At 42.9% G+C, this 59,993-nt stretch overlaps 1 protein-coding gene across 1 annotated transcript; it reads left to right on the top strand.

Annotated features, from left to right (window-relative positions):
- Window positions 1-12,460: 12,460 nt before the first annotated feature.
- Window positions 12,461-51,481, top strand: SLC25A36 (solute carrier family 25 member 36). The gene is made up of 7 exons (XM_062214016.1): window positions 12,461-12,673; window positions 26,874-27,038; window positions 29,959-30,036; window positions 34,395-34,495; window positions 42,107-42,173; window positions 45,251-45,540; window positions 47,853-51,481. The coding sequence occupies exons 1-7, from the start codon at window positions 12,633-12,635 to the stop codon at window positions 48,044-48,046; spliced, it is 936 nt and encodes a 311-aa protein (XP_062070000.1). The 5' UTR covers window positions 12,461-12,632; the 3' UTR covers window positions 48,047-51,481.
- Window positions 51,482-59,993: the final 8,512 nt, after the last annotated feature.

Genomic DNA, 59,993 nt, shown 5'->3' with positions numbered 1-59,993 from the left:
TTGGTGAATCAGACACCAGATTCCTATATGGAGAGGTGGAAGGCAATGGAGAGGACTGGTGCAGAAAGGGAGTTTTCCAGTTGTTTCCTAAGACTTGATCTGGGAAAACCCAGGTAGACTCAGAGGAAAGGGATTTTTTTTCCTATGTCTTGATCAAGATGCAGGAAGCAGGAAAGAGGGAATAGAAATCCTCTTGGATTTAACCTTGGTCTACATACCCACTCTAAACCCAGGTGTGTGAGGTCGATTTCACCAGTGGGAACAGCACAGAAGCAGCAGCCACTGCACCGCAGGAGGCTGAGATCCAAGGATGACAGGGTGAGTTCAGTCCCATTGCATCTCTGTCTTGATGCTCCAGGGGGACATCTCCCATTATCGGCAATCCCGCCCTCCACACAGTCCAGCGCCACGTGCCATCTGCGGTCTCCAAAACTTCTGCATCCTTACCTTCCTCACCTGGCCTGTGGGGGCTGCCTAGATCTGTAGCTATATCCTGTCTCAGTCTCTCAGAGCACTTTAAGAAGAGAAACCAAAGTGTGAATAATTTTCTTGGGTTGTTCCTTGTTTTGTTTTCTTTCTTTCTCTCTCTCCCTTTCCTTCTTTTCCTTCCTCTTCCTCCTCCTCCTCCTCCCCCTCCTTCTTCTTCCTCTTTCTTCTTCTTCTTCCTCAAGAGGCACAGAGCGAGAAAGAGACAGACAGAGCTCCCATCCATTGGTCCCCTCCACCCCCGCCAATGCCTACAATGGCCAGGGCTGGGCCAGGCCAAAGCTGAAAGCCAGAAATCCAGTTCGGGTTTCCCACACAGGTGACATGGATCCAAGTACTTGAGCTGTCATCTGTTACCTCCCAGAATGTCTATTAACAGGAAGCCAGAACTGGGAGCAGAAGGGACTTAAAGCCAGGCACTCTTAGCTGCAGGTGTCTCAACCAGCATCCCTAAGTGCTAGGCCCACAAGGGTAAGGACCCTTTTTTTCTGCCCAGGGCCATTTCGGTATTTATAACATCATCCACAGACCATACAAAATTATCAACTTAAGGCCGGCGCCGTGGCTTAACAGGCCAATCCTCCGCCTTGTGGCGCCGGCACACCAGGTTCTAGTCCCGGTTGGGGCGCCGGATTCTATCCCGGTTGCCCCTCTTCCAGGCCAGCTCTCTGCTATGGCCCGGGAGTGCAGTGGAGGATGGCCCAAGTGCTTGGGCCCTGCACCTGCATGGGAGACCAGGAGAAGCACCTGGTTCCTGGCTTCAGATCAGCGAGATGCGCCAGCCGCAGCGGCCATTGGAGGGTGAACCAACGGCAAAAAGGAAGACCTTTCTCTCTGTCTCTCTCTCTCACTATCCACTCTGCCTATCAAAATAAATAAATAAATTAATTAATTATCAACTTAAAAAATCAGCCTGCTATAGATGTACTCAATTTCCAGTCCCCCTGTGGTTGCCTTGGCAGGACCAGACCAAATGATGTCGCAGCTTTATACGGCCCACGGGCCAGAAGTTCTCCACTCTCTCACTGTTTCCTTGCTTGACAATTTTCATTTTTATAATCAAACTTATTGATCTTTCGTGCCATTTTGGTTTTGTGCCATGTTTGGGCAAAACATCCTCATCAGCGAATTATATCCAGTTTAAAATCTCCCGTGTTTTCTTCTTTATGTACAGTAAAATGCATTCATTTCAAGTGTGTGCTTCAATGTGTCTTGGCAAATGCCCCCAGCCAAGCAATCAACACTGTAACCAAGAGCATTTCAATCCCTCTATGGTCAGCCCTCACCCCTGGGCAACCACGAGTCTCTTCCCTCTCCCCTTAGGATGGTTCTGCCTACCCCAGAGCATCATGGGGGCTTGTACCACGTATGTCTTTTGTGCATCTTTCACTAAGTTGAATGTCTGTGAGATCTAGCCTTGTCATTCTGAATATCTTTTTCCTTTTTATTGTCTGGATAAACCACTCCCCAAATGGCCACAACAGCCTGGGCTTAGCCAATCTGAAGCCAGGGGCCACGAGCTTCTTCCAGGTGGAGCCCAAGGACTTGGGCCATCCTCTGCTGCTTTCCCAGGTGCATAAGCAGGGAGCTGGATCAAAAGTACAGTAGCCGGGACTCGAACTGGCAACCATATGGGATGCCGGTGCTGCAGGCCAGGGCTTTAACCCAGTGCGCCACAGTGTCAGGACCTCTTCATTTTCTTATTGTGGTGTTACACGAGTTCTTTGTGTATTTTAGATAACAGTTTTTTCTCAGAGATATATTTTGAAAATATTTCCTGCCGGTTGTGATTTTGCCTTCTCAGTCTCTTGATTTAGCTTCACTTTTTGTATTCAAATCTTTGGTCCATCTGGAATTTATTTTGATCTAAGAATCAAAGTTGAGAACCCAAGTATTATTTGTTTTTGACAGATGGGATAATCCAGTTAACCCAACAGGATTTATTGAATAATTCATTGTTTCCTACCGATTTGAAATGCCACTTTTACACTAAATCCCATATGTATTTGGATCTCAAAAAAAAAAAAAAAACCAGAATACTTTTTAAAATCTGCATTGCGGTTACTTAAAACAAGCGGTGTTTTATGCGAACTCTTCCTCAAACACAACAGTGTGCTCAAGACATTTCTGTGTGTGTGCTCACCATAACCAGAAGTTGATGTAGCTACACTAACCTGGAATGTTCCCAAACATCCCAAGAACAGAGAGCATTGACCTGGGAACTCCTTGAGACTGTCCACTCTCTCAAACTCCCCGTTCCGTGCGGTCAGAATCCAATGCCATCTCTCAGAAGGCCCCTCCACACAAAGCAGTTTCTCCCGCCATCAGGCGAAAGGGCCCTCTCGCCCCTGGGAAGGTGGAAGGCTGTGGGGCAGAGACTGCGCCATCTCTACAAGTCGCTGGATGCGTTCCTGGAATATGAGTCACTCCCTTCCCCTTCCTGACTGTCTCTCTGTTCCGTCCAACTGAGTTCCTGGCCCTGGGCTCCCTGAAGACAGAGTGGCAGCTGTTGTGCTGTGGTCCAAGGACAAAGAATGACCACCTCTGTTTGGTGTCCAGAGCTGACGCTCCTCCTGAGCAGCAGGAAACCGCATGCGGTGGAGGGTGGCCTTGCCTCGCCTCCCGGCCGGGCAACTCAAACCAGGCTCACGTCCCTCTTGGCTGTCTCTGGGGCTCGGGGTGAGAGGGGATCTCCAGCTTGAGCTCTGCTTGTCCCACATCCCCCTCCTCCAGGGCTGCTTGCCTTCCCATGGACAACTGCCGCCTTTCCCCACCCTACCCCCACTCCCAGACATCTCCCTCCCCTCCTTTCCCTGGGAATGTTGTTTTCATTCTCACAAAAAGTTTGTGGGGCCAGCATTGTGGTACAGTGGGTTATGCCACTACCAGCACCACTGGCATCCCATATAAGCACAGGTTCAAATCCTGGCTGCTCCATTTCCGATCCAGCTCCATGCTAATGCACCTGGGAAAGGAGAGAAAGATGGCCCAAGTGTGTGGGGTCCTGCCACTCATGTGAGAGACCCGGATGGAGCTCCTGGCTCCTGGCCAGCCCAGGAGTCCAGCCTAGCTATGGCTGTTGGAGTTATTTGGGGAGTGAGCCAGCAGAGGAAGACCCCCCCCCATCTGTAACTCTGACTTTCCAATAAATATATAAATGCATCTTTATAAAGGGGGGGGGGAGCAGTTTGCTGCTTCCCCAGAGCAGTGGAAGGATGGGAGTGAGCAAAGCATTCTCTGAGTGGAGAGGTTCAGAAGAGGTGTTGGAACCCAGCTCTGAATCCAGAATAGAGAGGGTTTCGGTTCTTTCAGGGATGCCGTAAGCCAGTTACCCAGACATCCCAATAGCCAGAATTCAAGACTAGGGGCCAGCACTGTGGTATAGTGGGTAAAGCCACTGCCAGCATCCCATATGGGAGCCAGTTCGAGTCCCAGCTGCTCCACTTCCGCTCCAGCTCTCTGCTATGGCCTGGGAAAGCAGTGGAAGATGGCCCAAGTCCCTGGGCCCCTGCACCCACGTGGGAGACCTGGAAGAAGCTCCTGGCTTCTGGCTTCAGATCGACCCAGCTCAGGCCACTTTGGCCAATTGGAGAGTGAACCAACTGGAAAGTGAACCAGCAAATAGAAGACCTCTCTCTCTCTCTCTCTCTCTCTCTGCCTCTCCTTCTCTCTGTGTGTAATTCTGACTTTCAAATAAATAAATATATCTTTAAAAAGAATTCAAGACCAGTATTTCAGAGGGAGCAAATGAGGGAGGTAATTGATTAAATAACAGACAATTAAATGTTCCTTTTCAGCAAATCCATCTCACAAAAGCCGGTAGCCTCAGGTCTCCACAGTTGAGCTTGCTCTGAAGACAGATCTCAGACCCCGACGCAGCGGCTTGGGGGGACATGGGGACAGCCCTCCCCTGAGCACCACAGGGAGCAGCAGTGGCAGCATCCAGGACATGGGACGGAGCTGGGTGCTGAGGGGGTCAGACAGGGTTGAAGGATTGGAGGGTACATTTCTGGCTGTGAACGCCGATGGTTCCTTCTTACAGTTCTCTCAAGACCAATGTCCAACCTCCAGGGCTGTGTCCCTAACCTCTCAATCTAAGCAACACCCTCTTTCATCATTTCCTCCTCGGGGAAACAGCTTCACAGCACACTTCACACTGGAATAGAGCTGCAGTAGGAGCTGGCACCTGTCTTTCTTACGGCTCTGCTAGGACAGAACTTGGCACCCGGAAGGCATACGGAAAATATTTATTGGGTGTCCTCGTTGCCAAATGCCAAAGAGACTATGAAGACAAATAGGAGATGGTTCTCTGCCCAAGGTGACAGGAGGCCTTCTGTGTGCCAGGAACCCTGGTGCTCAGTGACTCAGGGGGCTGGGGTGTAGACAGAGTCTGGTCTAGAGAGGTCAGCATGCAGGAACTGGCTTGTCTGTGAGCCCAAGGAGCACACAAGTGTGTGAACATGGCTGGACCAACAGCGCCCTTGGCCTAGGGTGACCTGTGCTTGCAGAAATTGACGGCGGGGGGGGGGGGGGGGGGGCTTCTCCGTGAAAGGCTTGAGTGCCACGTTTAGAAACTTGAACTTTCTTCTCCTGCTCTCCCTACCCTCTTACAAGTAAGAAACTAAGTTTTCTTCCTCTCTGCCTTGCAAATAAAAAATGAAAATAAAAATGTTTAAGAGAGGAGAGGGTGGGCATTGTGGCACAGCACTGAAGATGTTGGGATGACCATACCCTGTACTGGAGCGCCTGGTTCCAGTGCCTGCTTCACTTCATACCTTGCTTCCTGCTCATGTGCGCCTTGGGAGGCAGCAGGTGATGGATGACTGAAGGACGTGGGTGCCCGTCACCAACTGGACAGACCACACCAGGTTCCAACCTCCTGGCTTTGGCCCAGCTCTGAATGTTGCAGCCATTTGAGAAGTGAACCAGTGAATGGAAGATTCTCTCTCTCTCTCTCTCTCTCTCTCTCTCTCTCTCTCTCTGCCTTTTAAAAAATATATAAATAATAAATAAATAATCGTTTGGAAAAAGAAGCCAAATTCAGCCTATGGGGTTTTGTGAGAAGAGAAGGAGGTAACATATGGGAAAGCATCCACAAGTACATCAATTCCCTACAGGGTGAAAACTGAGCAAGGTGCCCAAGTGTCAGTCAATGTCTTGGTTCTTGGCCCTGAATGGGTAGCCTGCTCTTTCTCACCCACACTCACAGGTTTACAACACATCGCTTCTTTAGCGAGCCACACACACCTGTTTTCTTTAGTTGCCTACTTCTTATTTGCACACACCTCAGCTTTCTGTTGACTAGCACTAGTATGGCATGCGTTTTTCTATCATTTGCCTTTAATGTATTTGCCTCTTAATATTTAAACTTGATTTCCCATAGGCAGCACACAATTGGATTTTGCTTTTTTGTCCAATTTGATTATCTCCTCTTGATTGGGGCATTTAGGCCATTTACACTTTATACGATTATCGGTATGGTCAGGCTTGGGTTTATACGTGTTTTCTATTTGTCTCTTCTGTTCTTTGTGGCCTTCAGCCTCTTACTGTCTTTTTTTTTTTTTTTTTTTTTTTAATTTTTGACAGGCAGAGTGGACAGTGAGAGAGAGACAGAGAGAAAGGTCTTCCTCTTGCCGTTGGTTCACCCTCCAATGGCCGCCGCGGTAGCGCGCTGCGGCCAGCGCACCGCGCTGATCCGATGGCAGGAGCCAGGTGTTTATCCTGGTCTCCCATGGGGTGCAGGGCCCAAGGGCTTGGGCCGTCCTCCACTGCACTCCCTGGCCACAGCAGAGAGCTGGCCTGGAAGAGGGGCAACCGGGACAGGATCGGTGCCCCGACCGGGACTAGAACCCGGTGTGCCGGCGCCGCTAGGCGGAGGATTAGCCTAGTGAGCCGCGGCGCCAGCCTCTTACTGTCTTTTATTTGATTGCATTTTTATGATTTAGCTGCACCTCCTTTGTTGACTTATCTGCTGTAACTCTGTCATCCTAGTGAGTGCTTTAGGCTTTAGACATCCAGAATGAATCACAGTTTATGTTCAAGTGGTCCCTGCTTCATTTACAACAGTACATTTTGGGTCATGATTTCCTGCTCCTTTGCATGCCTGGTAATCTTTGGTCAGGTGTCAGGTGCTGTGCATTTTATTTCATTAGGCATTAGATATTTTTGTAGTCCTATAAATATTTTTGAGTTTCAGTCTGGGATGCAGTAAATCATATAGTTTTATCCTTCCATATCTTCCTTTTAAGGTGAATTAGGCAGCAAAATAAGTAAATAAATTTGTTGGGAATATGATTAAAAAAAAAAAGATTTATTAGACAGGACTAGAGCAGTGTTTGGGGCTAATTTCCCTCAAAACCTGCATCCAAGGATAAAGGCAAGGCCATAAAGGTTGTTGGAAAGATGGAGGAGGGGAAATGAATGGAATAGGAGAATGAAATAAAAAAGAGTTAAATCTGCTGTAACCGGAAGTGTAACAGATAATGTCTAAACTGACAAATCAGGCAAAATAGCATAAAATGCTATTATTAAGAAACATGGAACTAAACAAAATGCAAAAAGTTGAAAGTGTTACCTCTAGGAGGAAACAGGGAGACCGTATGAAATGGTGCGGGGAGTCTGAGGTCTGTTCTTGTAACTTTCCTAATGCTACATGCTTACATTTTCAGAACCATGTGTATTCCTTTATTTTTTATTGACATAAGTGGAATCACATAAGATTTTTTTCCTTTTGTGTCTGCTAATTTCACTAAACATAAGTCTTAAGTGTCATCCATGTTGTAACATGGGTCAGAATTTCCTTTTTCAGGCTGAATTATATTTTATTGTATGCATATATCACCTTGTGTTTATGCATCTGCTGCTGGACATGTTGATGGATTGTTTTATCTTTTATTGTTGTGAATAATACTGCCATGAACATTGCTGTGTGAGCATCTGTGAAGAGTGTATGCTTTTAATTTGGGGGGAATATATATATATATACACACACACACAGAGGTGGAGTTGCTGTATTGTGCGGTAATTCTGTGTTTAACTTCCAGGAATTGCACCAGTTTACATTCCTACCAGCAATGCACAAGATTTCCAGTGTCTCCACATCCCGGCCAACATGTGGTGTTCTCTGTTGTCATTCTGTTTGTTTATAGCCATCCTACTGGGTGTGACATTGTGGTTTGGGTTGCATTCTCCTAATGATTAATGATGGTAAGCATTCGACAGGCTTATTCCCATTTGTACCTTCTCTTTGGATAAATGAACATTCAAGTCTTTTACTCATTTTTAATTTGTGTTGTTTGTTTATTTTTCAGTAAAACAAAGAATTAATGTCAAAAGCAAGATCCAGGAGCCAGCCTTGCTGTGTAGTGGATAAGGCACTATCCCATATTGGCAGAAGTTTGAGTCGTGGTTGCTCCACTTCCCATCCAGCTCCCTGCTAATGGCCTGGGAAAAGCAATGGAAGACGGCCGAAGTGCTTGGGTCCCTGCTATCCACATGGAAGGCCAGGATGAAACTCTAGGCTTCCGGCTTCAGCCTGGCTCAGCTTTGTCTGTTGTGGCCACTTGGATAGTGAACCAGCGGATGGAAGACCTCTCTCTCTCTCTCTGTAAATTTGACTTTCAAATAAATCTTCTTTTTTTTTTTTTTTTTTTAAAGGGGTAGGCGGTTCTGTGGCATAGCAGGTAAAGCCACCACTTGAGGCACTGGCATCCCAAATGGGTGCCGGTTCAAGACCCAGCTGCTCCACTTCAATCCAGTTCCATGCTAATGTGCCTGGGAAAGCAGTAGAAGATGGTCCAGATCCTTGGGCCCCTGTACCCGTGTGGGAGACCTGGAAGAAGCTCCTGGCTCCTGGCTTCAGATCAACCCTGCTCTGGCCATTGTGGCCATTTGAAGAGTGAACCAGCAGATGGAAGATCTTCTCTCCCTGTCTCTCCCTCTCTCTTTCTCTCTCTCTTGGTAACTCTGCCTTTCACGTAATAAAAATAAATTCTTTTTTCAAAAAAAGATCCAAATGCCAGCAGGGTCCTTAGATGGTTTCTTAAAAGGGAAGCAGGGTAGCACCTGATATTGCCACAGACAATGCTGAAGTCTCAGGCATATCCAGACAAAACCAGTGTTTCACTCTTAGTTTCACAAAATGTGTGCATTCCCTTGCGGGGTCTCCCTACCCTTCCAATACTCCTTGTTTGTTGTTTTTCCATGATCCCTGGCACTCTCTCCTGACTTGGAGCTGAGAGACAATGCTCCTTACCAGGAAAAAAAATTATTTTAAAAGATGTATTTATTTATTTGAAAAGCATAGTTGCAGAGAACAGAGGCGGAGAGAGAGAGAGAGAGAGAGAGAGGTCTTCCATCTACTGGTTCACCCCCCAAATGGCCACAATGGTTGGAGCTGCGCCAATCCGAAGCCAGGAGCCAGGAGCTTCCTCCAGGTCTCCCACGCAGGTGCAGGGGCCCAAGGACTTGGGCCATCTTCCATTGCTTTCCCAGGCCACAGCAGAAAGCTGGATGGGAAGTGGAGCAGCTGGAGAGAGAGGTATCTTTCATCTATTGGTTCACTTCCCAAATGGCTGCAACAGCAGGTACTGGGCCAGGCCAAAGCTAGGAGCCAGGAGCCTCCTCCAGGTCTCCCAGGTGGGTGCAGGGGCCCAAGTACTTGGGTCATCTTACGCTGCTTTTTTTCCCCCCAGGTGCACTAGCAGGGAGCTGGATGGTAAGTGGACAAGCTGAGACTTGAACCAGCAATGCCGGCACTACAGCCCAAGGTTTAACATTATTATTTTTATTTATTTATTTATTTATTTATTTATTTATTTGAAAATCAGAGTTACACAGAGAGAGGGGAGGCAGAGAGAGAGAGAGGTCTTCCATCCGATGGTTCACTCCCTAATTGGCCGCAATGGCCGGAGTTTGCGCTGATCTGAAGCCAGGAACCAGGAGCTTCTTTCAGGTCTCCCACACGGGTGCAGTGGGCCCAAGGACCTGGGCCATCTTCTACTGCCTTCCCAGGCCATAGCAGAGAGCTGGATCAGAAGTGTGGAGCAGCCGGGACTAGAACCTTGCGCCCATATGGGATGCTGGCACCTCAGGCCAGGGTGTGTTAACCCGCTGTGCCACAGCACTGGCCCAAGGCTTAACATTCTACACCACAGCGTCAGCCTTAGAACTCTCTTTTGACTTTATATCCTAGGGCTCAGATTTAAGTGCACATTTTGTCTTCTCTCTGGGCAACTATATCTGATGTCTTTGCAAAAAAAATTTTTTGTCTTCTCTTAGGTGTTTAGCAGAGACGACTGATAGAGATTCTTGTCTTTTGCACAAGAAAGAATGCAGGCATGAGACAGAGAGTAGCGTGTGAGCAAGGTTGCAAAGGTTTAATGGGGTTAGGGCATCCATTAGAGCCAAAGGGCACCCTCTCCAAATAGAATTGGAGAGAGAGAACTGTGCAGCCATTCAGACTGGAGTAAGCACGGGTACATGGCTTAATGGAGAGAAAACACCTGACAGGCCCAGCACGCATCTTAGCAAAGACGTGAGAGCTGAGGGCTGAGATCACCTGCGAGACCAGGCGGGCATCCCAGAAAGTGCTGAGCACACCTTGCACATGCAGACTGGGCTTACAAGGGAACGTGAGTCCAGGTCTCCCTGCAGTTCCCCTTCCCCCCACCCTCTTCTAGACAAAGGGTTTGCTGGGTGTCAAACAGGTAAAATTCTTCCAAGACTTTATTACCCAGTTATCAGATTGAGTAGCCCACTTGGCACCAGGCCAAGGGAATTCTTCTTGGTGGTGATGTCCTTTTGGGGGGAGGCTGGGACCACCTTTACAGTTATTGGGGTATGGGCACAAACTTTTGCAGTGTAAAATTCTAGCCTACTTCCCAGGCTGCTAGAAGCTGCTACATTCCTTTCTACAGGTGCTTTGTTTTCCTTCGGGCCTTTTTACACACATAGGCTAATTCCTAACTTCCTATCTAACCAAGGGACTATAATTTATATTCTCTACCAATCATAAAAACTACCGACATGTTGTAGGACAGAGGATCAGAGTACATGCTCTGGACTCAGAACTACCTGGGTTTCCATCCCTTTCTAGCTGGGTCCCCTTGACAAGTCCCCTAACCGCTTTCTTCTTCAGCTTCTCCATCTGTAAAATAGTACCTCATTAGTGTGTACAGAGATTTTAAATACTTACCTAGCACCTGCAGCATCACCTGGTAGGTGGTAAATGTTTACAAACCTGAGGCTCTTTGAAATGATCACTATCATGGCACAGAGTTCCCAGAAGCGAGGCCGATGAGAGGATGTTAATCTCTAACTTGTCTATCTTTGAATTTATTGCTTTAAGAGGAAAGATTTATTTGAAAAGGATCACGACAGAGAGAAGGAGAAAGATCTTCCATTCCCTGGTTCACTCCCCAGATGCCTGCAACAGCCAGGGATGGGCGAAGCCAAGCCAAAGCCAGGAGCCTGGGACTTCATCCAGGTCTCCCATTGGGATGGAGCCATCACCTTCTGCGTCGCAGGCACATTAGCAGGAAGCTGGATCAGAAGCACAGATTAGCCCGATGGCAACAGGAGCTCCGATATGGCATGCGGCTGTCCCTAGGTAGCTTAACTGTGCCATAATGCCCGTCCCCGAACGTGTTACTTTTTATCAAAAATAAAATGACGAAAAATAAATAATAAATAATAAATAAAATGTCATGTAGCTAAGAGGATATGAAAAGACCTCTCCCAAACTTCCACTAAGATAGCTAAGACACAGAGAGACACAGAGAGCTCTTTTTTTTTTTTTTATTGCTACCTAAACATTTAAAACTGATGTCAATCTCAGGCTTGAAACCTATAGAACTTTCCGGAACCTAGAGTCCAACAACAGCGGCTCAGGGAGATGACGGATGGCATCGGCAACCCTCTCCTCCGAACAGCCGTAAAGACCTTTTCGTCAAATCACTAGAATTTACAATTCCAGGCCAGTCCCAGCAGGGACGCCAAGACCCTTTCATTCACAGCGAATTTGCCAGTTTCTTCCGAGGCGGGCATTGGTGGACGACTACCCTGGCACGCTAGAGCCCTGTCGGCCCCTCTTCCAGGAGAAACTACAACTCCCAGAAGGCCCCTGTGCAGGCGGGGGGACGCGTCTGATAGGGAGCGCGGTCTCCGTCCCGCCCCCCCCCCGCCCTCACGTGATTCTCCTGTCAGAGCGTGAGGTGTGGGCGCCGGTCCCGGGCCCCGGACATCTCCCCTTAGCGCCGGTGTAGTGCAGAACGGGGACGCCAGGCTGTAGAGGAGCAGGCCGCTGGCAGTGCGGCGGGACCCCCGCACTCACGACCGCCAGGCTGGTCCTCGAGTCCCCACGGGAACACGCCGAGCCGAGCGTGCCGCGGGCAGAGTCCGCTTCCACCGTGGCACCTGGGCGGGAGGCGCCGCCGTCGTGCGCGGGGGTAACTGGCTGCGCGTCCTCCTCACCGGTGTCGGAACCTGGGCCTCGCAGGTGCACGGGAAGAAGCCTCAAAGACGGCATCAGAATTGGTGCACCTGCGCGTTGAGTACACGGGTAGCTGCTCTGTTTTCCAGACGTTTCTGCACTTTAGCAACTAACAAAAAAAATGTCACACTTAATCACCATGTTCTGGAGCCGGACCCCCGGCGGCTTCCCTCGAGTCCGCAGTTGGACTGGAGTCCGGCGGGTCCGCAAATCCAGAGCGAGGCCCAGGCCGCCTACTAGCCTCGGGGCACGCCCTCCCTCGGGCGCGCGCTGCGGCCCCGCCCCGCCGCCCCTTTCATTCAGAAAGCCCTCAGCGATCACGTGAAAGAGGCGTGCGGGCCGCGTGGCGTCACGAGGCTCGGGCCAATCGGAAGCTCTGTTTATGTCGGGGAGGGGGGCGGGCAGCGGACTGTTCTCGCCCCCTCCCCTCCCCTCCCGCCCTCGCCTGCGCCTCCCGCTCTCCGGCTGCCGGGAGATCGCCGAGCCAGGGCGGGCGGCGGCGCGGCGGGAGCGCCGCGGGGAGGGCTGCGCCGGTGGCTCTTCTCACCGCCCCCGGGGCGCCCCGCGTCTCCCCTCCGGGACCCAAGCCGTCGGCCGTAGCGGGCGGCCGGATCCGCGTCCCGCCTCGGCGCCGAGAGGACATGCGGGAGAGAGAATGAGCCAGAGGGACACGCTGGTGCATCTGTTTGCTGGGGGGTACGTCCCCGCGGCGCGCGCGGGCCGGGGCTGAGGGCCGCGGCCAGAGGCTGAGGGGGCCCGGGCCGCGGAGGCGTGAGGAGGCTGCAGCCGGGCTGAGGGGGTGAAGCCCGCCCGGGGCGACCCTGGGGGCCGACGGGGCCGGGGGGCTGCGGATCCACAGGCGGGAGCAGGCCCCGCGTCGCGGCCTAGCGGGTGTCCGGGATGCGGGGCCGCGGCGAGGAGCCGAGCTGGCTGCAGGCCTAGGCTAGGTTGCAGGGCCCCCGGCGTGCCGGGCGGGGAGTGCGGAGGCCGAGGACAAAATGGGCGCCGGCGCCTCCTCCTTCTCGCTGCCGCGCAGGCCGGGGCCTCACGTTGCTCACGCCCCACCGCGGAGCTCGGGCTGCCGGTTTCCGGGCCTGGCTCTGCCGGGGCGGGTGCCCAGGGGGCTTCGGTGGGTTGTTTCCAGCTCTTGGAAGATTTCGCTCCTGGGTGCGAGATGCGGTGCCAAGCGGCAGTGCCTTGGGAAAGTCGGATTTTTTCGTGAAAACCAGCGCTCCCTTGCACACCGCCTGCTTTTCTGCAACTCAGAGGAGAAAGTGGGGGTGGGGAGAGGTCAGATGCTTTGAAGATCGTTCCTGTGTGTGTAGGAGATTGGAACTGAAGTCCCCGCTCGCTGAATGCCAGCCCAAGTACTACAGTACTGTTTTGCTGAGCCAGTGTAATCTTCCCTTTAGATTTTTTTTTTCCTCCAAATTTGGAAGATCGTAGCAATTTTATGAGTTATTTATAGGATTTAAAAAGTTGTCTTATAAAAAAAGACGAAGGGGAATCAATGCTGAGACACCTTTTTTAACCATGGAGTAGCGTCTCCTTAAACCCTAGTTTGTTCTTAGATAAACAGTATTAACAATATTGAAGAAATCCATATGCAGTTCTGTTCACGGTGCCTTGCTCTGCATTGTACCGTGGTGCCAATACTTGCCTTATCAGGCAATGATTGAAAAACATTGTGTATCAGTTAGGGGCCAGCCATAGTTTTAGAATAAATTCCATTAATCCGTAAGATCCAGTTTAGGCAAAGTTTGCTTTCAATTTTTCTGGAAGACTTACTGCCAATAATTGTTTTTTAAATACAGAAGCTATGTAGATGTTCTTAAAAAGTAGAGGTGCAAATAACTGGATTCCCGCAATAATTACATCTTAGGTAACTCCTGGTTAGGAGGCCACAGGTCTAGTTCTGGCCACTGTTTTAATCTGTGCGAGGATGGACAAAGCCTTTTCTTCTCGTTGCTTCATCTGTATCATGAAGGGATCGTGCTGTATGATCTCTCAGGCGTTTATTCTAGCTCCTGATAGTTCTGTTACCCAGCATTCAGGATTTATTTATCAACTTTTGCTTAAAATGGAGCAGCACACTTATGTTGGAGGTACATGTTAGCTGGATAACAGTAATTTTCAATTCTGGATTATGACCTTTCTGGTTTTTTTTTTTTTTTTTTTTTTGTAAGAAAAGTAATGATAGATTTTTGTAGCATTAACAGAAATTAGAAGTTCCCTTTAACTCCCTCCCCAAAATAAGTATAGCATGCGGGCTGTGTGGCACTTTAAGTGAGGTACTGGTGTGTAGGATCCGATCTAAGACAGGTGCTCGGCCTTGTACATTTCTTTCCTTTGCATCTGGATTTTGGGTTTATAAATGGTTGCACAGTGATTATAATAAAATAAACCTTTTTTTTTTTTTTTTTTTAGAGAAACTTTAGAACTAGGAAGGATGGTAAAGGTCAGCTGTGTTAGTCTCTTCAAAATATGGAAAAATACTGACATGTAAAAATTTTCTTACTCAAGGTCAGTTTTTTTGTGCATGTAAAATGAAGAATAAGTAATCTTTTTAAAAAATATATTTATTTATTTATTTATTTGAAAGAGTTACAGAGAGAGAATGAGAGCGCGGGCCAGCGAGAGGGATCTTCCATCTGCTGGTTCACTCTGTAGCCGCCATAGCTGGAGTTGTGCCAATCTGAAGCCAGGAGCCTCCTCCTGGTCTCCCACTTAGGTGCAAGGGCCCAAGGACATTGGCCATCTTCTACTGCTTTCCCAGGCCAGAGCAGAGAGCTGGATTGAAGTAGAGCAGCTGGGTCTTGAACCAGTGCCCATTTGGGATGCCAGTGCCTCAAGTGGTGGCTTTACCTGCTATGCCACAGAACCGCCCACCCCTTTAAAAATACAAAAAGATTTATTTGAAAGATTTACAGAGAGAGAAAGGTCTTCCATCCGCTGGTTCACTATCCAAGTGGCCACAACAGACAAGGCTGAGCCAGGCTGAAGCCAGAAACCTAGAGCTTCATCTTGGCCTTCCACGGGGGTAGCAGAGACGTAAGCACTTTGGCTGTCTTCCATTGCTTTTCCCAGGCCCAGGATAAGTAATTTTGAAAGATCCTGCCAGCCCTCATAAGAATTCAGTTCTTTAGAATATTCCGGAAGTTGGGACTGGCACTTTGGCATAACAGGTAAAGTTGCTGCTAGCAGTGCTAGCATCCCATATTGGCACTGGTTTGAGTCCTGGCTTCTCCACTTCCGATCCAGCTCTCTGCTATGGCCTGGGAAAGCAGTAGAAGATGGCCTAAGTCCTTGGGGCCCTGAACCCCTGTGGGAGACCCGGAAGAAGCCCCTGGCTCCTGACTTCAGATGGGTCCAGCTACAGCCGTTGAGGCCTTTTGGAAGATATCTCTCTCTTTGCAACTCTGACTTTCAAATAGATAAATAATTTTTTTTTTTAAATATTCTGAAAGTCTGTGTGCTAAGCATTGTGGAAGGCACAAAGTCCATTGTGTTGGTAACATTTTTCTTGTTGATTGAAGCTGTCTGATTCTTGTTGCTTCTTTAGGCAGTCATTTTTTTAGAATGTTCTTCATTAAATAGTTATCTTGATAGGATTATGTAAAGTGGAAGATAACGTTTTTTACTTTAATAATAACCTCCTGGGGGAAGCAGTGGACTGTTGGCCCTGGGCTATTTCACTTACAGGCATCCTTTGAATTAAGCTGAGAGTACTCTTTGTTTTTGAAAGAACCTAGAGTTCACAGTGGCATTCGCTTTAGGCAAGAATTTTCTGAACATGGACCTTTTGAGTTTTCTTGATGACTAAAATTGTATGTATTTAAGTATATATTTATCAGGATCTCAGAAAGATTCTTAAGCAGGACCATGTGAAACAGATCAGCAGCAGACCTTGGGTCTGGGTGACAAACTCACACACGTGACTTGTGCCTTCTTTAAGACACCCTTTGGTCCCATTGTGCTTCAGACACCCTTTGGTCCCATTGTGCTTCTGGCAGAGTTAATAATTGTAAGTTCATTGGTTAGGTCACTTGAGTTCCTTTTTTTTTTAAAGATTGATTTATTTATTTGAAAGAGTTACACAGAGAGAGAAGGAGAGGCAGAGAGAGAGAGATTTTCCATCTGCTGGTTCACTCTCCAGATGGCTGCAACGGCCGGAGCTGTGCCCATCCGAAGCCAGGAACCAGGAACTTCTGGGTCTCTCACGCAGGTGCAGGGGCCCAAGGACTTGGGCCATCTTCTGCTGCTTTCCCAGGCCATAGCAGAGAACTGGATCGGAAGCAGAGCAGCTGGGACTAGAACTGGCGTTTTTATGGGACGCGGGCACTGCAGGCGGCGGCTTTATCTGCTATGCCACAATGCCGACACTCACTTGAGTTCTGAAGGCCTATCATGGCAGCCTGCAAAAAGATGTAAATAAGACTTAATTTTAGCTGTGCCTCTGGTAACAGTGATTGCCCATTTTAAAGTGATGTAAGCAGTATGAAATATATTTTAAGTACTTTGTTAGAATTATACATCATCTAGTTATTATATTAGCTGCATATGTCTACCAACCAGCAGTTCACTTTTTTTTGAGACTGAGATTATCTCAAATAGGAGCAATAAACATTCAAATTTTAAGTGAATGCATTTTTTCTGTGTAGCTATGATAGAGAACTTAATGTATGTAGTAAATTATATCACATATTATCTAAGAAACTTGTGGTATCTTGGAATTCATTTGCGTGTGGATTTATTAGATATTTGTTATTAATTCAGTAAGAAATAACAATTTTACTATAATGATATTGGTTAAATTGTTTCACTTCTTTGCAAGTTCATAACAGAAATAGTATACCTAGAAGTATAATTATTGTGTTTTATTTCCACTTTGTGCATTTTTTTTATTAGCCCCATTTTCTTAGTTTTTACTACCTCCTCTTTCTCTCTGTCTTAGTCTGTTTGGGCTGTTGTAACAAAATTCCATAAACTGAGTGACTTATAAATAATAAACACTTATTTCTCACCGGTCTGGAGATACTGGCAGATTTTACGTAATACTCTGTGGACAACATGAAAAATAGGCATAAAGTACTTCTGCACCTCAAAGTATAGGTCTGCAGTTGTTTCCATACCAAACTGAAGCTTAGCCCCTCTTTTTCATAGGAAACCATTTTGCTTTAAAGAACTATTGACACACTGACCTTTTAGACTTGAGTATTTTTAGACATTTTCTCAGAAAAAAAAAAAAAGAAGTGAGCTTATCGCTTTAAGGAGAACCACTGATAGCATTTGTTGCAAAGAATAATACTCACCTCCAGGGTGCCAGCTTCCTGTACCCAAGGATATTTCTGATGAGAAGATTGCTGATAGTAAAAGAGTGTACATTTGTTGATGTTGTATGATGCAGTGTATCGGAGTTCAGAATACCTATGGGACCACTGATGCAGTATTTTTCAGGTGACTAATGCGTGACATTATGGAGGGGTTATGCACCAATAAAGGATTGAGAGTGTAATACTCTCAATTTTAATGTAATACTCTGAAAGCTTTATTGATATTGTTAAGATTCCACATGGCAACTAAGCTTTAAGAACCTACCACTTGTTCAGTTTTAATGCAGTATCCAAGATTATCCAAAAAAGGGAATTGTCAAGTGAACTATGTCATTGATAAGAAAATGCTAAGTGCTATGGGAAAAAAACATGGAACAGCATGAGAGGGAGTACACCCTGCTTCCAAATAGGAACATGGTGACGAGTCTTAACCAAGAAGATGACATTTGAGCAAAGACCTAGAAGGGAGATGCTGAGTTTGGATACTAGTTTGGGTATCCCCCAAAGACTTGTGTATTGGAAGTTTGGTCCCCAGAGTCTTGTGTTAATGGTTTATGCATGATGGATTAAGGGTGGAGACTTAATCAAATTGTGCTGTCTGAGAGGTGAAACTTTTGCGAGGGTGATCAGATTAGATTAAGTTTCTGATAATGGTCAAATTGTAGCTTTTTTTGTAAAGAGGCACCCGGGCATGGAGGACAGGTGTGCATTGTGATCTGCACAAGTCCTGCCACCCACCACACTTAAGACACCAGGTGAGTGGGGGCCACTGAATCGAACCTCCAAAAACCACAAACTGAAATCCTGTAGCTCCTCTCAAGTGTTTGCTAAAGTGACAGAAATAGAAGTAGTACAGGCATGAACTACACCAAGGGAATAGGCAGTGAAAAGACCATAGGATAGGAGCACAGTGATGAGTTAGGTGTACCTGGTTAGAATCCCAGCTGCTCCACTTTCTATCCAGCTCCCTGCTAATTCGCCTGGGAAATTTTTTTTTTTTTTTTTTTAAGATTTCTTTATTTGTAGGCAAAGTTACAGAGAGAGGTCTTCCATCTGCTGGTTCACTCCCCAGATGGCTGCAAGGGCCAGAACTAGGTCAATCTAAAGCCAAGAACGTGGAGCTTCTTTCCGGGTCTCCCATGTGGGTGCAGGGGCCCAAGCACTTGGGCCCTCTGCTGCTTTCCCTGGTACATTAGCAGAGGGCTGCATCTAAAGTGGAGCAGCAGGGACTTGAACCACCACTCATATGGATGCAGGCATCACAGGCAGTGGCTTTACCCACTAAGCCACTGGCTCCAGCACCTGGGAAAACCAGTGGCCAGGAAGTGAACCAGCAGTTGAAAAGATCTTTCTGCCTCCCTTTCTCCCATCTCCAGCCCCCACCTCTCACTCTGTCTGCCAAATACATAAATAAATCTTAGTGGTTGGGGGTAGGGAGGACCCTAGCCATTTCTGTGAAAACAGGGAGAGTCATTGCAGGACTTTTAGGGGGTACCTTTGGCTGCTGTGCTAGAATAGACTACCAGCACAAGGGCAGAAGTTGAGGTCAGTAATGCAGATGCGAGAGAATGAGAGTTCCAACTAGACTGGAGAGAGTAGTGGATGTTGTGAGAAGTGGTTGAATTCTGGTTGGATTTTGAAGGTAGAGGAAAAGGCGAGAATAATTCCAGGGCTTTTAGTTTGGGTACCTGGAAGGATGGAATTGCTGTCAGCTGAAGTGGACTCAGTTGCGTGTGGAACAGTTCTGGAGGGGAGGAGAGCAGAAGTTCCGTTTTAGAACTGCTAAATTTATTTTGCTTTTAGCAACTACTCCGTTTTTAAAACCTTTTATTTATATCTTATTTACTTGAAAGGCAGGAAGAGAGATCTTCCAGCTGCTGGTTCACTCCCCTCAAATGCCTGCAACATCCAGACTGGGCCCAGGCCAAAACCAAGAGCCAGCAACTCAGTCTGGGTCTCACATGTGGGTGGCAGGGACTCCAGTACTAGAGCCATCATCTGCTGCCTCCCGGGATGTGCATTAGCCAGGAAGTGAACCCAGGCACTCCCAATGGATGAAGGCATCCCAAGAAGCATCTTAGCCACAGGGCAAATGTCCGCTCCCATGATGAGTTTGAGAAGAGATCAAGAGGCAGTTGTGTCGGTGGTTGGATATGGTGATCTGAAGTCGAGGAAAGAGAGCTGGGCTGGAGGTAAACATGTAGTAGTCATTGGACCACAGATGGTGCTATCTGCCCCTACATATTACTAAGGAATGAAAATATAGTAGAGAGGACCAAGGACTAATGTCTCGAGACTCCAGTAAAAGAGATTAGAAGAGGAAGAACCAGACTTAGAAAATGTAGCGTCCTGAAATCCACATGAAACAAATGTTTTGTGCTAGGAAAGAGTGAGTGACCAGTTGTCTAATGTTACTGTCGTTTAAGAAGATCAGATTTAACAGTTGGGGGATCTTTGGTGACTGATAAGCAGTTTCCCAGTCAAGAGAGGAAGAGTCTCATAGGTGTGAGAGAGAAAGTGGAGACCAGAAATGGGACAGTTTTGAAATTTACTATACAAGGCAACAAAGAAACAAAGCATTCATTTGTTTCTATAGTAAATTTTTTAGTCTTCAGTCTGATATCTTACTGTTTTTCCTTCAAATGAAGACTGTACAAATACATGTTGTGCTGTATAAGACAATTTCATCCTGTGTTTCCATGTTTAAGCTGCTGACTAACATTTTCTGGTTTTCAGTATTACTAGTTTTGATTTTGCTTTAGCATTCAACATGAGAATAGCTTATTAATATTTTCCGCAATCAGAAATGCTACATGTATCTTTAAAAATGCCCTTTTATTCTCTCTCTCTCTCTCTCTTTCTCTCTCTTTTAAGATTTACTTATTTACTTGAAAGGCAGAGTTGCAGAGAGGGACGGGCAGAGTGTGAAAGAGAAATCTTCCATCCGCTGGTTCACTTCTCAGATAGCTGCAATGGCCAGGGCTGGGCCTGGCTGAAGCCAGGAGCTTCTTCTGGGTCTCCCACGTGGGTGGCAGGAACTCAAGCAGTTGGGCCGTTTTCCGCTGCTTTCCTGGGTACATTAGCAGGGAGCTGAATCAGAATTGCAGCAGCCTAGACTCGAGCCTGCAACCATATGGGATGCCAGCACTGCAAGCGGCAGCTTTACCCACTTCACCCCAGCGCCAGCCCCACCCTTTTTATTCTCTTAAACTTTTTATATCCATCTCATTTCATGTTAGTCTATCAAGTATGTAGAGAATGCCACTTGCCATTTTGAACACTGATAGCATTTCTTGCCCAAACACTGAAGTTTCAGAAAAAATACTTAGAGGATTTTTTGGCAGAACCTCCTTAGTGGTTTTATAGAGTTTCAGAACCAGGCTGCATATTTTAAGCTCAGAAGCCTCCTCGAGTTTGACTAATGGCAGTGAAGCCTCTTCAGTGGTATTTCTTAACTTGTCTAATGTCCAAGTTCGTAAACTGCAGTGGAATCTCCCCCCTAGCAGAAAACTGACCAAATATTTCAACTTACTCTTCTTGTTTTACAAAGTTAACCACTTGTTGGCTGATAGTAGGTCTGCTTAAAGCTAGCAAAAAATGAATTGTTAAAGTACCTTTTTAGATATACATGCTCATGTGATATTTTGGACCTAGTCAGAAAATATTTTGTCCATTTATAAATTACCTATTGAGTTTCTGGACTCCACATGCTCAGTGGGTTAAGATCAAGGCCATGTCTCACAATGTCTTGGGATCCCAGATCCTTTCTGTGCCTTCCCTTTCCTTGGCAGAATTCCAGAGTGCCTTAAGTTTTCTTGCAGCTCTGAGTGGGAAAGATCTTTAAAGCCCAGCAACTAGATCTCATGGTTCTGCAGTTTGGGGCGGTCCAACTGAGCGGCTTTATGTCTGAGCACCTGAGCCTTGTCCTAACCCTTTGCATCATGGCTGAAATTGATCTGCTTGCTATTCATGTTTACTCAGTGAACCATTTTTCTTTCCCCATTCCATCTTCCCATCCCCAGCATCTTGTTCCTTTGCTGCTAAAACTTGTGTGGGAGAACATTTTGAGGCCTGCAATAGTGGCCCTGCTCCTTCTTGTAATCTTGTGCACTAATTTGGCAAGCACTTAACAATACGTTTTTAACCCTAAGTGACATCCAGTATGTAATAGTGACAAATGTAGAAGGACAGATTGCTTTCCCCACCCATCCTGGTCACTGCGTCTAACCTCATACCCTTCCTCATCAGGTTGCACCTAAATTATACAAGTGTTTCAGATTCCATAGCATCCCACTAGAGGATTATGAAACCGATTTGGTTTATTTGTGACCCACTTTTTCAACAAGGATACATTTTTTTAAAAAAAAAGATTTATTTATTTATTTGAAAGCATTACACAGAGCAAAGGAGAGGCACAGAGAGGGAGAGAGAGAGAGAGAGAGAGAGAGGTCTTCCATCGCTGGTTCACTCCTCAAATGGTCGCAACAACTGGAGCTGCACCAATCCGAAGCCAGGAGCTTCTTCTGGGCCTCCCGCACGGGTGCAGGGGCCCAAGGTCTTGGGCCATCTTCTACTGCTATCCCAGGCCATAGCTGAGAGCTGGATGGGAAGTGGAGCAGCTGGGACTCAAACTAGCGCCCGTATGGGATGCTGGCACTGCAGGCGGTAGCTTTACTCGCTACTTCACAGTGCCAGACCCACAAGGGTAAATATTTGTATGCATTGATTTCAAAATTTTCTATACCGAAACAAATTTATCTTTCAATTCCATATTCCATAAAACTTAAAAAATTATTTGAGAGGCAGAGACACCTGGAAAAACAGAGCACTCATCTGCTGGTTCACGCTCTCAGTGCCCGCATTGGCAAGGGTCAGAACCAGGACCTGGAAACTCTGGTCTACCACGTGGATCAGATCCCACTGCTCTTCTCAGGATCTGCTTGAGCAGGAAGCTGGGCAGGAAACCAAGCCAGGCATCAAACCCAGGCGCTCCGATGTGGGAAGCTGGGATCTTAAGCACCAGAATCAGTGCTTGCCCTCCAAACTTGATGAAGCGCCCTCATTTCTGTGAAATGTTTGTGTGTGCCTATAGGTATGCTGAGTCTCAGTGCGAGATATATTTCTCGTCTGTTGAAGCCAGAATCCGAAAGCCACTGATGAAAGGAGAGAAAGAGCTGAACTAGAAGCAAGAAACATAATTTGTTCTTTGCCTGTGACTTTAGAGCAAGTAATTTTCTTTTGCAAGAGCTTGTGTGGCTTTGCCCACCAAGTTGGACCATTTGTACTGTCTCTTGCCATTTAAAGTCTAGGGTGTTCATTTCCTTACTCCTGCTCTCTGTGCCAAGCGTTGTCATAGGTGGGCCAAGGTTGCTGCCTTCCTGATGCTTACATTCTAGGGTAAGGGGACACAGCAGATAAGGTAAAGGAAATGTAGGGTGTGTTAAGTGGCAGTATTTGCGCAACAGAATAATGTAAGGAAGGTAGATTGAAAGTTGGGTGTGACAACTGAGCAAAGATAAGGCGGTAAGGGACTGGCAAGAGCAAAGGTCCTGAGGCAGGAGCATGTTTGGTGCATTCAGCTCTAATAATTAGATGCCAGTGTGGCTGGAATAGAGTGAGAGATGAAGTGGATAGTAAGAAGAAGTCAGAGGGATCCGGAGAGTGGACTGTGTAAAGTTTCTTAGGTTATTGTAAGGAGTAGGATGACGTCACTGGGGAATATTGAGCAGAGGAGTGCGGACACTGTGACCAGTGTATCGAGGTTAGATGAGGGTGGTGTGGGAGGGTAGAAGCTGAGAGGTACTGCTTGGGAGGAAACTGTGATAACCTCAGTAAGATCCCATAGTGGCTTCAGGCATGGTGGATGATGAACCAATTTGGCTGGTTTGTGACCCACTTTTTCAAAATGCTAGTGGCAAAAAGAGATCACCATTCTGGATTGTATTTTGAAGTCCAGATCAAGTATACTTGTATGCTGTACACGTCATTTTTTCTCAACACCTTCATAAGGGTCGTTGGGTCCCAGAAACATCAACCATGTGTTGTACAGTTTAAAACCTGTGTTGTTTTAAAAAATACACATTGTTATAATGGTGATTAAAAATTAATTTAAAAATAAATGTATGCAAATGATAAAAAGAAAAAACAAAGCTATTAAAAGATAAAAACAGGCCCTCATCGCGGCTCAATAGGCTAATCCTCTGCCTGCGGCGCCGGCACACTGGGTTCTAGTCCCAGTCGGGGCGCCGGATTCTGTCCCGGTTGCCCCTCTTCCAGGCCAGCTCTCTGCCGTGGCCCGGGAGTGCAGTGGAGGATGGCCCAAGTATTTGGGCCTTGCACCCTATGGGAGACCAGGAGAAGCACCTGGCTCCTGCCTTTGGGTCAATGCAGTGCGCCGGCCACAGCGGCCATTGGAGGGTGAACCAACAGCAAAAGAAGACCTTTCTCTTTGTCTCTCTCTCTCTCACTGTCCACTCTGCCTTTCCAAAAAAAAGATAAAAACAGCATTCCACAGCTTCCTACTGAAGATATCCTGTAATTCTTAGCTATTTATGAAAAACATTTTTTCCTGTTCTAAATAGGTTCTACTCTCTGCCCCCCCCCCCATTCATTTATTAAACATACATCCACTTTCTGTTATGGTGAATGAGCTTTTAGTTACACCACTTCCCAATACCTCCCTTCTATCCTCCTAATATATAATTGATAATGCATTTTTAAATCAATAATCAATGCTTACCTTGTTGTGACAATATAAATATTGTTCACTGCAGAGCAAGTGGTGCATTGTGTTGACTTTTTCTTTCTTGAATAACTTAACTGTTTCCCCATAGAGTTAATAATTGCTCCTTATTTAAAATTTTAGCTGTTGCTTCTCGGCCTTTTGGCTAAGGTCAGGTGCAAAATTTTAGCTTATATATGAGCATGATACTTCAGTATGTTCAGATATATTTGCTTATTAGTCTTGATTCCTGGAGATATTTGACCCTCTGAACTCTTATTCTAATCCTGCTGGATTGGTTCTTGTTGAGGGGCAGGTGGTTGCAGAAATTTATCAATATTGAAAGATGCTTGGAGACCTGCATTGTAGTGCAGTGAGTTAAGCTGCCGCCTGCAATCCCAACATCCCATAGAGGTGCTGGTTCAAGTCCTGGCTGCTCCATTATTGATCCAGCTCCCTGCTAATGTACCTGGGAAAGCAGCAGAAGATGACCCAAGTACTTGGACCCCTAGCACCCATGTGGAAGACCTGGATGGAGTCTTGACTTCAGCTTGGCCCAGCCTTAGCCATTGTGGCCGTTTGGGGAGTAAACCAGCAGATGGAAGATTCTCTCTCTCTCTCTCACTCTCACTCTCACTAACTCTGCCTTTCAAATAGAAAATAAAATTGGCCTGCGCTGTGGCTCAATAGGCTAATCCTCCGCCTGCGGCGCCGGCACCCTGGGTTCTAGTCCCGGTTGGGGCACCGGATTCTGTCCCAGTTGCCCCTCTTCCAGTCCAGCTCTCTGCTGTGGCCCGGGAGGGCAGTGGAGGATGGCCCAAGTGCTTGGGCCCTGCATCCCATGGGAGACCAGGAGGAAGCACCTGGCTCCTGGCTTCGGATCAGCGTGGTGCGCCGGCCGCAGCGCACCGGCCGCCGCGCGGCCATTGGAGGGTGAACCAACAGAAAAAGGAAGACCTTTCTCTGTCCTCTCTCTCACTGTCCACTCTGCCTGTCCAAAAAAAAAAGAAAGAAAAGAGAAATCTTAAAAAAAAAGATGCTTAATCTTCCGTTGAGCATCCATCCAGCTACCTTTCAGAGAGTGAGCTGCATGTGTGCTGCTGTCAGAAAAACCCTTCATGTTATAAGTGTGAAGTATAGCAGCCTTCAGGGCATCTACACTTGTCCAAATACGATTTCTTAATCCTTTACTTGGAACTTCTGGCTGTGTATGCATTGTAGCCAGGCTCACTCCATTCTTTTAAATAAAAGACTCCAGAGGCAGGCATTGGGGTGTAACAGATTAAGCCAGAAGAAACTTTAAAATGTCTCAAACTATCCAGTGATAAAAATGGGCTAACCAGTAGTACAAATTCATGGTGGGCACAGCCTGTTCATTCCTCAAGTCAGTTTCCTGTTTTTTTCTTTTATGATTCATGCTTTTTGTTGTTGTTCATTTAAGAAATCTGCACACCCAAAGTAAAAAAGATTTTTTATTAGATGTTTTCTTCTAGATTTCTCTTATCACAACTATACATTTTGTTCTGTGATCCATTTTGAGTAAATTATCTTATGTAATGATTTCTTACTTTAAATTTTACTTGGTGACAGTAATGTTACTATGCCTACTTTCCTTGTGTTATTTATTATATATATTTTACATGTGCGTATTTTAGAATTGCTTAGTATATTCCTGTGGAGGGCTGCTTTATTTTTCTTCCTTTAATGCCCATTATGGAGGCCCATATTAGCCTCTCAGTCAGCTTCCTTTCTTTTTCACTGTTTTCATTGCTCTCTGAGTGATTTTCCTCTATAGTTAGAAAGGCTTCACTGGGTAGCTACTAATTAATGCTTTAGGAGGAAATAGTCCCACTCTTGTACTTAAAAATAATAATTACTCAGCTGATCGTTTACTTACCTATTTAAAAAAAAAAAGATTTTATTTATTTATTTGAGGGTTAGAGTTACAGAGAGAGGTCTTCCATCTGCTAGCTCACTCCCCATATATATGGTCACAATAGCCAGGGCTGGGCAAAGCCAAAGCCAGGAGCCAGGAGCTTCTTCCAGGTCTCCCATGTGGATGCAGGGGCCCAAGCGCTTGGGTCATCTTCTACTGCTTTCCCAGTCCAAAGCAGAGAGCTGGATCAGAAGAGGAGCAGCCTGGACTTGCACCGGTGCCCATATGGGATGCCAACAACGCAGATGGCAGCTTTACCCACTACGCCACAACACTGGCCCTCTTATATACCTTTTTAACCGTTTAAATAATGTAATTTATTAAGAGCTTCTGTTGTTATTCTGGTGATGTGTCTCTTTATTTAAAATAGGTCTTATAGCTAAGTTTTCCTACCATGCGTAAATCTACACAGATACCAATTCTGAGACTCAACTAATGTAATTAATTTTGGAAGATGAAATACTTCCTAGTATTGAGAATCAGAGGAACAGGTATGATTATCCATTACAAGATCATTTCTTGAGTTTTAAAAGGGTAGGAGTTAGAAAGATGGATATACCTCAAATGTTGGTCCAGGTGACAGCAGAGCCACAAGTCCTAATGAGCGAGGAACATTAAATCAGTCTTTAACCTGTACTTAAAGTCTGGATGAGTTGCCAGTAAATTTTAGTAACAGCGCCTGCCATTTGAAATCTTCAGTTAAGTGTTTTTGCTAGGAAGATGTTAAGCTTGGTTCTTCTTAACTACGGAAAGCATTTGTTTGCAGTCATAAATGAAACTTTAACCATTGTTTATTTTTAATCCTAGTGTATTGGAAGGTGACAGGTACCCACTCGAGTTGTGGCTGTGGGCATGTGTACTGATTTGCAGATTTGGTGGTTAAGTTTGGTTCTCTGTCTTTTGTAGATGTGGTGGTACAGTGGGAGCTATTCTGACATGTCCGCTGGAAGTTGTGAAAACAAGGCTGCAGTCATCTTCTGTGACACTGTACATCTCTGAAGTTCAGCTGAACACCATGGCCGGAGCCAGTGTCAACCGAATAGTGTCACCTGGACCTCTCCATTGCCTAAAGTGAGAGCGCAGTGTCCATGATCTCTTTTTGCTGTAGTGGGTTCTACACGTTTGTTTATAGTCTGCCACGTTTTATTTTTGAAGATAGTAGCTTTATTTATTTATTTATTTATTTATGAAAAGGCAGAGTGATGGTGAGGGAAGACAGATGGGGGTGGGGGCAATGCGACGCAGTTATTCTGTCTACTGGTTCACTCCCCATATGGCTGCAACGTCTGGGGCTGGGCCAAGCTGAATCCAGGAGCCAGGAACTCCATCCTGGTCTGCCATGTGGGTGGCAGAGGCCCAAGTACTTAGGCCATTATCCATGCTTTCCCAGACCCATTAGCAGGCAACTGGAACCAGAAGCAAAGCAGCCAGGACTTGAACTAGAGCTCCAATATGAGATGTCAGCATCCCAAACAATGGCTAAACTCACTATGCCATAATGCAAGCCCCTCTGCCACAGTTTAAGTTTCTTGTCAAACTTAATGGCAGATGTTACTCTGAATTATATTCATTAGAAATGTAAGTCTCTAATGGAAAAGAAAGATAACCAATATTAAATATAATATTATTTCCTAATCATGTTATTAGAATGTTTTTCTACATTCATCCAATGGATTTATTTTCTAAAGGTATTATCAGTATTTTATTTTAGATTCTTAAGTCTTCTATGAAATGAGATAGTGTTAATGCTCTTTTATACGTGTTTTTAAATTTTCCAAATACTTGCACAAGTACATCCAGTTAGTGGCAGTCTGATTTTTATGAACCTAAACTGAGACTTAAAGCAGAGTGATACTGATTTTTAAATGCTGTTCAGTATGTGGTTGCATTATATTGCAGTTGGGTTTGAAATTCAAGACTATTGAAATCAGTTTTCACACTTTAAACCTGGGTGTATAACTGGATGCCTTGTGCGTCTGCCTTATCAGCTCACTTGGGACTTGATCTGTTTGAACTTCGTTCAATAGTGTTTGTTTTGTACTGGCAAACAAACTCATCCTGTGTGTTTACCTTTGCAACCAGAAGATTTCCCCAATCTTTGTTTTTCACACTTGGTTACCTAAGTACATGAGTAGGTAGAATAAAATTGTTCACAATTTTGAATTAAACTGCCATAATTATAGATAACTTCTCTGATTCCTGATAGGGAAAGTATCTTAATTTCATGAAAATGTTAAATTAAAATTCCCATGACCTCTGTGATACATGTTTATATTGTGGTTTTCGACAGTTTTGCCTTTTCCTCACAGGAATCTTTATAATCCCTTTAGGGTCTGTGTTAGTTCCTAAGTTTCTTTTACACTTTTTATGTATTAATTTACTTAGTTGTCAGGGTAACCCAGTAAGGGGGTACTGCTTTTCCTCTTTTACTGCTGCTGGAGCGAAGGATGAAAGGAAAGCTGCTTTGTGGTCTAAAGTTAGTTATCAGCACTGAGCCTCACACTTGGTCAAGCCCCTCCACTTAGAACTTTAATTTACCATTATGCTCAGCTGTCTTTCAAGAGATCATCCCCTCCCTTTTTTTTTTTTTAACTTTGAGATAAATTTTTAAGTTGCATTATAGTCAGAGTCTTCTTTCTTTCTTTCTTTGATAGGCAGAGTTAGACAGTGAGAGAGAAAGAGACAGAAAGGTCTTCCTTCCATTGATTCACTCTCCAAATGGCCGCCACGGCCGGTGCACCGCGCTGATCCGAAGCCAGGAGCCAGATGTTCCTCCTGGTCTCCCATGTGGGTGTAGGGCCCAAGCACTTGGGCCATGCTCCACTGCCCTCCCGAGCCATAGCAGAGAGCTGGACTAGAAGAGGAGCAACCGGGACAGAACCGGTGCCCCAACCGGAACTAGAACCTGGTGTGCTGGCACCACAGACGGAGGATTAGCCTAGTGAGCCGCGGCGCCGGCCTTATAGTCAGAGTCTTAATGCTCCACTAAATAAGGAATTCAACAAACAACTAACAAGACATATATTCAGCAAGAATATAAGCAAGGGCTATAAACAGTTATCAAAGGAAGGGGATGTCTGTTTCACTTATAAAGAGATCATTCTTCAACATATACATGTTTGGGAACCACGTGGCATATCTAGTGTGTTAACTCTGAATTTAAATATCTACTCTTCAGTCTCTGCCACTTCTCAACTCCAGAATTCACGGAACAAATTACTCTTAGAAAGCCTGGTGTGATGTAGGCATACTTCTGTACCTTTCTCTGCTGGGCATGTGTGTGTCTAGAAGTGCAGTATTTGCTGTTGAATGGTCTGTTATTTGTTTCAATATAAGTCTCTCTTTTTAAAGATGTATTGTATTTATTTGAAAGGCAGAGTTGTAGAGAGGAGGAGACACAAAGAGAAAGGGATTTTCCATCCACCAGTTTGCTCCCCTAATGGCCTCAACTGCTGGGTTGGTCCAGGCTGAAGCTAGGAGCCTGGCACTCCAGCTTGGTTTCCCATGTGGCTGGCAGGGCCCCAAGTACTTGAGCCATCTTCTGCTGCCTTCCCAGGTACATCAGCAGAGAGCTGAACTAGAAGGGGAGCAGCTGGGACTCAAACCAGCCCCAGTGTCTGAGTAAGAACTACTTTTTTAATTGGGAATTGAACTTGCTGGTAAAGCACATAAAATTGAGAAGAATAGAGGTAATGATAGCACGATCATAGGAAAATGAGAGTAGAAACCTCTATTATGATGTCTTTGTTTAATCTGAGGAAAGAACTTGAACCAAGTATTTTTGTAACACTAATAAATCGGTTATTAATCTTTAATGCTACACTATGTCATACAAAAGCAGATTTTCCTAAATAAGGTGAACTGATCACAAAAGCATAACATATTATAGTACAAACATGGGATTTAGCTCTGATTTTGTCATACAAAGTAAATTTAAAAAGTACCAGCATTTGAAGGGTATTTCTTTCTAATGAATTTTTGTCTCTTTCAGGGTGATCTTGGAAAAAGAAGGGCCTCGTTCCCTATTTAGAGGATTAGGCCCCAATTTAGTGGGGGTAGCCCCTTCCAGGTAAACACAGTTTTTAAAGTTAAATAAAAGTATGGCATTATTTTTTATTTCACAGGTACAGGTTTGTCTATTTTGTTTTTTCCAAAAACCCGCTTTTCATTTTTTGATCTTTTGTTGTAATTTTAGTTTCGATTTTATTTATTTCTTGCCTCCTGCTAAGGTTTTTTTTCCCCCATCCCTTTCTAAGTCTTTAATATGCATTATTAAATGGTTTATTTGAAATCTTTTTTTTTTTTTTGGATGTTTCCACTTATTTCTATAAATTTCTCTCTTAACTGTGCTTTTGCTGTATGTCACAAATTTTGATTTGTTGCATTTCCATTTTGATTCAGTTCAAGAAGTTTTTTAATTTCCTCCTTGATTTCATCCCTCTTCTGTTGATTGTTGAGGAATAAGTTATTTAATTTCCATGTATTGTTCTTGTTATTTCCAAGATTTCCAAAGTTTTTCTTGTTAGTTAGTTCTAGTTTTATTGCATTGTGATCAGCAAAGGTATTTGATATTTCAGTTCTTTTAAATTTATTGAGACTTGTTTTGTTACGTAACATATGATCTTTGCTGAAAATTGTTCAGTATGCTGTTGAGAAGAATATGTATTCTGTGGTTGTTGGATGGAAAAGTCTATAGATGTCTGTTAGGTCCAATTGGTCAAGGGAAAAACTTTGCTGTTTTTCTGTTGTTGTTGATTTTTTTGTCAGGATGATTTTTCTGAAAGTGGTTTGTTAATGTCCCTTATTACTATTGTATTAGAGTCTGTGTCTCCCTTTATATCTCTTTTTTTAAAAAATATTTATTTATTTTACTTGAAAGAGTTACACAGAAAGAGGAGAGAGAGAGAGAGGTTTTTTTTTCATCCCATGGTTCACGCCCCACCAGCCGAAGCTGCACTGATCTGAAGCCAGGAGCCAGGAGCTTCTTCTGGGTCTCCCACGTGGGGGCAGGGTCCCAAGGACCTGGGCCATCTTCTGCTGCTTTCCCAGGCCACAGCAGAGAGCTGGACAGGTAGTGGAGCAGCCAGGTCTCGAACCGGCACCCATATGAGATGCCAGCACTTCAGGCCAGAGCATTAACCCGCTGCGCCACAGCACCGGCCCCTCCCTTTATATCTATTAATATGTGATACATATATATATATATCAGTATTTTGTGTGAATATTATTTTGTCTTATTGAATTGAATTCTGTATCATAATGACCGTCCTGGTCTCTCTTTACTGTTTTACATTTAAAATTTATTTTTTATTAAAGAAATATGGCTACTCCTACTTTTTTGGGGTCCCATTTGAATATCTTGCTCCATCCTTTCAGTTGGTTACTCTGTGTCTTTTTTTTTTTTTTTTTTTTGACAGGTAGCGTTATTGACAGTGAGAGAGAGACAGAGAGAAAGGTCTTTCTTCCATTGGTTCACTCCTGTAATGGCCGCTACAGCCAGCGTTGTGCTGATCTGAAAGGAGCTGGGTTCTTCCTCCTGGTTTCCCATGCGGGTGCAGGGGCCCAAACACTTGGGCCATCCTCCACTGCCACGGCGCCGGCCCACTCTGTGTCTTTTAATTGGAGAATTTAGTCCATTAACAGTTAAGATAGTTGATAGGTAAGGTCTTATTACTATCATTTTCATACTTATTTTGTATTTTTATTGTAATCCCTTTCTTATAATCTTCTTTGTGGATATACGATTTTTTCTCTAGCGTTGTTTGATTCTTTGCTTATTATTTTTGGTAAATCTATTGTAGGTTCTTTGTGGTTACCATGAGGCTTAGAAAAATCTTCATTTGGCTATAATAGACTTTTTGAAATGATGAAAACTTAATGTTGATTATAAAGGTAGGGAAAGAGATTAAAAAAAAAATGAAGAAGTAGAAAATCCTAATAAAGAACTCCACATTTGTACCTTGTTCCTCTCCACATTTTGAATTTTTGATGTTACATTTAATCTCTTTCGATATCACCTGTATCTTAGCATTTTAATGTAATTATTATGATTTTTTTGGTATTCATAGTAAAGATATAAATGGTTTGTGCACCATGTTAACAATCTTAAACATTCTAAATTTGTATGGTTACTCTTGCCAGTGAGCTTTTTGCCTACTGATATTTTCTTCTTACTTGCTAGCATCCCTTTCAGTTTGAAGAATTTAGCATTTATTGTAATGTGGTCTGGTGGCGATAATTCTTTCCATTTTTGTTTATTTCTTTTCCCTTCGGAACTGAAAATGTCATCCCACTCCCTCCTGACCAGTCAGATTTCTGCTGTGAAGTCTGCATTCAGGCAACTTGAGTCCTGTTTATGTGTTATTGTCTTCTTTTCTTTTATAGTTTTAGAATTTTATTTTTAACCTGTTGACTGTAATATGTCTTGGGGCGAACTTGATTAGGGTGAATATTCCTGGTGTCCTTTGACCTTCCTTTGCCTGGACAGTTGTGTCTTGCTCTGGGTTGGAAAGTTCTTTGTCACTATGTCTTTGAATTTTCTTCTACCTCTTTGGCATTCTCAAGTCCCTCTTGAATGTCAATAACTAGAATACTTGCCCTTTCCATACTGCCCCATATTTCCTGTAAGTTTTCTTCATTCCTTTTGATTCTTTTCTCTTTTTTCTCTTCCAACTGTGTATATTCAAGCAGCCTGTCTTCAAGCTCACTGATTTTTTTTTTTTAACTCTATTCCATCTATTCTATTGATGCCCTCTATAGTGTTTCTGTTTCACTTGATACATTTGCAGTGGAAGGATTTCTGCTTGACTTTGTTTAATTATTTCCACATCTCTATCAGGTGTCTGTTAGAATATTGAATCTTTTCTCTGTTTTCTCTTGAATTTCATTGAGTTTCCCCAAAGCACCTATTTTGAAATCTTCATCCAAGCATTTGGAAATTTCAGTTCCTAGGTAGTTGCTTTCTAGCCCCTTGGAAATGAAGTGGTTCCCTGGACGATCTTGGGTGCTTGCTGGTGTGCCTCTTCTGCATATGGAGGATTAGTAATCTGCCTTCATTTGTGACTATACTCCAGAATTTCTGAGCAGCCTGCTTATTTCCTCTGAAACTATGGACACTTTTGTTGTGTCAGGGTTAGATAGCACCCTAACTCAAGTCACAGTTTGCCCCTGTCTACTGCTGATGCGATTTTACTAATTCAGTCTTTAAAAAAAAAGATTGATTTTATTTATATGAAAGAGTTACAGGGAGAAGTAGAGGCAGAGAGGGAGGGAGGGGAACAGAGAGAGAGAGAGAGAGAGAGAGATCTTCCGGCCACAACAGCCAGAGCTGAGCCGATCAGGAGCCAGGAGCTTTTTGAGTCTCCCACATGGGTGCAGGGGCTCAAGCACTTGGGCCATCCTCTGCTGCTTTCCCAGGCACGTTAGCAGAGAGCTGGATCACAGGTGGAGCAGCCAGGACTCAAACTGGTGCCCATATGGGATGCCTGCACTGCAGGCGGCAGCCTTAACCTTGCTACGCCACTGTGCTGGTCCTACTAATTCAGTCTTTTATTTATTTATTTATTTATTTATTTATTTATTTCATATCTTCTGTGACTTTCTCACACCTTCTGCAACTTAAACTTTTATTTGTTTGATTTTTTTTTTTTTAAGATTTATTTATTTATTTGAAAGTCAGAAACACACAGAGAAGGAGAGGCAGAGAGAGGTCTTCCATCCACTTGCTCACTCCCCAACTGACTGCAATGGCTGGAGCTGCGCTGATCCGAAGCCAGGAGCCAGAAGCTTCCTCTGGGTCTCCCACTGGAGTGCAGGGGCCCAAGGACTTGGGCCATCCTCTACTGCTTTCCCAGGCCATAGCAGAGAACTGGATCTGAAGTGGAGCAGCCGGGACTCAAACTGGCGCCCATATGGGATACCGGCACTGCAGGTGGCAGCTTTACCTGCTATGCCACAGCGCTAGCCCCTATCATATACTTTAATCCATTGGTTTAACTCTTACCCCCTCTCCTAGCAAAAAATTATGCAATTGTTAAGTGCTCATACTGCATTTACTTGATTAAGCATACTACTTCGTTAGCCTTAGCGTTGAAAAACCTTACATCCTTAACTCATTCATGTGATTTCTGGTCATCAAAACGTTACACAGTTTGTGCTTCAGTTAGTCTGTCACCTTGTGGTCACCAGAGTGGTGGGGATGGGATTCTGTTTGAGGGTGGACACTAAGAACTTTATATTGAAGTGCCTTTTTTTAACTAGATGATAGAAAAAACTACTTCAGTATTCTCACTGAGAAAATTAAATTAATCTAACATTCCATGAGAATGTAGGTAAAATTTGTTTTGGGATTTCTCCCTGCTAAAATTATGAAAAATTTGCAATAGATTAAGCTACATACTCATTGATAAATTCAAATCTTTATTTTAGAGCAATATACTTTGCTGCTTATTCAAACTGCAAGGAAAAGTTGAATGGTGTATTTGATCCTGATTCTACCCAGGTACACATGATTTCAGCTGCAATGGCAGGTATGAAAGTATAATATTAAAAGAACAAAAATTTTTTGAAACCTAGAGATTTAATATTGAATTGTGATGAGTTCATATTGTATAGTTAAGATTGTTAATGTGGTTTCATTGATTAACATTTGCAAAGATGATTTCTATATTTATTACTATAAAACAAATTTGATTAGGTATATATAAATTCTGCTAAGTGGGATTTCTGTAATTAGGAGTTTAAGTGATAATACTTATATTGCCTTGTGTAGTCCAGTGAATATCTAGTGATCACTTTTTAAGTTTAAGAATCCAACCGTAATTACAGCATAAGTCATGAAACTGTAATTTACTCTTTTCTCCTCAATTTCTGTTAGTGCCTTTTCCCTTTTTGCGCATGTTTTGGCTTCTGTCTGAAATGTGCCGGCAATTCTTGGTAATGTATTCATTTTGTCCTGTGCTCAAATGCTGAATTTTTTGTGAGTGATATGTTACTGATAATTCAGAGTTTCAATAATGTGTAAAAATCTGGTTGTCATTCCACGCAAATCAGACCACATAGCACCTAAAATTTTGACACTGGCTATGTATACATGCTTGCTAAAGAAATGTTTCCAGAAACTCTTTTATCATCACTGATGAGTATAAATGATTCTGCATTAAAATAATTAGTCCCAGGTCTCTGCACTACCTTGAAGATACACTGTGAGGGATTGGTTTGGCCAATGCAGTTCTGGAATCATTTGCTGCCATGCATGTTAAACAAAGCCGTGAACTTTGTTCATAATAGAAAATTCTTTGCAGTTTTCTGGTCAACTATGTGTTTAGTAATGAGTGCCTTAAACTGTTAAAAATTTTCAGTTTAGAAATAAATTGGATCAATTTGAACCACATATTGAAAACAACTAAGTGTATGTTTGAAATATGAATTTCTAAAATGTTCGTGTGATAACCGATACTGTGGATCTCTAGCATATACCTTAAAAATTGTTTTCAAGCCTTTTATATTTAATAACTGTTGACACTTTGAGGTTTTAAAGCTGGAAAGGACAACTTCAAAGATCAGGATAGTGAAATACTCTAATTTACTAAGGAGATTTGGGGCAAGTTATATAATTTACATTAAATCTCCGTTATCAAGTTATATAATTTACATTAAATCTCCGTTATCTTATTCATGGAATGAGTAAGTTGGTTTACATAGATTTGGGTTTTGAGAATTAGTTCTTTCATTTAGTGCCATAGAGATTATCTAGCTAGATTTTTTTAGTGTACTTTTTACAGATGTTGAAGATGTCATTTTCACCTTATAATCTTGATAGAGTATGAGGTAAAAGTTAGTAGCCTATGACAAACCTTTAACCAGTATGTTAGATTCTTTAAAAACATATTTTTGGATTACCAATATTTATGTTTTTTGATTTTTAACCCCCCAAAATTATAAAGAAATCTTTTCTTTTTGAATGAATTGAAATCAAGAAAGTGATGAGCAATCATTTTAAATAGAATATTTTATTCAGTATTACAAATTCAGAAGTTCCAAATGTCTTAATATCCTTACTTCATTAGAATATCTCATCAGAATTTATTATTATATTTGTTTGCAAAAAGTCTCAGTAGAATTTTCATTTTGCAGTTTTTTTCTCAAATGTGTACAAATGTTAGCTAATAGTTTGCTTTTATCTGTACATTCATAACTGTTGTCAACTTGAATTCCTTGAATTTCGATAAACTGAGTCTTACACATGTTCAGAGATGATTGCACTGCGCACTTATTGTTTAATATGAAAATACTTTTTTCATTTGTTTGCAGTTTTAATCTGAGAAATGTGCTTTCAGAGCTTCCTTGCACTGTTCATGAGCATTAACATTTAGCTTGGCAATTTTTGTACATAACTACATGGTTGATGAAACTGAATGGTTTAATGCAGACTCATTAAGGTAGACTTTTGCCCTTCATTCTTGAAATAATCTAAACCAGATTGCTCTGGTTTTTCTTCAGGATCTTTTTTTAGAAGTCTAAAAATGAATGATTTGGGAGTGTAAAGTACTTAGAGATAGTCATGTGAAAAATTATTTTCTCACTGGCTATTCAACAACAAAAAAAATGCTAACCTTGTCACTTTAGTATAAAAACTCCACTGAAATATACCAGAAAATGATACCACCTGTAAGATTTTGCCACACCAGTAGCACAAATATCAAATTACTGTAATTTTAATTTCAAGTACCTCTCAATTCAATTTTGTTTTTTTACTTTATTCATATGAATTCAAGTATTTAGTTTTAGATGCCAAAAAAGTTAAGGGACAGTTTATTTAAAATAGGACTTTCTCTCATTTTTTGTAGTGTTACAAGTGATTACTGTTAGAATTTGTAAGCCTCTAAAATTTAGCTGTAAATTTTCATGCATTAAAAAAAAGTTCTAGTTGTGAAGAATACTTAATCCTATTAAGTGATGTTGACTCTTAGTTTTACTTTCCTGTTGCCTCCTACATATCTTGTGGAGGATTTCTGCGTTTTGCTTGTGTATTTTGTTTAAATGAACTTGACTATCCCTCAGTACACAACTAGACACTTGTGTGTATACAAAAAAAATTGTATTATGTTTCTTCTTTATGTAATTCCTAAATTTTAAAGGTTGTCTTATCTGGCACATATGTCCTTTCATATACATACTATAAATGTAAAGGAAGTGCATTCCAGTTTTATTAGATTATATATTCATACAGTTATGCTCAATTCTTAAAACATCAGTAATGTAAGTAGTTATTGTTTTCTACATACCTAGTGGGTTTTATTTGCTTATGGCATGTTCTATTATTTTTCAAGATATATTTTTCTATTTGACGTAAAGTTCATTATTAAAGGTTAAGCTTTATTTATTAAATACAAATTTTGTCTTGCATATATAAAATATTTTTAAATTATTTTATTTGTCCATGGCAGTTCATTCAGCCAAATGGATGGTTAGACAGATGTTTTGTGTGTTTATGTGTAAACATTCTTCCTGTTTTTTTGTTTTGTAGAATACAAGAAATTAAATACAAAATAATCCAAAATATTCCATAAGTATGGATGTGCAATATTACTGGCCATAGTGCAAAAGGTGAAAGGTACTATTGTAGCAACATACGCTTTATTTTATAAAAACAAATTATAAATAGTTCCAAAATGAACTTATTTGAATATTCTGTTGGAATTTTTTTTAAGATTTACTAAGTAGGGTGACTGTTCAGAGATAGAAAATTGTGCTTTCAGCTCTTTGATCATGATAGATAATAATGGTAGAAAAATGAGGTGCTAACCCCTCCAAACATTTTCTGAGATTTCCATTTGACAAGGTTAGCATTTTTTCTTTAAGGCAAGGTTGATCTTCTTTTAGGTAAGTATTTAGACTCTGAAACTGCTCCAGATGGCAGGATTTTCAGTACTCGTGCATTTAAAAAAAAAAAAAAAAAAATTATGGCCCATTCTGATAATCCATTCTTTCTTTTTTAACCTAAACATTTTTAAAGTTAGATCTCACAGTAAATATTTCTCAAATCCTTCCAGTGGGATTCAGTTTGTACACATGTTTCTGATGAGGTCACTGCTTGTTGTTATGATACAGAAAAGCCTGTGTCTATTTTAGGCATTTACTGTACATTTCTCCCGAGAAAAGAGTGAGATCGTGTCATCTCATGCTCCCCATCCGCAGGTCACTTCCTGTAGAAATATGGACTAACTTAAACCTCGTGAGTACTGATCTGAGCCTCTCTTGCAGCCTCTAGTATAAGAAACACACCCTGGGATTTTATGATAGCTGTGGAATTAATAGAAGGCGGGAAATGAACTTTTATTTCCTGTATTTGTGTGTGCATTATTGAGTATTCCATAAAAATTTAATTATGATCCCTTTATAATCATTTTAGAAGGAAGAATGGGGTACTTTCAGGTCATCGTGTAATAACAGCGTGGGGTCTTCCGCTTGGCAGTAACAGCCTTGCCCTCTAAGGAGTCTGATAACAGTGTACATGCACAGTTGTACATGGCATCGTACCACCCTAACTCCTTCTAGAGAAAATAGGAGCTCTCCTTGCTTAGCAATAACATTTAAAATTCTACTGCAGTGCTTGCCGTTCTCTTGTGTGTTAGTTCTTGCCTTTCTGCTTTTTTGCCAAAATAGCAATCTTAGTACCATTACTTTCCAAATAAATGCAGGATTAAAAAAAAATGGGATCTTACCTGTTTTAGTTTTAATTAGGTTTTAAAATAGGTAAATGATAACATTTCTCTTAGGAGGCTAGGTGGATTTTGTTCTTACAGAAGTTAACTGAAATAAATAGTGAAAATGCAACACTACAGGTATCACTCACTTAATGAAATAAACATTTTCAGCAAGTTTGCTATAACCAGATTTTTCTGTTAATTTGGTTTTTGTTGATTTTTATTACCAAATGGGCTCTTAGATCAAATGTACTCTTAAGTCAAGACTTTGAAAATCGCATTTAAAAATGTTAAGGCTTTCTAATAAAGCACTAACACACCACTAACACTATTGCCACTGGATTGGTGCTTTACTTTAAGCCACTATGGAGCAATCTTAATGCTTAACCTACAAATGGATCTCTCATACCTTCTTTTTAATTCTGTTTTAATGTGTCAGTGGATGCTCAGAATATTAGTATAAGTTATTGTTGTATTATCAGAATGTCCACAAACTTAAAGTGCATAATAAAAAGTAATACGCAATCTCTGAATTCAAAGGGCATCATTCTCAATATCTTCATGTGTATTTGTCTTAGAAGGAAGTTGTTCAGCTTTGGCTAACCTCGAATTGCCTAAGTTAGTGGTAGTATTTTGTTTCTTTTCGTTTGCTTCGTTCCTTGAATTACTAGATGTAATTTAGCCTAAAACGTCTACTGAAGTTTGTTAAAAGTGCCTTTGGTTAGGAGAAAGTAATAGCATAAAAGTCAAGGGTCAGAGTTTTAACTGGTTCAGAACCAGTGACTATGGGCCTGTGGAGTGTGCCTAGATTCTTAGTAGTTTGCTGGCAGTTAGAGTAGTACCTCAGGGAGTAACTCTCGTTAGGGGGAGTTGAGCCAGAACAACTATAATAAGTGTAGCTTATTGATAGTAACAGCTGCATAGAGATAAGATAACAACATTCTCTCACTTACCTAAATTTTAATATGTCTTATGATATAGGTTAATTTGTGCCTGGAAATGTATTTTAGTTAAGTGAGAAATACCTGTTGTTTGCTTCCCACATTGTTTATTAATAATGTACAGAGGATAATTTCAGCTTATATTGTACAGGTCTTTATAGATTTTTAGTCCTAGTAAATTTATAAATATTTGTTGTAATATTTTAAAGTTATATATATATATGGATATATATATATGGATTTTTCCCAGCCTCAAATTAAGGAATTTTATGACCTGGCAGCGTATTATGAGCAGAAGCTTTGATAACTAAGTTCACATCTTCATACATAGAATTTTTATTTTAAAAAATTGGTACATATCTTCTTTTCAAATAAAGCATAATAAATTGAGAATTTTTACCTAGGCAGCCCTTTTTTAAAAATTTTTTCTAAAATTGAGTAAAAAGCAAATACTTAATTTAAAATTTCTACAGATGATTGCTAAAAACCAGTATGAGTAAGGTAGAACATTTTGTTGGTTTTTTCTGCTTAGCAGCTTTTCACTAATAAACCTTTCATCTTACTATCCCAAAATTAAGTTAATATAAATCTCTAATTTTAAAAAATACAAATCCTTAAATTGGGGCTTGACCAGGACGTGATATCTGATTGCCTTAAAAGATAAATCTAAATATCTTTAGTTTAAAGTAATTTAAATAACTTTTTCATTTAGAAAAATGAGATTGAAAAGAATCAAAAAATAATACTCTATAACTTTGTTCTAATTAAACTAGACCATGTAAGAATATTTAGTTGTTCTGATTGCTTCATGCTTTTCTTCCCTTTTACCAAGAATATATTTATAAAAAGAACCTTCCACTGAAACAGATGTTCCTAGTAGTCTACCTAACCTTTTAAATTTGTATCATTTTAGTACTTACTGATGCTTCCAAAATCATTGTCCCATTCTAATTTTATAGTTACATATTAATATTAAAAGCACATAAGAGAAATAGAGGCTATTGTTATAAAATTATTAAAGGAGTTATTAAACAGTTTTCATTCCATTTATCCTGCTTCCTGAATACATTTAATGGGAATGTCCTTTTGTGTAACAGCTAGCTATTTTTACAGTGATAAATGGGGTCACTGGAGTAAAATTTGAGTTAGCTAATTGCCTGACATCGTGGAAGAGGAAAGAACCTTGTGAGGCCAAATTCAGCTCTGTAAATAATTTAGTAGAAACGCTTGTACTAGTTTTGAAAGCCAGTAGTAGCTTTTCGATTGGTTCTGTTCTATGTGTCAATTTTAAAAACAGATTATTCCTAAGTATATAACATCATTTTTGTTCCTGAAAGTACTTTACTCATGTTAAACGTGCTGATTTGTAGTCTGCTTTTCTAAAACTAATGTGCTTGACATAATAGTATTTGATAAAAAATATTAAAACAGTTAAGATCCTCAGACATATCTTCATGCAAGTTTTCATATTATGTGAAGGCCAGCTGAATAAATGTAGCCTGATGTAAGTAGTCCTATGAAGTTTGTGTAGTGGATCTTAAATGTAAATGCAATCTAAAGCCCTGTTACAAGACAGTCTTCCCAAATTCCCATCATCAAGATTGCATTTTGTGTGGAATTTTCCTGTAAATAGGAAGATGGCAAGTAAAAGCTAATGCATTCTCCTAGAAGCATACTGCTCCAGAGGTTGTCACTTACTGGCTGGCATGAGGCACATCTGGGTGGCCAGCCTTCTTTAATAGTTGTTAAAGAGATAGAACTTTAGTTTTAAAGTCAATCAGAGCTAGCTTCTCTTCTGAATTTCTTTATTCAGTGTCTATAAAAGTGAGAGGAAAGTTCTAATTTGTAACTTTTTCATTTTTGAGAGTTTTTAATGTGTCTAAATAGATGAAGAAATAGATCTGTCCTGTTAATCCTAACAGAAACTTTACCTTTGTAGTGACCTGATTCTGATACTTTTAGTAAGCATGTTTGGAAAGTATCTGTGGGGCTATACAATAGTCTTTTTGGTTATATAATCAACCAAATGTCAGATAACAGTAAATGATCCATTGATGTAGAATCCAGTTTGAATGCAGTGGTTTTGTGATACTAATTGGACTACCAAGTAGCTGTGGTAGAGTGCATGCTTCTTAGCCCTAGAATAAACGAAATCCCTGTATGTTTGGCTACAGAAATGGGTTTCTGAATTCGGCTTAGATAGTAGAGAGCGCCCAAAAGGATATTCTGAGTAGCTGGGAGAGCACTGTGTATACAGTCAGATTTTGTTCTTAAAAGAATCTTTTAGTTAAAGTCAGAATTTGAAAATTCATGTAGATTGAAAGTGAAGACAAATGCTTATGGTTGTATGGATTTGTACAATAAAAGTATAAAGCGTCTATCAATTAGCCCTTTAAGTATTTCTGTGTATTCTTTACTATAGATTCATATAATTTTTAAATGTTTATGTTCTTTATTTTTACTGGAGTTCATTTTAAACATGTTTGTCTAGGTTTTACTGCGATCACAGCAACTAACCCCATCTGGCTTATAAAGACTCGGTTACAACTTGATGCAAGGTATGTTGATTCTTTAAAATAAAATCAGTTCTATAGATTTAACTAATTTTTTCCTAGAAATATATTTCATAAGATTTTGGTGTTAGGGGTCTAACTATGTTTTCCCCGTAACCTTTTGTGCCTGGTTTGGTGACAGTCATATATATAGATTCATCTGTTAGAATTGCTTGACAATAGCAAGATTCATTCATCAACAGATCTATAGTAAACAGATACTGCTGTGTTCTAAAATAAAAAAAAAACAGTGGGACCAACTTTAAATGGGATAATCAAGAAAGTTTTGTTTTTCATTTTAAGCAGAAGAAACAGTTGTCCATAAAACTCAGAAGTCCTAAGGTCTAGGCGTTTGGTATAACCTGGAAACCGAGGAAACCGGAAGCAATGCAGCTTAGGGTCGTCCATATCAGCTCCTGTTAGCCTTAGGATATGGAATGGGGAAGGGTAATACTGTGAAATAGAGAGATGGGCTTTTTTTTTTTTTTTAAAGATTTATTTTATTTATTTGAAAGAGTTTCAGAGAGAGAGGTCTTCTATCTGCTGGTTCATTCCCCAGATGGCCATTACGGCCGGAGCTACGCCAATCTGAAGCCAGGAGCTTCCTCCGGGTCTCCCACGTGGGTGCAGGATCCCAAGGACTTGGGCTATTTTCTACTGCTTTCCCAGGCCACAGCAGAGAGCTGGATCAGAAGAGGAACAGCCAGGACTAGAACCAGCGCCCATGTGGGATGCTGGCATTTCAGGACAGGACTTTAACCCGCTGTGCCACAGCACCAGCCCCAAGAGATGGTCTTATCTAGTGATTATAATAATGATGATTTTAACAGTTTTGAACTGTTATAGACTTCAGTCTAGAGTGGGTTCTGTGTATCAGACATTTATGCAGTTCTTGTATTTTTGGAATTTTGGAAGCAGTGTTGTGTTCTGTAAGCTATAAACAAACCTGATCGAACAAATCATTAACAATTAATTGCAATTGCTTAGATAATCTTTTCTACATCTGTCATGTTGAGTTATATGCTATTTGAAGATTTGGCAATGTCTAATTGTTTCATCTGCAGTACTGCTTTTAGTGAAGTGTTCAGTTGTAGCAAAACTCAGTTTCTTAGTGCCATAAATCTGAAAAGAAATGATAGGTAAGACTAATCCTCAAGTTTGAGATGCCTGTCCACATTATAGTATTATAAGCTATCAGAGTTATGTTTCAACATAGAACTAGGGGATTAGGTAAAGCATGGCTTAAAACTCTAGTTTTTTTGCCCCTTTAAATTGTAACACAAGCTAGTACAGGGATGGGGAATGGGGTAGTGTGGGGTAATAGTAAAGCTTGACTATTAGAGTATTCTAACTTAACAACTCTAAGGTCAAAAATAAGGCTGGTATGTCTACAGGTCCTCCTTCTAGACTTGTGTCATACCTTTCTTGTGGAAGAGAACCTGTGGCACCAGAAACTGGTAGGTAGACTTGGTTACTTGGATCCTTCAACTAAATAGATACTCAGAAAAGTCAGTCATTAGTTCATAAAACTGGAGGCATCTGTAGGTCATTTGGTGTTTTAGCTATGGTTTTATTTTGATATGTAAGACAAATTATAACTCCTCTTTATCTTCCCATAGGTAGTGTTTAAACTCATTTCTTTTTGGGGGAATCATGGTATAAGGTAGTTAATTTTTGTTTTTACAAACTAAAAATTATACACATATGTAGGAGTAGGTTTTGTGCCCTGTAAGTGTAGGTGCTGTACCCTTACGTAGCACTAAGGTAACTGTCTTGAACAATACTGAATAAATCCCAATAGCTGTACAGGTTCCCATTTACTTTTCACTGGTGATACTAATGTAGCCATTGCTTTTGTATGCTCTTGGAGAGTTTTATTTATATTCACCAGTCACTTTTGGGAAAGGGCTAAATGGAGTTGTTAACCCCTCAAGGGCAAACAAGTTTAATCATATTTCTTATTTTATGAGGACCATCATCATTGGTTTTGTGTTACTAAATGCAAAGGAAGTTCAACTTACTTAGAACTGGCATTAATACAGTGTGAGGAGTATTATGTACTTTGTTTTGTTGTTATGCAAAACAGTGTTTTGAGTTGCATATAGTACCTAGGGGATCTGTTGCTTGAACCCCAGAGGACTTGGCACTGATGATTGTATGTAGTGGATTTTGCTTTAAGTGAAATGTTACTGTATGTTACTCGTGTAATATGACAAACTTGGGATGAGACAGAAAATATGAATGTTGTCTTAAAATTGTGATTGTAAAGCAGGCAGGTATTGTGGTACAGTATGTTAAGCCACCACTTGGGATGATCACATCACATATGGGAGTGCCAGTTCCAGTCCTGGCTGCCATGTTTTCTCATCTGGCTTCCTGTTGAAGCATCATGGGAGGCAGCAGGTGATGGCTCAGATACTTGAGACCCTGCCCCTCATGTTGAGTGCAAGGCCCCAGGCTTTGTTCTGGCCCATTTCTGGCTGTTGTGGACATTTGGAGAGCGAATTAGCAGAGGGAAGACAGGGGGTGTGCACATATGCTTGCTCGTTTATGCGCTCTATCTGCTTTTTCAAGCAAATGAAAACAAATTTTATTTTAAATTCTGATTTCACTTTTTCATGATTTAAAGACCATTTTGGCCGGCGCCATGGCTTAACAGGCTAATCCTCCACCTTGCGGCGCCAGCACACCGGGTTCTAGTCCCGGTCAGGGCGCCGGATTCTATCCCGGTTGCCCCTCTTCCAGGCCAGCTCTCTGCTATGGCCCGGGAAGGCAGTGGAGGTTGGCCCAAGTGCTTGGGCCCTGCACCCGCATGGGAGACCAGGAGAAGCGCCTGGCTCCTGGCTTCGGATCAGCAGATTGCGCCGGCCGCAGCGGCCATTGGAGGGTGAACCAACGGCAAAAAGGAAGACCTTTTTCTCTGTCTCTCTCTCTCTCTCTCACTATCCACTCTGCCTGTCCAAAAAAAAAAAAAAAGAAGAAGAAGACCATTTTGGTATATTTTTACTCTATTTCATTTACTTTATTTGAAAACCTGTAATCATTTATATATGTCAATAAGATTTCTCCCTTTTCTTTTTCAGGAGCCGTGGGGAAAAGCGATTGGGTGCTTTTGAATGTGTTCGCAAAGTTTATCAGACAGATGGACTTAGAGGATTTTACAGGGGCATGTCTGCTTCCTATGCTGGCATATCAGAGACTGTTATCCACTTTGTTATTTATGAAAGTATAAAGCAAAAACTGCTGGAATGTAAGACTGCCTCTATGATGGAAAACGATGAAGAGTCTGTGAAGGAAGCATCAGATTTTGTGGGAATGATGCTAGCTGCAGCCACCTCAAAGACTTGTGCCACAACTATCGCATACCCTCACGGTGAGAAGAGCTGAAATTGCATAATAATATTGTATTCCATAAGAACTATGTCACATGCCAGCCAGCAGCTTGCTTACTAGAGCGTGTATCATTTTTACTGAACTCTGGTAAAACAGCGTTCTTGGGAGTTGGGCTGATGCAGCTGATTAAAGGGGCAGTGTATGCTGCGATGTCGCATGATGGTGGTCACACGTGCACTCTAGAGTCAGACAGTCAAATTCCAGCCATGCTGGATCAGCTAGAGACCTTCTAGTAAGTTTCTGAAAAAAATTTGTGTTTAAATGGGGGCTATAGTAAATACTTTAATTGCATTGTTGCTAATTTACATAAACATGGTCTAGAGTACTTAACCTTTTATTATTCTTTAGTTTTTTTTTTTCCTTTTTTTTTAAGATTTGTTTTATTTATTTGAAAGATGGAATTACAGAGAGAGAGGTCTTCCATCCGCTGGTTTACTCCCCAGATGGCCGCAACTGCAGGAGCTGCGCCCATCCGAAGCCAGAAGCCAGGAGCTTCTTCTGGGTCTCCCATGTGGGTGCAGGGGCCCAATGACTTGGGCCATCTTCTACTGCGTTCCCAGGCCATAGCAGAGAGCTGGATCGGAAGAGGAGCATCCAGGACTAGAACCGGCGCCCATATGGCATGCCAGCGCTTCAGGCCAGGGCTTTAACCCACTGCGCCACAGCGCTGGCCCCATAACTTTCTTTGTCTAAGTCTGGCTATGCTAGAACATAATCAGAATTGTCCTTGTTTTCAAATGGGAAACTGAGAAGCAATTTTTAGAAAATTAAGTAATGTAACCCAAGGTCATATCAGCAGTGGAGCCCAGATCCTAACTGGAGTCTAAAAATTCCAAATCTGCTTCCCTTTTGTTACACTGGTTAATATTATAGTCTGCCCCGCCCCCTGCCCTGCCACTTATATCCTATCATGATAAATGAAATAGGACTAGAAAATTAATATTTACTCTAAAATGTAATTTATGAAACCAACTATTAACCTAGTTGGACTGTGAATTTACCCATCTGTTTCTTCAAGGAAGTGCTGGCTCCACTAATAGAAGTCAGAGTAGCACATATCCACAACCTTGTTGAGGTTCTGGCCTCCTGTGTGGGTTAAGACAGTGCCTGCTGAAGGAAAGGATAGAGCTTGAGGAATTAAAACATCTTGTCCTGGGGCTGGTGTCATACTTGCAAAGCTGTAATCCCATGTGAGTGCCTGTTCAAGTCCTGGCTGCTCCACTTACAATCCAGCTCCCTGCTAGTGTGCCTAGGAAGTACTTGGGCCCCTGTTACCCAATGAGGTTGACCCAGATGAAGCTCCAGGTTCCTGGCCCAGCCTTGGCCATTAGGGCCATTCCGGGTGTGAAACAGCAGATGGACGATCTCTCCATCTCTGTCCCTCTGCCTTTCAAATAAATGAATGTTTTTTTGAAAAACAGCGATCTCGTCACTTTGAAGTGTGATGATGTCATTGGGAGTAGAGGTATAATTGATAAAGGAGGTATTTGGAGTTAAGTGTGTAAGTGGTGTGTCTCTCAAAACATGACAGGGAAGTTTCAAATACACTTTCGCCTTTGCTGGGGACTGCCTTAGGCTCTTTGAGACCCATCAAGAGTACCTTGTTGAAATGTTTCAAAAATAGTGAAAGAGTCATTACATTTTTAAATTGGAAATTAAAATCTTATCCACGCTGTATAATTAAAACCTCTGAGTAGCTCCCACTTCTCACCTTTAAAATGAAGAAAAATTGAAGTCATCGTTAAGGTCCACTTCCTAGTTGATTCCCAGGCTGGGCCTTGTAGCCCGCAGCTAGTGTTTATGTTTCTTTATCCACTTGCCATTTCAATTTGGTTTACAAGGACTGTTGTGAATAGATTAATCTGTGTTCTCTGTGTACTGTCCACTTTATTTTTTTTTTTAATTTTTTTACCTGTTTCTCACTGTATCTTTCTATATTCACCTTTGATACCACTTCCATTCCCTTTGCTGCTGCTTCATATTTTTCTCATCATAGCAGTTCCACCTCATTAATTACATAGCATACAATGGATAATTCTTTTGTCTCTTTGTATCTTTTTGTACTTCGAGGCCTATAAAATTTCATGACTAGTGTATATGGCTTTGATTATAATTTATATTATAATATGATGTGACTGGTTTCAATCAGCTACACATTAAAAATCAACATTTATCCTGAGTGTACACTTACAAAGTGATAAATGAGATGTGCTCCTTATAATTAGGATGGTGTAAAGATATCAGTAATATTTAAACAAAATTATTTTTTTCTTTCATTTCTTTCTCAAACAGAAGTTGTAAGAACAAGACTACGTGAAGAGGGAACAAAATATAGATCATTTTTTCAGACACTGTCTTTGGTTGTTCAAGAAGAAGGTTATGGGTCTCTTTACCGTGGCCTAACAACTCATCTGGTGAGACAGATTCCAAACACAGCCATTATGATGGCCACCTATGAATTGGTGGTGTACCTACTCAATGGATAGCGATGCGGGGCTGCTCCAGAGAGGGGAGACCAAAAGATTGCAGTGGACCATGGAGTATCCAAGCCAGCGTGGTGGACGGAAGAAAAGTAGTTTGGGAACATGTAACTATGCCTAAGTGGAAGTTTGGTTGTAGGAATTTAAGTAACCATACCGCATTACTTGATCTTTCAGTAATGAGGGGAAGAAAAACCTTGGCTGCCTCCAAGGAAATGCCTTTCAAAGCACTCCTTACGCAAAATTGCCATTTTCTCTACCATGTCCACCAGATGCAGTTGTGTTTCGTTGATTTATGGCAGTCAGAGTATAGTGTTGTTTATTCCATGAGCACACACTTCTCCAGTATTCTAAACACGTACTGTAACTATCCAAAGATAGTATTGGCAGTCATAAATTCCCGATTTCTGGCTATTAATTCCTGTAAAAGTGGTAAGCAACAACATTAGGGAGAGCCTCGGTATTACTGTCACATTTTCCCAAGAAGACCTGGCTCAATATTTTATGTTCAGCTATTTGGCTTTGTAGTCATTGTTTTTACAGCCAACGAGATAGCCTCTAAATATCTTACATATTTTTAACATTAAAATTTTGATTTCCACAGCTAACAAGTGCTTGATCTTTTGCATAATGTGGATTTTAAATTGTTTGCCAGTGTATCCAACTCCCATGGTAATGGTTTGGGAAGATGAACTAAACTAGTAAAATGTTGATTCTTGGCCATTCTGGTGACTTGAACATGTCCTCACACCTTCCCGAGTTATACGGTACATGAATGAATGCAGTCGTCTTTTCAGTGACTTACTGGATATAAACTTGACTGTCCACCTATTTGTCACGCCTAAGTATCATTACAAGTGGAAAACACCCCACTTCTCAATTTTTCTGTACTTGCTTTCACTTTAAGAATTTGAGCCCTTGAGTTGTTTTCAAGCCCATATAGATTATATTTAATTATTTTGTAGAGAAACTGGTAATTTTCTGTTTGGCCCTTGCAAGATTTTATTTTAAAAATAACATACTAATACTGATATGTGGGACAGTAACAAGTATTAAAGATGAGGGGCCCTGTGCATCTGATTCAGTGGGTAATGCTCATAATTGACTTAGAGTTTGGCAAAAGAACAAACTGCTTTTGACAAGAAATTTATTCTGTGCTGATTTTCTGAATGGTAAACCATAGCATTCAAGTTAGTTTGGATTAAATGTATTAACAGGATTTAACTTTTAAATTTTGCTATTGAGACAACTGTACCTTTTACTACTTTAAATGTATTCTATATATGGCCCTTATGAAGCTATTTGTTGTAATTCTGTAAGAGACTTTGCCTATGGCTGTTGCTATACTGGTATATAAAACGTCTACAATTAAACTCCAGTGTGGTGTTCATTTCAGTAGACCTTAACTGTGCATTTTGTGCAATGGCTTTATCTTCAGAATGACTCCTTGTGAACGCACTTTGTGGCCTTGTTTTGAGGTATGAGAATAGAGAATTTCATGGTAAAATTATATTTTTTAAAATATTGGCCATGTATTGGGCAGAAACAGTGTTGATAACTTTTTTGGGGTTTTAGGTATATTGCTTTGGAGACCTTTAATATAAATGTTTTAAGTATTCTGTGTACCGTGTAGTGCCCCCAACATGATTGCCAGCTTACGTTGCTGACACCAGTGAAGTGTAGTGCCCGCTTACATTCTTCAACCTGACCTCTTGTAGTCAACAATAACTGGATGTTTCTGAGGTGCTCAATTGGAATTACGGATATTCCAGCCCATGTGGAGACCAAAGGCAAATTGAGTTTCCTTACTTTTTATGGTAAATTTCAGCTTTGACATTTATTGTGAGGAACATACAAAAAAAAAAAAAAAAAGAAAAAAAAGCAGGGGATTCTAACTTAAAAGTGGAGAAGTCTCAACCTATGGTGTTTACCTTTTCGGGTGCCACTAATACTGCCTGATAATCCAGTGCCATTTGCCTCTGAAGACCCATCAACTTCAGTTATGTTGAATGTAGGGCAGAGACCTCCCTCATCTCGCTGATCTCAGTACCCACAAATGATGAAGAATGATACGAAAACCAGCAGCTAAGGAACACCTTACAGAGCTGTAGCAAATTCCTAACAAGTGTCCTTCCAGGATGACCGTGAACGCTCTCTCCGCTTGTATTTAGCAAGTCCAATTTGGCCTTCAGTGCATCGTATTCATCTTCTAAAGCTCTTCTGTGTGCACTAGAAGGAACAGAGCCTCAGTGCTTATTTGTGCAGCAGCTAGAAAAGCACCGCTTGCTGTAGGTTAGTTTTTGTGTGACAGGGATAATTCAAACAAGTTGTATTTAAAGTTTGCCTCTGAAATCTTTCTTCCAAAAATTTTTAGTGAATAATTAAAATTGAGTATATATATATTTTAATTTAAAAAGAGAATGCATACTCAAAGCGTTGGACTTTTTGGGTAGTGTAGACTATGTTTTGTTTTTAACTTTACTTCTGGTGTAAGGTGGTCAATACTCTTCAGATTGGAATGTGCTTTTACTATAGCATCTTCTCTGAAAATGGAACTGAACATACTCAAGTTAAAGCAGTAGATCCTGGAAAGAACGTCCTCCCACAGAGCGGCCACAGAAAGAACTATGGCTGCCTCTGCTACCTATGACTCAGAGAATGGATTTTGTAAATTTCAGAATCCAAATGGGGGACTTGCCCCATGATTGCAGGCTACCATACAGTGCTTTTAATTGGGGGGGGGGGGGGGGGGCCTGTACCACCAAAACTGGCTCTTGATTCTCATTGTGTAATTTTAATAGAACCAACCCTACTGGATGGGCCTCATGCCCATAAATAAATCACAAAGCATATGGATTTGAATTTGAAGGCGTTTCAAGTGCTAGAAGTCAATCCATTCCCTGCCCTTCCAGAATCACTCCTGCCTGTCTGTTTACATGCTCTTGTGCCCGCTCTCTGGGTACTGTAGGGACTCTCTTTGGACTGCTGCATATAGTTCAGCCTTTTCTCCTCTGATATTGATCATGACTTTAACATTCCTAACAGTGTAGTTGTTTGGGATGATTTAAATTTGGAGGGCGTGTCGGTGTAAAGTCCAGTGCTTTCTGTCTACTCAGTAGCACTTCTCCATCCTGCCCTCACATTTGCCATGTATCTGTACACTGACTTTATGCTAGTCCTTTCTGAAGTGAAAAACTGTAACTTCACTCAGTTTTTGTGTTAATAAGCTTTTTGAATGTGTACCCCAGTGTATGTGAACAAGTAGATTGTGACCTGTAAGTCGTAGCTAATTAGTCAACTTAAAATGAGTTGGTAACTTTTAACCATTCATGTGAGGTTTGCTATTCTTGATTTATTTACATTGCTATAAATTATGTGCATTTATTCTGTATTTATGTTAACCAGCCAACTTTTACTTGAATTGTTAAGATTCAAAAAATTAAAATATATTCATGAAAATGTGTTGGTTTTGGTTTTTTATGTGTACTTTGGCAGAATGAAAATGTGATGACTTTCTTAGGGTTCTCCTATGCACAGAACAGCACCTTGCCATTTTCAGGTTAGGTGTCAGGCTCATTTGTTGATTGCATCAACAGATCTTTTGGGGTACCTTCTATCTGCTAGACTGACATCTCTAAAAATCAAAAGGTCAAGTTATCTTGTACATGTTTTCCATGGCTTTATTGTATTGATCTTTAAGTATTTGGTGTTAAAAATGCAGAGCTGAGAATACGTTAGGTTGAAACATAAGTCACACAGATGAAAGTGCAGTGTGCTGTCTGCCCACTTTACGTTGTGTCTGTTTTAAGTTTTTCAGAATTGCAGCTAACATGAAACATTGCCAAGTCTTGCGGGTGAGGAGCCCGGGACAGACTGCCATGCTCCGCATCCCAGAGCTACGGTAGAGCTGAAGTAGTTGCTTAAGCAGCAGTCATCTTGTGCTGAAGACACTGGCAGAGTGATGGCTGAGCTTCCTGCGTTTAGCTCAAGTGTCTCAAGTTCAGACTGGTGTGGGTTCCTTCCTGAATGTCGAGGAAGGAATTTGTGAGTTCATGATTCAGTTTCTCAGCACTCAGTGACATTAGACAGCTCAGGCAAGCAAGCACATTGGGAATCAGTGATTTCCTTGTTTTCCTCCTGACTGCCTAGGCCCCCTTTCTGCCTGAGTTAATGTATTGAATCAATTCAGAGTGGATAGTCCTGGGGTGCTGTGTTTGCACAATAGTTTTACGTGATCTCCAGCAGCCCACGATCAGATGAATAGATGAACGGGGAGATGTTAGTCACATCTTGTTTACTCACTTGGGTGCTTTGAAGCTAGCCCTGGGCTTACTTGGTTACTCACGGGCATTCTAGATGACATGGGGGCATTCAAAAAAAACTCTTAAGGAAAGAGTTGTAGGAATTGACCCAGGATAAAACACAACAGAGTAATGAGACATAAAGCTGAATATGTAAATCAGAACAGTATGGGCTGTCTTAGAACCTAAAACATAAACCTTAGTTTATATCCTTAAGCCACTGGGGAACCCTGGATTTTTTACCCTTCAAAGGTGACCTCATAGAAAGTCAGACTTAGGAGGCTGGCACCGCGGCTCAACAGGCTAATCCTCTGCCTTGTGGCGCCGGCACACTAGGTTCTAGTCCCAGTCAGGGCGCCGGATTCTGTCCCGGTTGCCCCTCTTCCAGGCCAGCTCTCTGCCCGTGGCCTAGGAGTGCAGTGGAGGATGGCCCAAGTCCTTGGGCCCTGCACCCCATGGGAGACCAGGAGAAGCTCCTGGCTCCTGCCATTGGATCAGCGCGGTGCGCCGGCTGCAGTGCGGCAGCCATTGGAGGGTGAACCAACGGCAAAGGAGGACCTTTCTGTCTCTCTCACTGTCCACTCTGCCTGTAAAAAAAAAAAAAGATTTAGGGGCCGACATTGTGGCCTTAGTAGGTTGAGCTGCCTGCAACACCGGCATCCCATATAGGCGCTGGTTCCTGACCCAGCTGCTCCACTTCTGAGCCAGCTCTCTGCTCATGGCCTGGGAAAGCAGCAGAGGGTGGCCCAAGTGCTTGGGCCTGGGCACCAATGTAGGAAACTAGGAAGAAACTCCTGGCTTCAACCTGACCTAAACCCGGCCATTTGGGGAGTGAATCAGCAGATGGAAGATTCTGTGATTCTGGCTTTCAAATAAATAAAACATCTTAAATTTTTTTTTTCTAAGAAATGAGACATATAAGAAATTTTGAGAAGTACTGCAGTATTTCATCATTTTAGATCTATGAAGATTGCATGTAGAAAACAGTATTTAAGTAGATTTTGAAACAGGGATAGAAATTTCACAGGCTAATTCCTGGGGGGAATATTTCCTTGTTTACACAAAGAACAAAGTATTTTAGTTGCTTAAGTGAAAAGTAAGCCATTTTCTTATTCTCTCCTGGGAATTTACTCAAAAACAGGTCATCACATCCACTGGAGCAGTGTTCCCCAGGCCTCCAGGACATCTCAGTTTCCCACCTCAAACCTTCATAGTCAAGCAGTAATGGCCCACGTGCCAACCGCTACTACCGAACCTTGGCTGCTGAGACTTCCAGGTGTGGTGGTGTACAGACTCACTGACTGATGGCCCAGGTGGTGTTGGTGTAGCGTTTCCTAAGTTGCATGTTGGTTTCGATTTTGTTCTTGTTTTCCCTACCCCTCAAAAAAAGTGTGCTAGAGCAACTGGACGTCAATATGAGTAACGATAAATCATTACCTCACCATACACGAAAGATGTTTATAGATAAAATCTCAGATCTTTTAGGAGAAAATATCTTTGCAATCTTGGGTCATAAGTGTTTACAGAAAACACCATAAAAGACAAACCATGAAAAATAAAAGACATGAAAAGCAAAAAATGCAGGGTGGGATGGAGAAAATCTTCAGAAGTTTGCCACTAGAAGTAAACTGGTAGGTTCATACAGCAGAAGACTACATGGTAAAACAGTGAAGCAAAGCAAATTATTAACAATGTGATAACGTGGAGGAATAGTAAAAAACGTTAAGTGAATGAAGCCTGGCACCGAACAGCGTTCTTTATTCTGCTTATATGAAGGTGAGGACAGGCATAACTAGTCAACATGACAGAAGTACAAGTAGTGTTTATGGAGGTGAGGAGGGTGGGAGCTAATAAGGGGCATGATGGGATGTTCTGGAATGATGGAAATGCCCCGTGTGTTCTCTGGGTGGTGGTTAAACAGATGTGTACATAATATGAAAATTCACTAGTTGGACATTTAAAACTTGCTTACTGTAAGCATTTTTAAAAAATATAAAATATAATAAAAGCAAAAACTCGACAAAAAGAATAAATATGGATGAAGGCTACAGAATGAATAACAAAGAAAAGACCTGAATTGTCAAAGCACAGTTCAGAAAATAAACATACTTCAGGTGCTTCCAGAAACAAAGTGGAGGACTTGAAAATGAGTGGGGCCAGCGCTGTGGCGTGGTGGGTAAAGCCACTGCCTGTGGCGCCAGCACCCCATATGGACACTTACAATCCAGCTCCCTTCTGATGCACGAGGGAAGGCAGTGGAGAGTGGCCCAGCTGCTTGGGTACCTTCACCCACATGGGAGACCCGTAAGAAGCAGCTCCTGGTCCCTGGCTTTGGCCTGGCCCAGCCCCTGGCCATTGCAGCCATGTAGGGAGTGAACCAGAGGGAAGATTTCTGTCTCTTCCTTTCTGTAACTCTGCCTTTCAAATAAATAAATAAATCTCCAAAAGTATCTGCTTCGGGCATCGTCAGTCTGCAGGGCCTCCAAGGCGCTGGCTCCAGGCGCCACAGCTCGATCTCAGAACATAATTCTGGAGGCACTGATCTCAGAAAGGCCAAGGGCTACCAGGAGTGTTCCCCTGTCCCACTCACCAAGCACAAAGCTAAACGATTGGAACTGAACATGGAGAAATGGGGTTGGGCCAGGTGCTGGGGCTTGGAGAGCCAGGAGTGTGATGGGGTGGCCTGGAGCTGAAGAGAACTGGAGGGGTCTCTGGGGGCGGGTGGAGTCAGAGCTTTGCAGGAAGTTGTACGTGTGAGCCCCACCCCCACCCCACTCCTCTGATGCTACCCAGTGCTGGCACCAACACACAAGGCCCGCTGCCAGGAGCGATGACGAAAACATGGAAACAGCACTGGACACCTTCGAGGGCATAAGACGTCAGTGTTCTTAGAAAAGACGCAGAACAACTGCAGTTTTGAAAATGAGCACAGGAAGCCACCGGGAAGAAGACTGAAAATCCACAGGAGTGGCTGTTCAGCGGGCCAGACCCTGGGAGCCTGTCACTCACGGGGGGCTTGGATCACGTCCCCAGCTCCCAGCTGTGGCCCTGACCAATTCCACCCTTTGTGGGCTTCTTGGGAGTCAGTCACCAGATGGGAGCTTTTACTCTGTGTATGTGCAAAATAAATAAAAATTTTTAAAAATGAAGAATGAAATTGTAAAAATACAGGTGCTAATAGTAAGAACTCAAATGGGGGCGGGGAGCAGCGTTGTGGTGCCACAGATTAAGCCACTGCTTGCAAGACTGGCATCCATATGAGCGCTGGTTCAAGCCCCAGCTGCTTCACTTTGATCCAGCTCCTGCTAACGCTCTTGGAAAAGCAGCGGAAGATGGCCTAGTGCTTGGGCCCCCTGACGCCCACGTGGGAGACCTGGATGGTCTGACCCAACCCCAGCTGTAGTGGCCATTTTTGGGGAGTGAACTAGCAGATAAAAGACCTGTCTCTCTCTCTTTCTGTAACTCTGCCTTTCAAATTTAAAAAAAACTCAATGAATAAGTCAAAAGTGGATTAAATACAACTAAAGCAATTTAAACTTGGAGATCCATCTAGATGTCCCCAGAAGAAAGAAAAGTGGAGAGGCATGGGGAATAGAATGAGAATGTCTAAAGTCCCCGGGGCCGGTGCCGTGGCTCACTTGGTTGGTCCTCCGCCTTTGGCGCCGGCATCCCATGTGGGCGCCTGGTTCTGGTCCCGGTCACTCCTCTTCCAGTCTGGCTCTCTGCTGTGGCCTGGGAAGAGGATGGCCCAGGTGCTTGGGCCACTGCACCCGCATGGGAGACCAGGAGGAAGCACCTGGCTCCTGGTTTGCATCGGCGCGGCACCGGCCGAGGCGGCCATTTGGAGAGTGAACCAACGGAAGGAAGACCTTTCTCTCTGTCTCTACCTCTCACTGTCTATAACTCTACCTGTCAAATAAATAAATAATCATAAAAAAACCCTTATTAGTCCTTCTGATTGGTTTTGCAGAGTAAATGGAGAACAATATTTTTAAAATTAGGAGGTGTGCAGCTTCGATAAGAAACACTGTTCCCTATCTCCACATATCACAAGGCATCCTAGATGTAAAAAAACAGGTGCTAATAGTAAGAACTCAAATGGGGACGGGTACGAGTGTGGAGCTGGGCTGTGCCCAGGAGTGCCACGGTGAGACGGAAGTAGACACAGGGCGGCACTTGGCCTCTGCTGCCTGCAGGGCGGGCTGGGCTGAGGACGGACTACAGAAGTCTCTGAAAGATGAAGAGTGGTTTCCCACCAGAGGAAGTCCTAAAGGACATCACTTAGGCGGAAGGAATGTGATCCAGATAGAAACTCCAAGACGTAAGAAAGGGAAGGTAAACAAGCCAGTATGGGAGGTAGGCAGGTGCCAAAAATGATTTATCGTTTAGAAGAGTGGTGCCAGTGGGTCTGAACAAGCGAAAGCGAGGCAGTGCAGCGTCGGACAATCTTAGGAAAGAAGGGAAGAAGAGAAATGGATCCAGCAAACCGGGGTTATCCGGGAGGAGGAGGAGGAAGACTGGGTGATGTTAAACTTTGTTATATAGACATGCTGGGGGAAGGAGTGGAAATGTAAAAGAACAGAAATAATGTAACTTTTATACTTACAGAAGGGAAAATATGAAAAAAAAAATTTAAACTCAAGCCAGAAAGGAGAAATATGAAATAACAATAAATCCAAGTATATCAGTCATTACATTAAGTGGCAATGGATCAAATAAATGTTCTGGTTTAAAGACTGTCAGACTGGATTTTTGTTCTTAAAGAGTTACAGAGAGAGAGGGAGGGTGGGAGAGTGGGAGGGAAAGGGAGAGAAGGAGAGAATGAGGCAGAGAGAGCTTCAATCTGCTGGTTCATTCCCAATATGGCCACAACCAGAGCTGGGCCAAGCCGAAGCCAAGAGCCAGGAGCTTCATCCAGATCACCCATGTGAGTGGCAGGGCCCCAAACACGTGGACCATTAGCAGGGACCTGGATTGGGAGTGGAGCAGCAGGCACAGAAACCAAACCAATGCCCACAGTTGGGGGCCAGCGCCAGAGGTAGTGACTTAACCTGCTCGCCACAATGTCCGGCCCATGAGCTGGCTTTTTTTTTTTTTTTTTTTTTTTTTTTTGACAGGCAGAGTGGACAGTGAGAGAGAGAGACAGAGAGAAAGGTCTTCCTTTGTCGTTGGTTCACCCTCCAATGGCCGCCGCGTCCAGCGCGCTGCGGCCGGCGCACCGCGCTGATCTGAAGGCAGGAGCCAGGTGCTTCCTCCTGGTCTCCCATGCGGGTGCAGGGCCCAAGCACTTGGGCCATCCTCCACTGCACTCCCTGGCCACAGCAGAGAGCTGGCCTGGAAGAGGGGCAACCGGGACAGAATCCGGTGCCCCGACAGGGACTAGAACCGGTGTGCCGGCGCCGCAGGCGGAGGATTAGCCTATTGAGCCACGGTTCTGGCCTCTGTTCTCTTTTACTTTCAGTTTTAACACATCCTTGGGGTTCAGCCATGTCTCACATAGGGATTTGGTTGTAGTTTATTTATTTAAGATTTATCTATTTGAAATGCACAGTGACAGAGACAGAGGGAAAGACAAAAAGAGAGAGATCCTTTTGCTGGTTCACTCCCCAGATGCTCACAACAGCAGAGGCTGGGACACATTGCAGCCAGGAGCCAGGAATTCCTTCTAAGTCTCCCAGGTGGGTAACAGGAACCCAGTAACTTGGGTCATCATCCACCACCTCCCAGGCCCACTGGCAGGAAGCTGGATTGGAGGTGGAGTAGCTAGCATCAAGCAACTGCTTAACCCGCTAAGCCACAATGCCTGCCCTGCTTGTAGTTTTAAAAGCCAGGCTCACTAGGCTAATCCTCTGCCTTGCGGCACCGGCACACCGGGTTCTAGTCCCGGTTGGGGCACCGGATTCTGTCCCGGTTGCCGTTTACGATGCCCGCCCTCAACACAGTGCCTGGGTTTGATCCCTGGCTCCTCCTCCTCCTGACACCAGCTTCCTATCCTGGCAGGTCCTGGAGGCAGCAACGACGGCTCAGTGGTTGTGTTCCCCCACCCAAGTGGAAGACCTGCGTGGAGTTCCCTGTTCCCAGTTTCATCCCCGGCCCAGAGCTAGTGGCAGCAGAGACTTGGGAGAGCTTTCTCTCGCTGTCTCTCCCCCCGCACCCTCCCTCTGCCTCTCAAATAAATAAATAGGGACCAGCGCTATGGCGCAGTGGGTTAATCCTCCGCCTGTGGTGCTGGCATCCCATGTGAGCGCCGGTTCTAGTCCTGGCTGCCCCTCTTCTGATCTAGCTCTCTGCTATGGCCTAGGAAAGCAGAAGTGCTCTGGCCCCTGCACACACGTGAGAAGACCCGAAGGAAGCTCCTGGCTCCTGGCTTCAGATTGGCTCAGCTCCAGCCATTGCAGCCATCTGGAGAGTGAACCAGCAGATGGAGGACTTCTCTCTGTCTCTCCCTCTCACTGTCTGTAACTCTACCTCTCAAATAACTAAATAAAATCTTTTTAAAAAATAGTTTTTAAAAGACAAATTAGAAAAAAAAAAAGGCAAACTTATGGAGTCAGCATTGTGTCACTGAGGTTTAAGCCACTGCCTGTGACGCCAGCATCCTACATCTGAGCACCAGTTCAAGTCCCGGCTGCTCCACTTCTGATCCAGCTCCCTGCTAGTGCTCCTGGGAAAGCAGCAGCAGATGGCCATAGTGCTTGGGCCCCTGCCTCCACATGGGAGACCCTGAGGGAGTTCTAGGTTACTGGCTTTGGCCTGGCCCAGCCCTGGTTGCTGCAGCCATTTGAGGAGTGAGTCACTGATGTAGATGTCTCTTCTCTCTGTCTCCCCCTCTGTCTGTTACTCTGCCTTTCAAGTAAATAAATCTTTTTTTAAAAATTAATAAATAGGCCGGCGCTGTGGCTCACTAGGCTAATCCTCCACCTAGCGGCGCCGGCACACCGGGTTCTAGTCCCAGTCGGGGCACCGATCCTGTCCCGGTTGCCATTGGAGGGTGAACCAATGGCAAAAAGGAAGACCTTTCTCTCCGTCTCCCTCTACTGTCCACTCTGCCTGTCAAAAAAAATTAATAAATAAAAGCACAAATGTACTGAATGGAATACAATATTTTGTACACTTCACAGTTAAAACACTATGTTCCAAAGTCGCTTGGATTTGCTCGTTCCTTCTCTCTCCTCAATTTGTCTACATTTTAAATATAGAGACAAAGATAGATTTCTAGTAAGAGAATGGAAAGAAACATACATGCATAAGAAAGTTGAGTGGCTATTTCAGGAGTTCTTCAAGAAATTCATGGAAAATTCTCATTAAAAAGACTATGGGGGCCGACGCTGTGGCTCAGTGGGTTAACGCCCTGGCCTGAAGTGCCAGTATCCCATATGGGCGCCGCTTCAAGACCCAGCTGCTCCACTTCCTGTCCAGCTCTCTGCTATGGCCTGGGAAAGCAGTAGAGGATGGCCCAAGTCCTTGCACCCATGTGGGAGACCCAAAAGAAGCTCCTGGCTCCTGGCTTCAGATCGGCGCAGCTCTGGCTGTTGTGGCCAACTAGGGAGTGAACCATCAGATGGAAGACCTGTCTCTCTCTCTCTCTCTCTCTCTCTCTGCCTCTCCTCTCTCTGTGTAACTCTTTCAAATAAAATTTAAAAAAATCTTTT

The sequence above is a fragment of the Lepus europaeus genome, chromosome 2 (assembly GCF_033115175.1).
Source record: "Lepus europaeus isolate LE1 chromosome 2, mLepTim1.pri, whole genome shotgun sequence".
In the NCBI taxonomy this organism is placed as follows: domain Eukaryota; kingdom Metazoa; phylum Chordata; class Mammalia; order Lagomorpha; family Leporidae; genus Lepus; species Lepus europaeus.
The sequence above is the reverse complement of the archived record's forward strand: the minus strand, read 5'-3'. Positions and strand labels throughout refer to the sequence as shown.

Excerpts from the sequence above, each read along its gene's own strand:
- SLC25A36 (XM_062214016.1), top strand. The coding sequence starts at position 12,633 with ATGAGCCAGAGGGACACGCTGGTGCATCTGTTTGCTGGGGG. Across the intron at positions 27,039-29,958 it reads GGACCTCTCCATTGCCTAAA|GGTGATCTTGGAAAAAGAAG; the intron begins GTGAGAGCGCAG and ends TGTCTCTTTCAG. Across the intron at positions 42,174-45,250 it reads CGGTTACAACTTGATGCAAG|GAGCCGTGGGGAAAAGCGAT; the intron begins GTATGTTGATTC and ends TTTCTTTTTCAG.